Below are 71,870 nucleotides of genomic sequence, written 5' to 3'. Positions count from 1 at the left end.
ATCTTTACATTTTCTTCCCAAATGGAAGCCAGCGATGATACAGGTTTCCGTAAATGCCTTAAGAGTTACCAGTGACTATTTCCAAAAGCAGCATGAAGAGTGAAGCAATGCTATGAATGATTCAAATCAACAATTCAACACGGCTAATCCTGATGAGCAAACGAGCCACTTCATTCCCGGGGAAATTCCACTTTGCTTGTGCGAGGCACCTCAGAGGGGACAAAGTTACCAGAATGTTAAACAAGGGAAGACATTTCCTTGGGGATTCACACACTTTGGCGACAGCTCATTGCGCTGTGAACGATTTTCGCCCTACACTGAAAACATTCTGCGGAACAACATCCACTAAAGAAAGTCAACTACCCACAGCTGGAAATGCCGCACGCTTTGAGCGTCAGATTTGTTTGAAAACTCTGCCACAATGACCAACGTTACCACACCGCATCCATAACGCAAATACAGGGTTGCACAGAGACAAAAACAAAACCGGGTACACAAGACGGTTGGCTGTAATGAAGAGCCAAGACCCACATTACTGACCCACAGCCTCCAGGAGAAGCGAAGGGAAGCCCAAGCAAAGGCGGAGGGCTAACCTCAAGTCAGCAACGTGGAAGATTCTAGACACAACTTGACAGCAGACGCTGAGGCAAGGCGGACCCCACATCAGCCAGAGCCAGAAACTAGGTTAGGCAGTCAGCGGCGCAGGACAAAATCCCATGGCCAAGAAATTAGGGCCGCTTCCGAAACAGACAACAGGAAGTTCGCGAACGCTCTGTTACCTCAGGGAAAGCCTCCGGCTCCCACCAGTACTTCCGGCTCGCTATCGCCCGCGCCAGGGCACTTCCGGTTTAGAGGCTTCCAGACCGCAGTGGACTATGGGTGGCCAAACTTGAGAACCTAGAGGAAGACGGGATTGATACAAGCTCCTGGGAGGATATTTCTGGATGTTTCGTGTCTTTCTCTAAGTTAAACATTTATTGGCTTATATATGTGTTTCTTTTAAAAGTCCTTGAAAGGAATAAGGAAAAACTGTGTTGTTATCTTTTGGGAGCAATGAGAAGTGATGAAAGCAATGAGAATGATGAAAGGGACGGCAGAGAAATAAAGACTTTATTTAATACTTTTCAGTACTCTGATGTTTGTGTCATGTGAATGTGTTTTCTGCTCAAAAAGTTTAATGTTTTTTAGGTGAAAATTAAAGAAACCTGTGGTTCTAACCATGCCAATGAAAACATCTAATCCAGGACCTAACAATCTGTTTCCATATCTGTTGAATGTCTGTTAAATATGAATTCAGCATGTTTCAGGCCTATATTTTTTTTTTCAATGCTACCAAACTTAAAAGAATGGTTGCTACCCTGAAAATTTTAGACGTAGTTTCAAATAAAACTATGCCTGGGACTCATTCCTTAAAGCCTCTCCCTCTCTTCCTTAAAGCCTTTGCCCAAATGTCAGTATGTTAGGGAGCACAATCCTGACTACCCGACAGGAACACCCACACACACAACCTACTTTTTAACTTCTCCATAATGCAATCACCATCTAACCTGTTACCTTTATTGTCTGAGTCTTAGGACTCAAACTCCATGAAAGCAGAGGTGAATTTTATTCACTTTTACAACCAGATTCTAGCACAATGTCTGGCGTATCAATACCAAATAAATTGAGATAAATGATTGAATGAAATATGACCTTTCAATCTGGAGTGTACTAATTCCAACAGTTATACTCTAATAATAACTAATATTTATTGATAATCTATGCACAAGACAATGAGCTAAGTGTTTTACATACATTATCTCATTTTAGTTTCCATGGCAACCCTCCTACTCTATGTATTTTACATATAAGGAAACTAAAATATGAAGTTGAACTTAAAAGACTTCTGAATCCACCTCTAACTTTATGCAATTGTTCTAATGATCAATGCTATGGTTCCAGTGTTTTTCCCCTCCAAAATTCAGATTGAAACTTAATCCTCAATGCAACAGAATTAAAAGGTGTGGCCTTAGGAAGTGATTGAGTCATAAGGGCAGAGCCCTCAAGAATGGGATTAGGTGGCTTTATAAAAGGGTTTCATGGATGGCGTTCACCCTTTTTTGGCTTGGTTGTTTTTTGACCCTTAAATCCCTTCTACCATGAAAGGACACAGTGTTCCTCCTACCTGGAGGATTCAGGAGGAAAGCATCATTTTGGAAACGGAGAGCAGTCCTCAGCAGAAACACATCTCGCAAGCACCTTGATCTTAAACTATCCAGCCTCCAAAACTGTAAGAAATATTTTTTGTTTATAAATGATCCAATGTACAGTATTTTGTTATACCAGCACAAAGACAATTGGTAAATGTAAATTATAGTTTGTCACTAAAAGGGAAATTTAAAATAATTTTCAGAATTGTTTTATTGCTTTTCTTATTGTGATTCTCCTTTTTTAATGCATTCATTTTAAATATTTCTATTTCAATAGAAAACAAGATGCTAATGTTATTTTATTTAAAAGGTAGAGAGAGAAAGAAAAGGCAGCAAGATCTTCCATCTGCTAGTTCACTCCATAAATTTCTGGAGCAGCCAGAATGGGGCCATGCCAAAGACAAGACCCCAGATTTCCCATCTGGGTGGCAGAGACAAGTACTTGAGCCATCACCCAGTACTTATCAGGGTGGACATTAGCAGGAAGCTGGAATCAGAGGGAAACCAAGACTGAAACCCAGGTACTCTGGGATGGAATGTGGGCATCCAAGGTACACATGAGCAGGAAGATAGAATCAGGAGTACAACCCAGGCATTCTGATATACAACAGAGCCTTCCGAAGTGGCATCTTAACTACTGCATCACCTGCCCACCCTAGTAATTCCATTTTTGACATAATATTTTAAGGAGAAAAAAATCAGATGCAGAGAGAAAAAGGAAGTAACTTATACAAAGGTGTTTATAGAAGTGCTGCTTATACATGTGAAAGTTTTGAAATAACCATTTTGAAAAAGTTTTCTATTTGGTAATTTATATTGAATATCACTAAATTCAAACCCTTCACAATCCTGGGAAAATAAACATACTGTTTCAATGCATAAAAACATAAGTAATCTCAAATTAAAGCCAGGACCCAGCAAAAGGTTACATTGATTAAAACAGTAAATACTCATATAACTTTGAATTCTGAGAAGGATTAGGGAAAATCTAGAATGATATAACTGCTCATTTAAATTCATGGATTCTTGTTTTTAATTGTTGAAGTATTTAACGATACTGGAGGGGCTGGCATTGTGGCATAGCTGGTAAAGCTGCTGTCTGTAAAGCCAGCATCCCATATGGGCACCAGTTCAAGTCCAAGCTTCTCCGCTTCTGATCCAGCTCCCTGCTAATGGCCTGGGAAAAGCAGCAGAGGATGGTCGAAGTGCCTGAGCCCTGCCACACACGTGAAAGACCAAGAAGAAGATCCTAGGTCCTGGCTTTGTCCTGGCACAGCCCTGGCTGTTGTAGCCATCTGGTGAGTAAACCCACAGATGGAAGATCTCTGTGTCTTTCCCTGTCTCTCTGCAACTCTGACTTTCAAATAATAAATAAATCAATCTTTTTTTTTTTTTTTTTTTTTTTTGCCAGGCAGAGTTAGACAGTGAGAGAGAGAGACCGAGAGAGTTATAGACAGTGAGAGAGAGACAGAGAGAAAGGTCTTCCTTCCGTTGGTTCACTCCCCTAATGGCCACTACGGCTGGCGCTGTGCCAATCCGAAGCCAAGAGCCAGGTACTTCCTCCTGGTGCCTCTGCCACAGCAGAGAGCTGGACTGGAAGAGGAGCAACTGGGACTAGTACCTGGCACCCCAACTGGGACTAGAACCCAGGGTGCCAGCACCGCAGGCGGAAGATTAGCCAAGTGAGCCACGGTGCCGGCCCAAATAAATCTTTTTGTAAAAAAAGACAATACTACATGAATTCTTAAGCCTTATGCTTTCAAGCTAAAACTTGTAGATTTGCCTTAAGCCACATTTGAAATATTTCTTTTATACAGAATGAGAGTATCCATGAAATGATGATCCTTATAGCTTCTCAAAGAATGACAAATCAAAATAAACATGCAGGGTTTTACTTGTTATATTAGCAAATCATCTTGTTGTATCATATGGAAGACTCAGTACTGGTTAAAGAGGTGAGTCAGTTGGTCATGCATGAAAGCAATATGATAAAACATAAGACAAACTCTGAAGATGGTAATTTTTTTTTCCTCTTACACCTGGGAATTTGTAATATGAGAAAAAAAACTACGTGTACAAAGATGTTTGTTAAAGCATAATCTATAATAGAGTAAGATTGGAAATACCCTAAATATCAAAATAAAAAATGAGTAAATGATAATGCATTAAAATGACACTTTAAAAATTACCCAAACACTGGGGCCAATGCTGTGGCACAGTGGGTTAATGCCCTGGCCTCAAGCACCGGCATCCCATATGGGCGCCGGTACAAGACCCAGCTGCTCCACTTCCCATCCAGCTCTCCTCTATGGCCTGGGAAAGCAGTAGAAGATGGCCCAAGTCCTTGGGCCCCTGCACCCGCGTGGGAGACCCAGAAGAAGCTTCTGGCTCCTGGCTTCGGATTGGCGCAGCTTCGGCTGTTGCAGCCAATTGGAGAGTGAACCATCAGATGGAAGACCTCTCTCTCTCTCTCTCTCTCTCTCTTTCTGTAACTCTGACTTTAGTGTCATTAAACTGCCTAAAAATACCTTCTCATCCTTTAAATTTCACTTCACAGTTCTCCTCTTTGAAATTTCATCAACTGTGTACTCCATTCCTTACGAGATACAAACATACTGCAAATCTTTATTGTAGTATTTATCATACTGCACTGCAATAATTTTTTTATTTTTTATTTTTTGACAGGCAGAGTGGACAGTGAGAGAGAGAGAGACAGAGAGAAAGATCTTCCTTTTGCCGTTGGTTTACCCTCCAATGGCCGCCGCGGTCGGCGCACTGCGGCTGGCACACCGCACTGATCCGTAGGCAAGAGCCAGGTGCTTCTCCTGGTCTCCCATGGGGTGCAGGGACCAAGCACTTGGGCCATCCTCCACTGCACTCCCGGGCCACAGCAGAGAGCTGGCCTGGAAGAGGGGCAACCGGGACAGAATCCGGTGCCCTGACCGGGACTAGCGCCGCGGGCGGAGAATTAGCCTGCAATAATTTGCATACACTTCTTCTCTCCTAACAGACTATGAACTCCTTGAGGATGAGGTACCTGTTGTGTTTACTTTCAAATCCCCAGAGGCTAGCACGGTGGATGGCACATAGCATAGGGGTTCAGAGCGAATGGCCTAACAAATCCTGACTCTGTCATTTACTAACTGATAACCTTGGATAAGGCATTGGATCTCTCTGTGCCTCAAAACCCACATTGGTAAAATGGGAATAATGATAATATCCACCTCTAAGATATTAATGTGATGGATAAGGAGCATAAAGTGTATACCATTGTACCTGGCAAATAGTAAGGATTCAATAAGTACTGGCTATTATTGTTGTGTTAATTGACTCAATGAATTAGTGGCCATCATATTTTGGATGGCTACTCAAGCATCTAAATCCAAGCCTAGATGATGGTAAGTTCTGGAGCTGGTGCTGTGGCATAGTAAGTTAAGCCATCACCTATAGCACCAGCATCCAGTATGGGTGCCAGTTTGATTCCTGTCTGCTCCGCTTCCAATCTAGCTCCCTGCTAAGGCACCTGGGAAAGCAGTGGAAGATAACCCAAGTGCTTGCACCCCTGCACCCATGTGGGAGAACCAGAAGAAGCTCCTGACTCCTGGCTTTGGATCAACCCAGGTTGGGCCCTTGTGGCCATCTGAGGAATGAACCAGCAAATGGAAGACCTCTTTCTTTGTCTCTCCTCTCTCCCTCTCTCTCTCTGTAACTCTGCTTCCCAAATAAATTTTTTAAAAGATTTATTTATTTGAGAGGCAGAGTTATGGATAGAGGGAGAGACATAGAGGGTTGTTCCATCTGCTGATTCCCTCCCAAAATGGCCACGACAGCTTGGGCTAAACCAAGAGGAGGCCAGAAGTGTCATTCAGGTCTCCCACGTGGATGGAAGGGGTCCAAGCACTTGGGCCATCTTCCACTGTTTTCTCAGGCCATCAGCAGGGAGCTGGATTAGAAATAGAACAGCAGGGACTGAACCAGCACCCACATGGGTTGCCAGTGCCACAGGCGGAGGCTTAACCTACTACTTTACAGTGCTGATTCCTCAAATAAATTTAAAAAAAGTCTTGGGGCCGGTGCTGTGGTGCAGTGGGTTAAAGCCCTGATCTGCAATGCTGGCATCCCATATGGGCGCTGGTTCAAGTCCCAGTTGCTCTACTTCTGATCCAGCTCTCTTCTATGGACTGGAAAAGCAGAAGATGGCCCAAATCTTTGGGCCCCTGTGCCCATATAGGAGACCCAGAAGAAGCACCTGGCTCTTGGCTTTGGATAGATCAGCTCAACTCTGGACATTACAGCCATTTGGGGAGTGAACCAGTGGATGGAAACCTCTCTCTCTCTCTGGTTCTACCTTTCTCTGTAACTGTCTTTCAAATAAATAAAATAAATCTTAAAAAAAAAAAAGTAAGTCTTTAGGGGCTGGCATTGTGGCACAGTAGACTAAACCTCTGCCTGCAGTGCCAGCATCCCATACGGGCAACCATTCAAGTCCCAGCTGCTTCTCTTCTGAGCCAGCTCTCTGCTATGGCTGGAAAGCAGTGGAAGATTGCCCAAGCGCTTGGGCCTCTGCACCCATGTGGGAGACTGGGAAGAAGCTCCTGGCTCCTGGCTTCAGATCAGCTCAGCACTGGCTGTTGCAGCCATTTGGGGAGTGAACCAATGGATGGAAAATCTTTCTTTCTGTCTCTCCCTCTCTCTGTCTGTAACTCTACCTCTCAAATAAATAAATAAAATCTTAAAAAATAAATAAATATTTTTTAAATGGTGGGAAGTTCTTCCTCTTTCTTTTGCACTCTGTATTTCCCCTTCTGTTCTCTGTCCCTATTTTTCCTTCTTAATTAGTGTAACTACATATATGCAAGCTAAAAGGTTTTTTTACTACACAGTCTGTTTTTTATGAAAGAATGTGAATCCTTATTATAATGTGGAATTGCTTTTTCACTCAACAAAGATTAAAGCCTCCAAATGTCTTAATCCAGTCCTAACCATAATTGCCAGGGAGTGAAAGTATGTCATTTTTACTTAATGTCAGAGAGGGAGTGAGCATATTTACATGTCTCCCAAAACCAGGTTCTCCATAATCACAGTTTTCACATCTTTTATTAATAGGCCTGGAGCTGGTTAGAATTTGTTGTGAATAAACACAATGACTCCCTAGGAGAACAGGAGATAATATCTACATCAAAGAATAATGTTAAATGCACAAAGTAAATGAACAGGTTTCTACAGCCTACTTAAATACTTTAGTGAAAACAAGTGATTATAACTTGTTAGAGTTACAGTACTTATCACATTTCTTTATAGTTGTTTGTTGTCATGTTTGTGGGTAGAGTTTATGTCTTACTCATCTTTTTTTATAATTTTATTTATTCATTTATTTGAGAGACAGACAAAGAGCTCTCCCACCTGCTGGTTTTCTTCCCAAACACCACAAGGGTGGGGGGATGGACAAGGCCAAAGGCTCACCAGGAAGGCTCAGTCAAGTTCTCCCATGTGGGTAGCAGGAATCCAATCACAGCAGCCATCACTGCTGCTTCCAAGCATCGGCATTAACAGGAAGCACAATCTTAACCCATTAGCAGGCTAAAGCCCATCCCCCTTATTCATCTTTGTATCTGTTAACAGCACAGTGCGTGAAACCTAATATACCTTTATTGAATATTTAGGGATAAGTACCACAGTCAAAGTTGCTTTTAACTCAAGAATTTCATGTAATAATTGATGACACCATACAATAATAATTATAAAAATATAAAAATTTATAAATTATAAAATTATATAATAATAATAATAATTTGTGACATAAATTCTAGTAGGATTCTCTCTAAAATTTGCTGGATGTGTTGAGTTTCCAAGCTGGCTCTTCATTTTGATGTATATAATAAGGCAACATGTCAATTAGCTACTGAATTTCAGGTGTCAATATCAGGATAATGGATTAACCAACTATAAAATATCTAGAAGATGTACTGTATATATTATTGGAGAGTTCTATTGTGAAAGTTATTTATTTATTTATTTAACCCTATTTTATATAGTCTACATGGGAGAAAAAAATAAAAAATTAGTCTTACTAAAAAATTTGGGCTAAGTATATGCTTCCCAAGACTTTTCCTTTTTTCTATGCCTTTTTTTTTTAAGATTTGCTTTATTTTTTTTTTTAATTTATTTGACAGGCAGAGTTAAACAGTGAGAGAGAGAGACAGAGAGAAAGGTCTTCCTTCCGTTGGTTCACTCCCCAAATGGCCACTATGGCCTGCGCTGCGCCAAGCCGAAGCCAGGAGCCAGGTGCTTCTCCTGGTCTCCCATGTGGGTGCAGGGGCCGAAGGACTTGGGCCATCCTCCACTGCCTTCCCGGGCCACAGCAGAGAGCTGGACTGGAAGAGGAGCAACCAGGACTAGAACCAGGCGCCCATATGGGATGCCAGCAGTGGATTAACCAAGTGAGCCACAGCGCCGGCCCGACTTTTCCTTTTTTCTAAGGGACTGGCTTTTTTTTTTAACTTGCAATTAAAATGTAATGAAAATTATGGGAAAGTGTTTGGTGCAACAGTTAAGATGCCACTTGGGACTCCTAATTCCAACTCAGAGTGCCTAGGTTTGTTTCTCTGCCCACTTCTGAGTCCACCTTCCTGCTAATATACACCCTGGGAGGGAGCAGGTGATGGCTTAAGGTATTGGGTCCCTGCCACCCACTCTGGATAGAGTTCCAGGTTCCTGACGTCAGCCTGGCCCAGTCCCAGCTGTTGTGGGCATTCAGTGAGTAAACCAGTGGAAGGAAAATTTCTCTGTGTTTTTCTGTCTCTCTCTTTCTCTCTGTCTCTCTCTCTCTCTGTCTCTGTCTCTCTCTCTCTCTCTCTCTCCCTTTTCCTCTCTGTCTCTCTGCCTTTCCAATAAAGTTAAAATTGATAAGTAGATTTTTTTAAAACCTTAATGAAAAGCAGTAAGACAAACTCAACAACTTTGTAAAATTTATTTTCTTTGTGCCCTGAACTAACTCCCCTTCCTGATCCCTTTACTTATGTTAATATTAGCATCATTCTCTCAGTTAATCAAGATAGAAACTTCAGAGTATTTCTTTCTTCCTCTCTCTTAGTCCTCTCCTAAGTTGCAGGACTTAGTGATATATCTTGGATGAAGTAGGTAAAGGAAGGTAAAATAAAGAAGTTCTGGGATTCCTACTGGACAACCTGGGCATTTAATGAAATGCAGAAGAAAGAAAGATCAACACTTTGGGATGCAAATTCTTACCAGGATGCCTTTGGCTGCAAATAACATAAAATTTCTACCTAAATTGAGTTAATAAGCAAAGGAACCTATTATCTCAGATAGTAGGAAATCAAGAAATGGAGGACTCTAGATGTGGTTTATTAAATCACCAGCTGAATTTTTCAATGTTTTTCTCCCCCTTACCCTCTCTGATGTTGTCTCCATCTTCACAATGGCAGAAAGACAGTTTTCCATTCTAAGCATCACATTTGGGTACAACAAAATAAAGACTAGGGAAAGACCCTATTGTCTAATGACTACTTAGAAAGAAGAAAAATCTTCCCCAGAAACCTCCCAGCAGACATGCCCTCATATTTAATTGGCTCTAACTCACTCACATGCCCATAATAAATCAGTCATTGACAAGAAGAATGGGATAACCATGAATGGCTTAGATTTTCAAGATTTACACCTAGACCTTAGAACTGAATTCTCGCCGGCGCCGTGACTCAACAGGCTAATCCTCCACCTTGCGGTGCCAGCACACCAGGTTCTAGCCCCCGTCGGGGCGCCGGATTCTGTCCCAGTTGCCCCTCTTCCAGGCCAGCTCTCTGCTGCGGCCAGAGAGTGCAGTGGAGGATGGCCCAAGTGCTTGGGCCCTGCACCCACGTGGGAGACCAGGAGAAGCACCTGGCTCCTGCCATCGGATCAGCGCGGTGCGCTGGCCACGACGGCCATTGGAGGGTGAACCAACGGCAAAGGAAGACCTTTCTCTCTGTCTCTCTCTCACTATCCACTCTGCCTGCAAAAAAAAAAGAACTGAGTTCTCTTCCCCTGAGCCACAAGGTGGGAGGGGTCTGGAAACCATAACAAAATCATGACTCTGATAATAAAATAGAGAAATGGAGTTGAATAGAAAAGCAACAGCATCTGCTATAAAAATCAATGGTTCTGGTTTTGCAAGTATTAAGTTTAAGATATTCATTAGACATAAATATGGAAAAGTCAAAAAGGCAGCTGGAAATACGAATCTGAAGCTCAGAAAAGGATTTCAACTGGAGATAAAGATTTGGGAGTTGTGTGGGGCAGGCATTTGGCCTAATGATCAAGATGCTCCTTTGGATACCACATCTCGTATCATAGAGCCTGGGTTCATGTCCCAATTCCAGCTTCCTGCTGACGTGCAACCTGGAAGGAAGCAAGTAGTTGGGTCACTTCCACCTACAAGAAAACTCTCACTGAGTTTCTGGCTCCCGGCTTCAGCCTGTCAGCCCTGACTGTTGCAGGCATTTGGGGAATGAACCAGTAGACAAGAGTGCTCGCTCTCGCTTTTTCTCCTCTCTTGCCCACCCCTCATAAATGAAATAAATAAATATTTTAATTGAGGACTCAACATAAAGAAAGTATTTAATCCATGGGACTACATTAGATCACCCAGGAGGAACATGCAGAGAAGAGGACCTTCAACTGATTGTATTTAAGGCAGAGATAATAGCATTACATACTTTATTGATTTTTTTTTAAAGATTTATTCATTTACTTGAAAAGAAGAGTTACAGAGAGAGAGAGAGAGTTACTGGTTTACTCCTCAGATGGCTGCAACGGCTGGAGCTGGCCCAGTCCAAAGCCAGGAGCCAGGAGCTTCCTCTGGATCTCCCTTGCAGGTGCAGGGGCCAAGCTCTTGGGTCATCCTCTACTGCTTTCCCAGTCCATTAGCAGGGAGCTGGGTCAGAAGTAGAGCAGCCAGGACTGGAACCAGTTCCCCATGGCATGCTGGTACCACAGGCAGAAGCTTTACCCCATGCCACAGAACAAGCCCGACTTTACTAGATTATTATGAGAGTCAGTTGAGATAAATGAGTATAAAGTACAGATAGTGAACACACAATATCTAGTAATTATTTATAAACCAGTATTTCTAATGGCCAATTTTCAGTCATAATAACATACCAATATAAAAGACATTTTCTATCAGATGAGCCTTTCAAATGTCACACTTAATAGATGACTGTATACTATATTAATATTTATAGTTTCTTTTCTCTTTTTCTCTACTTTGACTGACATATGGAATACCTAATTAATATTCTATTTATAAAGAGTTACTGATATCATGGTTGTATGACCAATTTTCAAGCACAGTAAAATATGCTTAATATCAAACACACTAAACATTTTTTAATCTCGTTGGGCAAAAAATTTTGTCTCCATATTGATATATCTCAATCTTCATTACTATTACCAATTGTGAGAACATTGGTGGCTGGCGCCGTGGCTTAACAGGCTAATCCTCTGCCTTGCAGTGCCGGCACACCGGGTTCTAGTCCCGGTTGGGGCGCCGGATTCTATCCTGGTTGCCCCTCTTCCAGGCCAGCTCTCTGCTATGGCCCGGGAAGGCAGTGGAGGATGGCCCAAGTCCTTGGGCCCTGCACCCGCATGGGAGACCAGGAGAAGCACCTGGCTCCTGGCTTTGGATCAGCGAGATGCGCCGGCTGCAGCGGCCATTGGAGGGTGAACCAACGGCAAAAAGGAAGACCTTTCTCTCTGTCTCTCTCTCTCACTATCCACTCTGCCTGCCAAAAAAAAAAAAAAAAAATTGTACACTTCTGTAAAAAAAAAAAAAAGGTAATAAATAATCAAGGAGAAAACTGCATAGCCAACTGCAAAAGCAAGTGACAAGCATCATCAAGTAGTTGATGGGCTTATATGTATGTACAGAATTCTCCCTAACAAAATTAGCTCTGCTGGGGCAGGCGCTGTGGCACAGAAGGTAAAGCCACCTCCTGCAGTGCCGACATCCCATATGGGCGCCAGTTTGAGTCCCAGCTGCTCCACCTCCATCTAGCTGTCTGCTATGGCCTGGGAAAGAAATACAAGATGGTCCAAGTCCTTGGGCCCCTGCACCCGTGTGGGAGACCCAGAAGAAGCTTCTGGCTCCTGGCTTCGGATCAGCACAACTCTGGCCGTTGTGGCCACTGGGAAGTGAATCAGCAGATGGAAGACCTTTCTCTGTCTCTGCCTCTCTGTAACTCTGCCTTTCATGAATTTCTTATTGAATATTAACAAATTACTTATCAATTTAGTCCATATGATTCCATTCTTCAGCCAAATCAATTCCATGAGGAAACAGAGCAACGTGAATTTTTATACGTTAAAGACTTAACACTAAACCTTATATGTTGCCACCAAATTGCGACTATCCTACCTTACCATGCTTCAAATGGTATGCATGAACTGATTATCCTAGATAATGTAGTGTGACAGAATGCTAGAGATTTTTGTTTCTTTCTGAAGATTAGACTGTTGATCCTGACTGGTTCTTTTTTAATTGAAGTGTGACCTAAAAATCACCAATTTTTCGTAGCTAATTCATTAAACCTTCTATTTTTCTCAAGTTGAAGCTGTCATTTGTAGTAACTTTTCTCATTGTGATTGTGAGCTTTCTTTACCAAATAGAACCACTTCAAACACCAAGAGAGTCAGGGGATTAGAGTAACCTCCATTTTCTTATTAACAGCCAACTGACCCTACATTTGGGTTTCAAACCTACATAGGGTTTCAAATCTGGAACTATTTCTCTGTCCAATAAGCCAATTATTTTTCCAGATATAGTGCATGGGTTGCCCTGAGCCTCCTATACTCTATTCTTTCTTTTTCCAACAGTATGGTAAAAGATGTAGTTCATAACCTCAAAACAAAGATTTACTTAAGGCTATTTCAATGCCTTTGATGAATGAAGTAAGGATATTCCTTACTGAAAATTCACATGAAGATTAAAAAGACACATGCTAAAGTGTGCAGTAAACATTGATCTGCCAGACTTCTGCCCCCTTCTTGCTCCATCATTAGTTGTAAAATATAGATAAAACACTTACCTGCTGTGTATGTGTCTTTGTCTCTCTGCCTTTCGAAGACTAAACAAATAAATCAATAACATTTACCTGTTTTTCCTTGACTCTAACTACAGGATAAAGAACTGGGTACAGGGGCAGGTGTCGTGGCACAGGAGGTTCAGCCATAGCATGGGATGCCCACATCCCATAGCACCTCCTCTTCAATCCAACTTCTTGCAAAAGCATCCTGGCAAACAATCGATGATGGCCCAACTGCGTGGGCCCCTGCCACTCACATAGGAGACCTGGATGTAGTTTCAGGCTCCTGACTTCGCCCTGGTCCAACCCCAGCTGCTGCAGGCATTTGGGGAGTGAACCAGCAGATGGAAGATCTCTGTGGGCCTCTTTGCCTTTCAAGTAAGATGAAGATGAACTTGAAATTACCAGAAGGTGCAGAGACAATCCATCTTAAGAGAAAAATCATCAGAGATTCTATCTTTGAAATCCTTGACACACTAACTCAAACATACAGAACTATATGGAAAAGAAGGCTCTTCCCTCAGTCTGAATAGTGAGCTCCCAATACTCTTAAAACCTTAAAGGGAAAAAATCAGGTGTTTGCCCAGATGATTAATTCCATTTCCCCTCCAAGTCCCTCCAGTTGTTAATATGTACATAGCCCCAACATCTTTTCCTATTTAAATTTTTAAAAAATATTTATTTATTACAAAGAGTTACAGAGAGAGGGGGAGAGAAACAGAGAGAGATCTTCCACCTGCTGGTTCACTCCCCAGATGGTCCCAATGGTCAGGGCCAGGCCAGGCTGAAGCTAGAAGCCAGGAGCTTTATCTGGATCTCCCATGCAGGTGGCAGGGGCCCAAACACTTGGGCCATCTTCCACTGGATTTTCCAGGCCATCATCAGGAAGCTGGAATGGAAGTGGAACAGCCAGACTTGAACTGATGCCCATATGGGATGCCGGCATTGCAGGCAGCAGCTTTACCCGCTATGCCACAGCACTGGCCCCAATTTAAATCTGTACATGATGTTCATAAACGTGTAATGCCATTTACATCCCTGAAAGCTGCTCACACACCTTCAAGGGCAGGGACCCCCTTTACTTCAATCACAGTAGACCTCTTTGACATTAATAGAAATTCCACGTATCTAAGTAAAGGATGAAAGAGCTCTTAAAACTTGCACTGCTATAAAATATACTAAAATGCATGTGGGGCCTCTCTCTTCACAGAGTTCAATAAATCAAATCAACTGTAAGAAATTATATCCAAAATGTAGGTCTAAGTTAAACAAAAATATAAAACACAAGGCCAACTCGAGGTAAATTTCTGAAGAAAAGTCAGACTCATCTAACAAAGATTCACTTTGGCCAGATGTTGCCTGGAACCTCCATGTGAAGTAATTTAAGAACAATTTCACAAGACATAGCAAGGGAAACCTATACCAGTCTTGGGAAAAACTACAGTGTTGTTTTTCAGTTAATTTCCACATCATTATGCCTTTTCCCCTGCTTCTGACCAGCTCCCCGAGGCCCTGAGGCCCGACAGCTCTTCTGGGAGAATCCCTGGAGCTGAGCAAGGGCAGGCTCTGATATTGGACTATGGGGCACCAAATGATATCACTGTGTGCTTATTAATAAATCCCCAATATTAATAAGCCCGCATGGGTTCTTGCCTAATATTCAGAGAAGAATTCTGAATGCCGGCATAAATGAACTAGCAGTATGTTAAGTTTTTGAGCTTTTATTCAGTGGGAGAAATGCATAGGAGAGTGAAGGCCCTATCTAAAAAAGAGGAGGAAATCTGGATTCATACCTAGTATTAGGAGCCAGCCACGTGGAGGAGCATGCAGGCCAGGAAGCATGGGCGGGGTGGGAGTGGGGGGTCAAAGGCCACGCACCCTGGAGGCACAGGGCAGCTCAGGCCAACAATGGCAAAAGGCCAAAAAAGGAGAGGGCCAGAAAAAAGGGCCAGCCCACCATGTCCCAGGCCTTTAATCTACTTTCAAAGGGGAATGGTTAATTAGCCTGACTGGCCGGTGGGCACACAGGTGTGGCCAGGTAGGGGCATGAGGTCACACAGGGCGTGGTGAAGGCGTGGTCTTCCAGCTCACAAACCTGATCAGTTTTATCCTGTATGCCTGCCTACATCAACTCCAGCACTGTACTCAAGTATACATGAAAGAATCCTAGAGCCAGAAGGAAATAAAATTCTCAATTCAAACTACAGTGTCAACTGTTGAAGAATCTGAAGTCCAGAGAATTCAAATACTTTCCCCAAAGTCAAATAAACTATAACAAATTACAAATCTGTGGGTCATTTTGTGGCCTTCTCTGGTTGTTAAAAGATAAACTCCTCTGACCCAAGTTTAACCCACATTGCCCTCTGGGAACTTCCTGGCTATGTGTATGATCTATGTTGTGAGAAGAAAACCAGTTTAAATGCAAGTTTATTTTTATTATTGATTGTGGCTATGTCTGTTAAGCCAAAACCTCTCAAAAACCTCTTTGATTCCTACCAGTTTTGTGTTAAATTAGAAGACAACATGAAAAAGCATGGAGAAAAAAGCCAGTCTTCTTAGCAGACTTTCCAGGTCATTAGCCTTCCTAGGTTCAAATCACAGAGCTGGGATAGAGGCAGATTGGTCAGGGAATTTTCTGGGCAGTATGAACAGCAGAGCCAGGTTCATGCGAGGAAAGTGAGCACAGCTGAGAATTTTGATTTGGTAGATCTCACCCAGCAGGGACCAAGCAGGCAAAATTTGAAAAAGCCCTCATTTGATTCTATACTAACTCCTATTGATAACCAAAATGATATGCAAATTGCAAAAATCTCTGGGCCTATGAAAATATTCTGGAATTCAAAAGTAAGAAAACTACCTACAAATGAGGCAAACAAATTTTTTCTATAAAGGACCAAATAATAAATAATCTTAGGTTTTGTACTCCATGAAGTTTCTGCTGCCACTCTGTCCTGTATTGTAGCCCCCTCTCCAAAAAAAAAAAAAAAAAAAGGATCTGTTGTAGCCTTTATAGTGCAAAAGCAGCTATAGAATCTATGTAAATGATGGGCTTGGCTATATTACCATAAAACTTTATTACAAGACCAGGCAGCTTTAGTTTGCCCACCCCAGTCTAGAGCAATCAGAGGAATGGCTCCTTCTAAAATCAACTCACTACAAATGCATGAGAAAAGTAAAAAAAAAAATGATTCTTTTGCTCAATAAACTCCAAGAATAAATTGCATTCATCAGAACAAAATAATCATTCCTAAAAATGAAGCCATTTTAGCTCAGAAAGGATTGGATTTAAAATATTTACCAAAATTAAAATTGCATTGAAGGCAGTATACTACAAAGTTGGAAGCAGAATTAGTAAAACAGGCAAATTTATTTATTTATTTATTTATTTATTTATTTTGACAGGCAGAGTAGACAGTGAGAGGGAGAGACAAAGAGAAAGGTCTTCCTTTGCTGTTGGTTCACCCTCCAATGGCCGCTGCAGCCGGCGCATCTCGCTGATCCGAAGCCAGGAGCCAGGTGCTTCTCCTGGTCTCCCATGGGGTGCAGGGCCCAAGCACTTGGGTCATCCTCCACTGCACTCCTGGGCCACAGCAGAGAGCTGGCCTGGAAGAGGGACAACTGGGATAGAATCCGGCGCCCTGACCGGGACTAGAACCCGGTGTGCCGGTGCCGCAGGCTGAAGATTAGCCTAGTGAGCCGTGGCGCCGGCAAACAGGCAAATTTAGAAATGTAACCAAAATAAAGAGATAAAGGAGAAAGAAATGAAAATAAGAAATTGATATATAGAAGAAAGAGATGTTGAGTAGGAATTCCTAAAAGGGAATGTAATGTATGGAAAAGAAGGAATAATCAATTAAACTGAAAAAAAATATTTCTAAAGTGATTTTTTTTTTTAAGATTTGTTTTATTTGCTTAAAAGGCAAAGTGACAGAGAGAAAGAGGAAGACAGAGAAAGAGAGATCTTCCGTCTACTAGTTTATTCCCCCAAATGGTCACAATGTCCCAGGCTGGGCAAGGCCAAAGCCTGGAGCACTTAAGTCATTCATTATCCACTGCCTTCCCAGGTGCATTAGTGGGAAGCTGAATTGGAGTGGAGCAACTGGTACTGTGATATGGAATGTCTGCATTACACACCCACTGTGCCACAAGGCCAGACCCTGAGCTGATAACTGAGCATGAGGGAGGACACAGATCAGGTAAAATGAGGACGCTCATGTGTTGATGATGTTCGGAACCAAGCGATGAGCACTATTCGCCCTATTTGTGTAAGATGAGAACCATTTTTCTACTTTCACAAATTTTTGTAAGAAACCAGAATTAGGGGTTTTTCATAACTATAAAACACTACATGTGGCCAGCGCCGTGGCTTAACAGGCTAATCCTCCGCCTTGTGGTGCCGGCACACTGGATTCTATCCCGGTTGCCCCTCTTCCAGGCCAGCTCTCTGCTATGGCCCAGGAAGGCAGTGGAGGATGGCCCAAGTCCTTGGGCCCTGCACCCCATGGGAGACCAGGAGAAGCACCTGGCTCCTGGCTTCGGATCAGCAAGATGCGCCAGCCGCAGCGGCCATTGGAGGGTGAACCAACGGCAAAAAGGAAGACCTTTTTCTCTGTCTCTCTCTCTCTCTCACTATCCACTCTGCCTGTCAAAAACAAAACAAAACAAAACAAAACAAAACAAAACCACTACATGTTAACTTTTTAAATTCCAAATAAAGCAAAAGGAATTTAATCTATAATTCCACTATTCAGACATTACTCTCATTATTGGTTTCACTATTTATCCTTCCAATACTTTTTTCTATGTACTTGTGTGTGTGTGTGTTTATAAAATTAAGATCATTCCATGCATACTGCTTTGTGTCTTGCTTTTCCTTGGCTGGTATAATGGCAATGTTTTCTACCTATAATTCCATTTTTATTTTATTACTTAGGCCCAGTAAAAAGTATGTATTCCATGTTGTCCTACAGTTTGTATGCACAGGTTTATTATGATTTTGCAGCTAGACTTCAATTAATACAGTAAATAAAATTTTTAAAATTTAATGCAAAAATGCAATATCATAAGTATATAGGACAATTTAGGGATAAAAATGTGGTGCCTTCACAGCAGTGAGGTGAAAGGAATCTTGTATTCTTGTGTGAAAGTAATTGAAATCAATTCTGGCTAATATCCAACAGAGGAACTTATTGAAATGATATTGGGCAGCTCACAAAATCGATGGAAGCCTGGAGGAGGAGACTCAGAACATAGCAAATGTAGAGCAGGTGTTTGTGGTGCAGCCGCCACTGGGGACACCCGTATTCCACTTCTGAATGCCTGTTTGGAACCCTGGCCGCTCCATGCTTCTGATCTAGCTTCCTGCGAATGCTGGTGGGGGTCAGCGAAGGATGACCCAGATGGCTCCTGGCTTCGGTTTCGGTAGGAGAAGGCTGGTCTTGCAGTCTACCAAGGGTCCCACATAGCAGGGGATTGTCCCTAAATATGATAGAAGGTACTTGGGGGAGGCTGTTAATGTTCATGACAAAAAATTACTGTATGATCATAACTAATCCTTGGCTTTTAATATTCTCCTGTAAATAATAAGAACAATATCTGCTCCTACTGTGTTTGCTGATATGCTATAAAGATAAATGACTTAATGTCTGTTGGATGCTATAAAGATAAATGACTTAATGTCTGTTGACTGCACTAAGCATCTTAGACAAAAAATACATTATAGATACAAGTTATTTTAGTTAGGGAAATTATAATTAGTAAAGATCATAATATAGAATATATTGCTTCGGAGTAAATGATAATGAATATTCTGGTGTCACTACAGATATTTTGCTGTAACTGTACTGCTATTCATAAGTTTAAATTTTAAAAATGGAATTAATATTTGGTTAACTTTTTAACTCTGTTTATATAAAATACATTTCCAAGGCTAAGAATTGGAGAGAGGCAGAAAGATGCATAGACTGGGCATCTCGTTGGATCTGTTACATTAATTTCACAGTCTGTGAAGGAGTGGATTGCCCCTTGAATGGTAATGGAAAATTAGTTTCTTTATTTCTTCATTAAGACTGTGGGAGGAAAATTAATACCCTCTTCAGCTTTTCCAAATTAATAGAATATATCTTGATTAAAATGATGAATGTACAGCCCTACTTTCTTTTTGGTTGAGAGGCTCTCTAACTTGTAGAGCAACTGAACTTCAGGCTGAACCTCAGGAATCATCTTGGGAGGAAACTGAGGTTTAGTGAAATTAATCTAGTCTCCTAAGGCCACACAATTCTCTAAGAACAGAGCAAAACTGTACATGGGTTTCTGACTCAATCCAGTACTCTTCAAATTCATCAAACTCTTTAAAGGAGAAAAAGCAAATTCCTTTGTTATATATGTGGGTTTTTTAATTTTATTTATTTGTTTGAAAAAATATCACAGAGGGAGGGAGGGAAAGAGAGAGAGAAGAGAGAGATCTTCCATATGCCTGTTCACTCCCCACATGCCTGCGATAGCAAGGGCTGATCCAGGCCAAAGTCAGGAGCCCAAAACTCAATCCAGGTCTAACACAGGGATGGCAGGAACCTGAGTCCTTGGGCCTTCTCCTGCTGCCTTCTCAGTTGGCATTATCAAGAAGTTGGATGGCGGGTCTGGTTCTGTGGCATAGCAGGTAAAGCTGCCACCTGCAGTGCCAGCATTCCATATAGGGATGGGTTCGGGTCCTGACTGCTCCACTTCTGACCCAGCTCTCTGCTAGGGCATGGGAGATGGTCCAAGTCCTTGGACCCCTGTACCCATGTGAGAGGCCCAAAAGAAGCTCCTGGCTCCTAGCTCCTGGCTTCAGATCAGCCCAGCTCTTGCCATTGCGACAATCTGGGTAGTAAACCAGTGGACGGAAGACTGGCACCCACACGGGATACCAGCACTGCAGGTGGTGGCTTTACCTACTATGCCATAGGACCAGCCCCCAAAATGTGTTATATATGGTGATACTGCTGCAAGATATGTCTTTTCAGTGCTGTTTTGTGTATACCAGTATATATTTTATCTATTCTTCTGTTGATGGTTAATCTACTATTTTTATATAGATTATTTGAAAGGCAAAGTTTCAGAGAGAGGGGGAAAGACATCACAGGTGGTAGCTTAACCCACTGTACCACAATGCGGCCCCTGTTCTAATTGTTTTAAACTTTTGCTTCTTACATACAAGTCTTTAAACTGCCTATAATATTTTTATATATCACATGAAGACTTAGCTTTTTCTTACAATGTATAACAAATCTCCCTAGTATGAATAGTCCTTTAATCTTTATGATTTACAATGCCAAATATATTCATGTATGAATTCATAAATGTTTCACGTTTCTGTTGCCGGGCTCTCTATTCTGTTCCATTGACTGAGAGTCTGATATCGCAGCATCCGAATCACTCTGGCTTGGTAAGTTGTGTGGTTACCTGGCAGGGCGCGCTCCCTCCACCACGTTGTTCTTCGGGAGTGTCTTTGTCATTCTTGGCCCTGTGCTTTTTCAAACCCATTTGAGAATTGTTTTTTCAAGTTTCCATAAATAATTGTGTTGGAATTTTTACTGAATGAAATCATATTAGGAAGAATTTAATCTTTCTAACCTTGAACATGTTCTTTCTTTTCATTTATTCAGGTCCTCTTTGATCTCTTTCAATAAATTTTTATAATTTTTCCCATAAAGTTTATACCCCTCCTTGGCTAGATTTCTTTTTAGAGTACCTTGCAATTGGCTGTAAGAGTCAATATTCACAATTAAGTTATGCCAGATCGCTTTAACCAGGAGTTTAACTTCAGTTATCTGTGGAGCCAGGTAAAAAGGATAAATGTAAAGGACAGCCCAGGTGTAACACAGTAACGTTAAAGGCCCTCTGCTCAGCTCCATTGCTGCCCAATGGTACCAGAGCACTCAAGTATTCCAGCTAGCTAGACATTTCCTGGTTTTAGAAATATTGTGCAGGCTGCCAGTTGCAATCACTCGGAGCTGATTCAGTACAAGGAATGCAAAGTGAAATACCAGATTGCAGCCAGCAAGTGAGATAGGACTTCAAAAAGCAGAAAGGAACTGCATGACAAAGAGAGAGAGAGAGAGAGAGAGATGGGCAGTGACAAGTGTTGGCAGGGATGTGGAGAAACTGGAATCCACTCTATGTCCAGTGGTACAGCCACTTTGGAAAACAGTTTGTTCCATAAAAAGTTCCAACACAGGGGGTCTGCACTGTGGCGTAGTGGGGCTAGGCCTCCGCTTGCAGTGCCAGCATCCCATATGAGTGCTGGTTTGTGTCCCAGCTGCTCCTCTTCTGATCCAGCTCTCTGCTATGGCGTGGGAAAGCAGCGGAAGATGGCCCAAGTGCTTGGGCCCCTGCACTGGAGTGGGAGACCTAGAAGAAGCTCCTGACTCCTGGTTTCAGACTGGCCCAGGTCCAGCCATTGCGGCCATCTGGGGAGTGAACCAGCAGATAGAAGACCTTTCTGTCTGTCTGTCCCTCTCTCTCTGTCTGTAACTGTGCATCTCAAGCAAAAAACAAATCTTTTAAAAAAAAAAATTACAACACAGTTACCCTAAGACCCAGCCAGTCACTCAAGAGAAATGGAAACAGATGTCCACACAGACTTGTAACCAATTGTTCATAGCAACGTTATTCATAATAGTCAAAAAATGCAAACGACTCAAAGGCCCGTTGAGTGAGGAATGGATAAATAAAATGTAGTAGATCCACACAATAGAGTAGAATTTAGCCAAATGCAGGGATGAAGTAACCTTTGTGCTGAAACCTCCATCTTCCAGTAATTTGCCAACAAGGTGAAAACAAAGCGAAAGAGAAGGATCTGATAAATGTTCTCTCAGCCTTTTAGAAAATATGGAGTTGTTTTTTTGGCCACATACATGAGAACCTAGAAGATAACACTGAAGACATCAAGGGGATGGATAAAAGCGAGTGCCCCATAAATGTCACCATGACAGAACTAGAAGAGTAGGCAGTGTTGTTCAGTTTGCTGTTAGCATTGTAAACAAGTAAGGGGCAAGATTCTTGCCAAGGGAATGTGCATATTGAAGATATTTAGCACACTCAGAGCTGAGACAGCTTCCTGAAACCTGTGAAGGGAGGCACTTAGAAAAAGAAGGAAGCTCTCACCGGCGCCGTGGCTCAGTAGGCTAATCCTCCGCCTTGCGGCGCCGGCACACCGGGTTCTAGTCCCGGTCGGGGCACCGATCCTGTCCCGGGTGCCCCTCTTCCAGGCCAGCTCTCTGCTGTGGCCAGGGAGTGCAGTGGAGGATGGCCCAAGTCCTTGGACCCTGCACCCCATGGGAGACCAGGAGAAGCACCTGGCTCCTGGCTTCGGATCAGCGAGATGCGCCGACCGCAGCGGCCATTGGAGGGTGAACCAACGGCAAAAAGGAAGACCTTTCTCTCTGTCTCCCTCTACTGTCCACTCTGCCTGTCAAAAATTAAAAAAAAAAAAAAAAAAAAGAAAAGAAAAAGAAGGAAGCCCAAGAAAGATTCCTGGGTTCCACTGAAGCACCAGCCTGCTTCACCCAGAGAAGTTCACTTGGTGAGAACCAGTGGGAAGAGGCTGAGGGATTCTCCGTGAATTCATGGCAAAGTAAATATAAAAAATAAAAGACCAGAGTGAGCCTTTAGCCGTGTTGTTAGGATGTCCACATCCCATATCAGAGTGCCTGGGTTTGAGTTCCAGCTCCACTTCTCACTCCAGCTGCCTGCTAATGCAGATTTGGGAAGGTGGTTCTGATGGCTCCGATAATTAGGTCCAAGCCATCCAATTATATGGGAGTCCTGGGTTGAATTCCCAGCTCCCAGCTTCAGTCTCAGCCCAGTTCTAGCTATTGTGGGCATTTGGAAAGTGAACCAGAAGATGGGAGTGCTTGTTCTCTTTCTCTTTCTCTCGCTCTTTCTCCTTGCCCCTCCCCAACCCCCAAACATCAACAATCCTCTGGACTGTTAAGGAAAAAAAAAGGAGAGGGGATGAAGTACTACTAGTGCATGCTACATCATGGATTAACCTTGAAAGCATCATGCTAAGTGAAAGAAGCCAGTCACAAAAGATCACATAATGGTGATTGTCTTGTTATATATTTCCAGAATAGGCAAACAGAAAATCCATTAGTATTTAGGGGAAGGATGAGTGAATACTAAGGGCCAGGGGTTTATTTTTGGGGCAATAAAAATGTTCTGAAATTAGATATTTATGAACATTTCAAAACCCTGTGAACATACTAAACCACTGAGATGTATACATTAGGAGGGCAAATTTGGGGGCCAGCATTGTGGCATAGTACATTAAGTATCTGCCTACAGTATTGGCATCCTATATAGGCACTGATTTGAGTCCCAGATGCTCCACTTCCCATCCAGCTCTCTGCTATGGCCTGGGAAAGCAGTAGAAGATGGCCCAAGTCCTTGGGCCTCTGCACCTGCATGGGAGACCCAGAAGAAACTCCTGGCTCCTGACTTTGGATCGGCCCAGCTCCAGGTGTTACAGCCATTTGGGGAGTGAACCAGAGGATGGAAGACCTCTCTCTCTCTCTCTTTCTCTCTCTCTCTCTCTCTCTCTCTCTCTCTCTCTCTCTCTGCCTCTGCCTCTCTGTCACTCTCTGCCTTTCAAATAAATAAATAAATCTTTTTTAAAAATTGGGGGGTGAATTTTTCAAAGATTTATTTACTTATTTATTTATTTGAAAAGCAGAGTGACAGAGAGAGAGAGAGAGAGAGAGAGAGAGAGAGAGAGAGAGAAGCTTCCATCTGGTCCTGACCACATCAGCTAGGGCTGGGCTGGGCCAAAGCCAGGATTCCAGAACTCCATCTGAATCTCCCACACAGGGACTCAAGCCCTTGGACCATCTTCCACTGGTTTCCCAGGTACATTCTCAGGAAGCTGGATCAGAAGTGCGGTAGCTGGTACTTAAACAGGCACTCTGATAAGGGATGCAGGAGCCCCAAGCAGTGGCTTAACCCACTGCACTACAAAGCCCACTCCATCTACTACATTTGTTTCTAAAAATAGGAAAGCAATGAACATCTTTGCAGCGACATCTTTGCATATTTTCAGGATTATTTCTGTGACATAAATTTCTGGACACTGGACTGAAAGACCTGGGCCACTTTAAAGTCTTTTTATACACGTTGCCAAATTGCCCTCCAAAAAAGTTGAACCAGTGTTATCACTGGCAGATTACCTGAGTATTCATTTCTTCATACACACATCTTAATCTTTATCACATTAATGATACAAAAACAAAACAAAACAAGTGGCTACCTGTTTTGACAGGAATATTTTGCCACCCACTGAACTTTTTTACATTGCCCTATAGTCTTGAAGCTAATTTCTCCCCCACATTAATTTATTCTGAATGCCACTGCCAACATTATCTTCTTAGAGTTCTCTTTTTTCTTAAGATTTGATTTATTTATTTGAGAGGTAGAGCTATAGACAGTGAGAGGGAGAGACAGAGAGAGAGGTCTTCCTTCCACTGGTTCACTCCCCAACTGGCCGCAACAGCCGGAGCTATGCTGATCCAAAGCCAGGAGCCAGGAGCTCCTTCCAGTCTCCCACACTGGTGCAGGGGCCCAAGGAGTTGGGCCATCTTCTACTGCTTTCCCAGGCCATAGCTGAGAGCTGGATTGGAACAGGAGCAGCGGGGACCAGAACCAGAATCCATATGGGATGCTGGTGCCGCAGGCAGAGGATTAACCTACTGCGCCACAGCACTAGCCCCATTTGAGTTCTTATAGCACCCTTCCTCTGCTAAAAAATCATCAATGACTCCTCACTGCCTACTGACTCAAGGTCAAACTCCTTTAGTCCATCTGTTAAGAACTCTGCAGGATTGGGCTGGCGCCATGGCTCACTTGGTTAATCATCCACCTGTGGCGCCAGCAGCCCATATGGACGCCGGGTTCTAGTCCCGGTTGCTCCTCTTCCAGTACAGCTCTCTGCTGTGGCCCGGGAGGGCAGCAGAGGATGGCCCACATGCTTGGGCACTTGCCTCCACGTAGGAGACCAGGAGGAATCACCAGGCTCCTGGCTTCGGATCGGCGCAGCATACCGGCCGCAGCGCGCAGGCTGTAGCAGCCATTTGAGGGGTGAACCAACAGAAGGAAGACCTTTCTCTCAGTCTCTCTCTCTCTCTCTCTCTCACTATCTAACTGCCTGTCCAAAAAAAAAACAAAAAGAACTCTGCAGGATGGACATTTGGCACCGTAGGTAAGTTGCTACTTAGGGTGTTAGCATCCCAAGTCCGAGTGCCTGGTTGAAGTCCTGCTACTCTGCTTCTTCTTTTTTTTTTTTTTTTTTTTTTTTTTTGACAGGCAGAGTGGATAGTGAGAGAGACAGAGAGAAAGGTCTTCCTTTTGCCATTGGTTCACCCTCCAATGGCCGCTGCGGACGGTGCATCTCGCTGATCCGAAGCCAGGAGCCAGGTGCTTCTCCTGGTCTCCCTTACGGGTGCAGGGCCCAAGGACTTGGGCCATCCTCTACTGCCTTCCCAGGCCACAGCAGAGAGCTGGCCTGGAAGAGGGGCAACCGGGACTAGAATCCGGTGTGCCGGCGCCGCAAGGTGGAGGATTAGCCTATTGAGCCGCGGCGCCGGCGGCTACTCTGCTTCTAATCCAGCTTCCCGTTAATGTACACCCTGGGAGACAGCAGCAACCGCTCAAGTCCCTTGGGTCCATGGGAGACCTGGATGGAATTCCTAGCTCCTGACTCCTGGCTTCAGTGTGGCTCAGCCCTGGCTTTTGTGGGTATTTTGTGGCACGAACCAGCAGATGCTCTCCTTCTCTCCATCTCTCTCTCTCTCTCTCGCTCTCTCTCTTTCCTTCTTTCAAATGAAAATAAATGGGCCGGCGCCGCGGCTCACTAGGCTAATCCTCCACCTTGCGACGCTGGCACACCGGGTTCAAGTCCCGGTCGGGGCACCGGATTCTGTCCTGGTTGCCCCCCTTCCAGGCCAGCTCTCTGCTGTGGCCCAGGAGTGCAGTGGAGGATGGCCCAAGTGCTTGGGCCCTGCACCCCATGGGAGACCAGGAGAAGCACCTGGCTCCTGCCATCGGATCAGCGTGGTGCGCCGGCCGCAGCGCGCCAGCCGTGGCGGCCATTGGAGGGTGAACCAACGGCAAAGGAAGACCTTTCTCTCTGTGTCTCTCTCTCACTGTCCACTCTGCCTGTGAAAGAAAGAAAGAGAGAGAGAGAGAGAGAGAGAAAGAAAGAAAATAAATGAATAGTGATTGAAAAACCCCAACTCTGCAATATGGCCCCATGACATACTTCAGACCTTAGCCTCCACTTTCCTACACATACCTTATGACCCAGTTAAAATCATCAGTCATCACTCTCCAAAACGTGACCCATAATTTCTCATCTGCATGTCATAATCATCCAGTGACGAAAATTCATATCACAAGAGTTGCAAATCTCCCCTCCCCTGCCGGTGGCAGATACTGTTAATTAATCATCACATTCACGCCGCACTTCCCCACTGAGCTGGAATTCAATGTCTCAACACAGTGACGCAGACAGCCACTACCAATTAACTGCAATTGGCACTCGAGGTGAAACTAACTTGCCAGTTCTCCCATAGTCCTTCCACTTAATTGGCTTTCACCCCAGCTCTTCTTCTTCAATTTGCTTCTGTTGGTTGAGGTTCACTTCAAACACTCACTCTTCTAGTAAATGTTTCCTATTCCACTTCCACCTCCAAACCTTCAAGCATGTTACATGGTTCATACACTGCCTACCTGGTTTTGCCTTGTTCTGTTGCTTGTCTGCTCTCTTCTGCTTTCTCTGAACCCTAAGTGTCTGAAGGCAATAAAAGCAATGAAGAGCTTGGATTCTGGAGCCAGACTACCTTAGTTGAATCCTGGATCTGTCCCAATTAGCTGTGAGCTAACTGTTGAGGAAGTTGTTTAACATCTTGGAGCTTCAGTGCCCTCATCTGTAAAATGGGTGTAATAATTAGACCAACGAAAGGCAAGACATGAGATTCAACGAGAGAATGCAAGTCAAGTGCTCAGCCAAGTATCACATGTATCAAATCTTCAAAAAATGTTACATACTTCTCAAAAAGTCCCGTATGACCTAGCAAGTCTAATTTAGTTATATATCCCAAAAAAACTGAAAAAATATATTTACAGAAAATATTGGACTTCATCATAGCACTAAAGTGGAAATAGCCTGTCATAAATAATCAAAAGGTGATACTTCCACACAAATATTATTCAGCTATACAAAGGAATGAGGGAATGAGTACTGATACATTCTACAACACAGATAAAGCTTGAAAATGTTGAACTCACTAAGAGAAACAAACTAGTGACAGATTACGTGTTGTATACTTCCATAGAAGTGTCCAGAATAGACAAATCTATGGAAACTAAGTATGATATGAAGGGTCTTTAAAAGTGTATGGAAAATGTACATCATGAAAAAAAAAGTATGGATTTAAAAATGTTTTGCACCAAAATAACCTTATCTTTTAACCCCATTTTCCCATGAATCTTGGTAGCACCTTTGTAAATTAGTGGTTGCCAAGGACTAGAGGGAGAGGAAATAGGGAGTGATTGGGGAATGGGTTAAGACTTCTTTTAGGGTGAGAAAAATGTTCTACAATTAGTGCTGATGGTTGCACAACATTGTGAAAATCCTGAATTATATGATTTAAAATTATGAATTTTATGTTTTGTGAATTTTTTCTCAATAAAAAAGTGCTACCCTAAGTGTATTACCATTTATCTTTATATCCCCAGAGCACCTAAAGAAATGTCATTTAAAAGGTGATTTAAAAAAAAAAAAAAGATTCATTTATTTATTTGAAAGAGTGACAGAAAGAGATAGAGACAGAGAAAGGTCTTCTGTCTGCTGGTTCAATCTGCTAATTCACTTCCCAGATGCCCACAATAGCCAGGGCTGCACCAGGCTTTAGCCAGGAGCCAGGCACTCCACCTGAGTCTCCCATGTTGGAGGCAGGAACCCAAGTACTTGAGCCATCATCCACTGCCTCCCAGGTGTATTAGCTGGGAGCTAATTTGGAAGGATGGAGTAGCCAAGACACAAACCAGCCACTCCAATATGGGATGTAGGCACCCCAAGTAGTGGCTTATCCCACTAAGCCACAGAACTCTCCCAAGAAGGTGATTTTTTTAAAGAGAAAGATATTTAATATGGTCTTAAATGCAAAGGTAAAATAATTCAAGTGACCACTACAAATTATAGTTTACAAACCATGAATAACATGATGGTTTATTCTTCTGTGAGAATTCCAAGAGCAGACTAGGCACAACTGAAAACAAGAGTTTTGAGATTACACTTAAAATGCAACTCAGAAAAAAAAAAATACTGATAGGGAACTCAAAAAAGAATAACTATAAAAAGCCAATGAGTATATGTCAAAAATGTTAATTAAAATAGAGGCTATTCTTAAACCATGTTTTTAAAATGTTGATATCCACTGTTGACAAGGTAAACCAATGGTCTTGGTTATCATCTCCCCTTACATAGAGATGGATGTGGATCTATGTGCTTACAGTCCTTGCTAAAGGTTAACCCGACCACATGTAGGAGCCTTTAAATATTTATGGATGGGAAAAGGCCTGGAATGATGTAGTCCAAGTGGTGCACTTGGAGTTAGAATTGGACATTTTTCTCCCCATTTTCCTTACTCCTTAATTTTTCCATAACAAATATACAGTTTTTGTTATAGAAAATAATAAAAGTATTTCTTAACTTTTGGAAAACACTTGGGGTAGTGGGAGAAGCCAGCTCACTTTGTTGAAGACAACTTGCTAATTTTTAAAAATGTTTATGAATAAACTACAGGTTTTTCTAGCTTATTATTGATATACCAAGGAAAAAATAAGTAATATCCAGTAATAACTTAGGAGACATTAGATCTGCAATTAGAGAATGACTCATCTTTATAAATCAGCAACACAAAAGCACAACAGCTCAGTTCATGAAAATGGATGAGGCAATGTGCCAATGCTTAAGAACAGAATCTGCACACTTGTTGAAGTGAATTGCACAATTGCTGTCAAAAATGGTTATTTCGGTCATGAACAGAGAATGCCCTTTTTAGCCATACCCTTCCCAGTACTGAATTGTCATTCCTTTTTTTCTTTGCAGATCTAACTAGCAAAAAAAAAAAAAAAATCCCATTTTAATTTTCATCTTTGATTACTACTGAAGCTGAATATTTTAAAGGCTTACTTATCAGCTATTTATATTTCTTCTTTCATGGATTTTCTGTTTATGTGCTAGATCTGAGTTTTTCATGTATTTTTAAATTTGTATCTGTTTTTTAAAGGATCTTTTTTGTTGTTGTTGTTGATTAGTATTGTAAAGGACAAGTACTGTAACCCTTTAGCTGCTGTATGAGTAAATGTTACAAATACTTTTTCCACTTGTCCTCTGCTTGAATGATGTCTTATTATGTCCAAAAATGTCTAATTTTTGTGAGCGCAAATCTTTCAATCCTTTTCTTTATCACTGTTCTTTTGCTTTTATTACTAGACAGTCCTGTTTTGACCTAGGAGAACATATTATCCATCTGTGTTTTCTTCTAATTCTTATCTGGGGTCATTTTTTAAATTAAGCCTGAAAACCATCTGAAACTTCTTTTGGAATAAGATGTGAGAGTGGCAACTAATTTAAAAGCACATTTCTAAAACATTATGCATTACAACAGATTCTGTGCAAAGAAAAATATTTACAATATCAAATGTGTCCAAGGAATCATCACTTAGTACAACAACATTGCCAATGACATAAGCATTTAAAAAGTTCTTCCAAGTTTGGGGCTGGATGGAAACTTATTTTAACAGTTTTTTGTTTGTTTTTTGGAAAAATATCTTTTCACTACTAAACTTCTATAGAATTTGGATGTCCTACCACAAGTATAGATTGTTTTATTATTTAAATTGATAGTTTATATTTTCAAAAAGAAAGAAAAAAAAAACATGCCCTTCATTGCATGATACCATGTGACAAAGTCAGATTTTGAATTTCACCTTTTCGTGGCCAAAAGAGAACAAAAGAATCTCTTCATGATTCTGAAGACATGAATCATATGTGCAAATTACTGAATGATTAAGTAGAATTCAAATGCCAGGGGGGTGAAGTAGAAATCCTATTCGGTAGAAACCAAAAGCCCCAGTTTTAGCGCTCCCCCGATTTACTTCCTAAATTTCCTTACACTAATCTCTTAAAAATTCTGCACCTGGCCGGCGCCGTGGCTTAACAGGCTAATCCTCCACCTTGCGGCACCGGCACACCGGGTTCCAGTCCCGGTTGGGGCACCGGATTCTATCCCGGTTGCCCCTCTTCCAGGCCAGCTCTCTGCTATGGCCCGGAAAAGCAGTGGAGGATGGCCCAAGTGTTTGGGCCCTGCACCCGCATGGGAGACCAGGAGAAGCACCTGGCTCCTGGCTTTAGATCAGCATGATGTGCCGGCCGCGGCAGCCATTGGAGGGTGAATCAATAGCAAAAAGGAAGACCTTTCTCTCTGTCTCTCTCTCTCACTATCCACTCTGCCTGTCAAAAAAAAAAAAAATTCTGCACCTGTTTGTCAATGCATTAAACATTTGATGGGCAGGATGGACTCATGAGTTAGCATCAAAGTACTAAAAGCATCTTGAACTAAAACTCCCGATGAACGGGGTCAGCCATTCCAGTCATCAGCAACTGGGGAAACCTAACATGTTCCTCAATGAAGAAGTCTTTCTTCCAAGGCTCAGCTTTTATTTTACTGTAAATCTACAAAGGCCCACCGAGGATAGCGGAATACCCGGGGGAGTGATTTATTTCCAAATAACAGAAATGTCACTTTACTGCTAATGGGACTAAAGTAATAATGTATTTTAACAAAACTAAACTTTCTTTTTTGATTTCTACTATGTACAGCTTTTTCTATTTCATCTTTTTGAGATTTTTTTTGACAGGCAGAGTTAGACAGTGAGAGAGAGTGACAAAGAGAGAGAAAGGTCTTCCTTCTGTTGGTTCACTCCCCAAATGGCCGTTACAGCCGCCACACTGCGGCTGGCACACTGCACCGATCCGAAGGCAGGAGCCAGGTGCTTCTCCTGGTCTCCCATGCGGGTACAAGGCCCAAGTACTTGGGCCATCCTCCACTGCACTCCCGGGCCATAGCAGAGAGCTGGACTGGAAGAGGAGCAATCGGGGCAGAATCCGGCACCCTGACCGGGACTAGAACCCGGTGTGCTCGCGCCGCAGGTGGAGGATTAGCCTAGTGAGCCGTGGTGCCAGCCTCTTTTTGAGATTTTAATGGATATGTATGTGTATATATATATATATATGCATACATATACACAAAAGCTTACAAAAAGATGCATTCTTCATAAATGTGCTTACCAATATTCATACAAATATGTACAGAATAGCACAGTTGTGGGTGGCCACGTTGCTTACCTTAGCCCATGTTGGCAAGGATACCAAGAGAATCCGGGAATCAGCAAATTGGCCAGATCACTTGTAATGAAAGACTGCTGGCAAGGAACACTCTGTTTAATGCTCTTTAGGCCCTCAGTCTCTAGATGATAAATTCTCTAGAATAGTTTGGCCAAAATCTATGAAGAGTGGGATTTATTGTTAATTTATTCAACAAGTGTTATCTGAGCATCTGCCAGACCCTGGGCTAGGCTCTGCGGAGAACTATCAGACTGAATAGTGAAATTGCTGATAGTCCACTGTTTCTAACTTACGAAAATGGAAACTTCTTATGGTTCAACTTAAGAAAATCACAAAAAGCTCCCTAGAGAAGGAAAGAAGATATGAAAGCGAGTTGAGGCCAGCGCCACGGCTCACTAGGCTAATCCTCCACCTGTGGCACCGGCACCTGGGTTCTAGTCCCAGTTGGGGCGCCGGTCCTGTCCTGGTTACTCCTCTTCCAGGCCAGCTCTCTGCTGTGGCCCGGGAAGGCAGTGGACGATGGCCCAGGTCCTTGGGCCCTGCACCCGCATGGGAGACCAGGAGGAAGCACCTGGCTCCTGGCTTCAGATCTGCGCAGTGTGCTGGCCGCAACACGCCAGCCGTAGTGGCCACTTGGGGGGTGAACCAACGGAAAAAGGAAGACTTTTCTCTCTGTCTCTCTCTCTCTCTCACTGTCCTCTCTGCCTGTCAAAAGAAAAGAAAAAAAGAAAAAGAAAAAGAAAAAGAAAAAGAAAAAGAAAAAGAAAAAGAAAAAGAAAGAAAGCGAGTTGGTACGCACAAGAAAAAAAATTTTAGATAGCAGCTTCAGAGAAATAAGAGGGGGCCAGCACTGTGACATAGCATGTTAAAGCCCTGGCCTGCGGCACCAGAATCCCATATAGGCACTGGTTCGAGTCCTGGCTGCTCCACTTTTTGTTTTTTTAAAAAATTATTTATTTATTTTAAAGTCAGAGTTAAGGAAGTTAGTCAGTCAGTTAGTTACACAAGGAAAAAGGAGAGGCAGAGAGAGAGGTCTTCCATCCGCTGGTTCACTTCCCAATTGGCTTAAACAGCCAGAACTGCACTGATCCAAACCCAGGAGCCAGGAGCTTCTTCCAGGTCTCTCACGCTGGTTCAGGGGCCCAAGGAGTTGGGCCATCTTCTACTGCTTTCTTAGGCCTTAGCAGAGAGCTGGATCGGAAATGGAGCAGCCAGGACTAGAACCGGCACCCATATGGGATGACGGCACTGCAGGAGACAGCTTTACCCACTATTGACACAACGCTGGCCCCTGCTCCACTTCTGATCCCGTTCTCTGTTGTGGCCTGGGAAAGCAGCAGAAGATGGTCCAAGTCTTTGTGCCCTGCATCCACGAGGGAGACATGGAAGAAGCTCCTGGCACCGAGCTTCGGATCGGCCCAGCTTCAGCCGTTTCAGTCATTTGGGGAATGAACCATCGGATGGAAGACTTCTCTCTGAGCTTCTACCTCTCTCTTTAACCCCGTCTTTCAAATAAATAAAATAAATCTTAAAAAGAAAAAAGAAAGGAGGGAAAGAAAGAAAGAAGGAAGGAAAGAAAGAAAGAAGAAAGAAAAAGAAAGAAAGAAAGAAAGAAAGAAAGAAAGAAAGAAGGAAGGAGGGAAGGAAGGAAAGAAAGAAAGAAAGAAAGAAAGAAAGAAAGAAAGAGAAGGAAGGAAGGAAGGAAAGAAAGAGAAGGAAGGAAGGAAGGAAGGAAAGAGAAGGAAGGAAGAAAGAAAGAAAGGAGAGGGAATGAAAAGAGAAAGATAAAATTTAAATGAGATAAAGGTAATATATGAAATGGGATAAAGGTAACATATGAATAAAATCAGAATAGAATAAAAAACAATAAAACTCATGAATTCTTAATGAGTTTATTCAATATTTATTAAAGAAATAATCTCATTGTAGATATCATATATGCCTCAAGAGAAAGTGAAGACATTCCTCGCCTTAACATGAAATAAAAATCATATGCCTTTTTTTTTTTCCAGAAGAACAGAGAGCTCCCCTCTACTGATTTAATCTCCGAATGCCCTCAGTGGCCAGGGCGGGGCTGGGGTGGGAGCCAGGAGATGGGAACAAAATATAGGCCTTCCACGTAGTGCAGGAATCCAATTGCCTGAGCCATCACCTGCTACCTGGCAGGGTCTGCATTAGTAGGAACCTAGAGTCAGGAGTCAGAGACAGGAATTGAAACTATACTCCAAAGAGGAACCTGTGCATCTTTACCACTAGGCTACATCCCTGCCCCCTGAGATTTTTAAATTCTAAGTTTGGAAGATAAAAGAGCAAATGAAAAAAATACCAAGGTAGTGTGAGTTAAAATAGGGAAAGCAGTAGAAATAGAGCAGATGGAAGACTAATCCAATATAAAGCCAAGTTAGAAAGAATTAAAAAGTAAGTTCCAATAATAGAAAAAAAGATTCTCTAGTAACATTGATAGGCAGCTGTTGTGGGAATTTGGGTAGTGAGCCAGTGAATGGAAGATCTCTCTGTCTCTCTGTCTCTCTGTCTCTCTCTCTCTCTTTCTCTATGCCTTTCAAATACATAAAAATTTTAAAAAATTTAAAGTAAAAAAATAGAATTACCATATGATCCAACAATCCCATTACTGGTTATATATTCTCAGGAAATTAAATCCATGTGTTAAAGAGACATCTGCACTGCTGTGTTTGCTACAGCACTACTTAGAATAGCCAAGAAGTGGAAACAACTGGAATATGTATCCAGTGATGAATGGATGAAGATTATTTTGAACACGTACACAATAGAATACTTCTCAGCCATAAAGCAGAATAAAATCTTGCCATTCACAACAACATAGATGGAACTGGAAGTCATTTTTAGGTTAACTGAAATAAGCCAGGCACAGAAAGACAAGTATCACATTGTCTCACTCACATGTGGAATATAAGAAAAAGGTGATCCCGCAGAAGTTAAGAGCATAATGGTGATTATCAGAGGCTGGGGAGCGACGGAGAAAGCTGATTGACAGGAACTAAATTACAGTGAGATAGGAGTTGGAAGTTCTGGGGTTCTACTGGACAGTAGAATGACTATTGATAATGTACTATAAATTTCTCAGTTAAAAAAAAACTAAAACGTGATGTGTGTGGCAGAAGTGAAAGAAACCATGTTTGCTAAAGTAATTGTGGCGATATAAATAGTTTAGCCTCAGAAGCTGCTGAGGTGGCCCATTCTATCCCAGTACAAGGCAGATTAAGAAAGAAAGAAAAAAAAAAAAAGATAAGATTTTGGATCTTTAAACCATAAAAAATTTTAAATGTTTTAGGAGATAAATATACTTACACTTATTGGACGTTACACAATTTATACACACATTAAAACATCACTTGGTTCCCTCTACGTATGTACAATTTTTATGCCTATTAAAAATTTTTAAGGAGCTGGTGCTGTAGTGTAGCAGATAAAGCCACTGCCTACAGTGCCGGCATCCCATATGGGTGCCTGTTCGAGTCCCAGCTGCTCCACTTCTGATCCAGCTCTCTGCTATGGCCTGGGAAAGCAGTAGAAGATGGCCCAAGTCCTTGGGCCCTGCACCCACATGGGAAGACCTGGAAGAAGGGCCAGCTGGGGCGTGAACCAGCGGATGGAAGAACTCTTTCTCTCTCTGTCTGTCCTTCTCTCTCTGTGTAACTCTGACTTTCAAATAAATAAATCTTTAAAAAAATTTTAATAAAATTAAATAACTAAAATGTGGAACCTGTGTATATGATTCCTAAAATCTACATTTTGAAAAGATTTATATCCTTTTATATAATATACAAGTTATGTAAAAGCAAATAATTAAAGATTATCCAGAATGGGAAAGAATAATTAGCAAATTACTTACATAGAATCCTCTTTACATTCTATTATCAAAAATATTCAGGGCAGGCGCCGTTGCTCAACAAGCTAATCCTCCACCTTGCGGCGCCAGCACACCAGGTTCTAGTCCCGGTCAGGGCGCTGGATTCTGTCCCAGTTGCTCCTCTTCCAGGCCAGCTCTCTGCTGTGGCCCAGGAGTGCAGTGGAGGATGGCCCAAGTGCTTGGTCCCTGCACCCCATGGGAGACCAGGAGAAGCACCTGGCTCCTGCCTTCGGATCAGCAAGATGCGCCAGCCGCAGCGGCCATTGGAGGGTGAACCAACGGCAAAGGAAGACCTTTCTCTCTGTCTCTCACTGTCCACTCTGCCTGTCAAAAAAAAATATTCAAAGAATTATAGAATTGTAGCACAGGATAGAATCTCAGTGTTCATTCAGACCAAACCCTCAGTATCTCTGAAGAGACAAAGTGAGAAATGACTGCTTCAAAGTCATCTAGCCGGAGAGAAACAAACTTAGGCCTGGAATTATTTGTTCTTGAATTCACTTAGCTGTCAGGGCATGCTTCCGAACTTTCACTCTGGCTGTTGTGGACATTTGGAGATCGAACCAAAGTATGTGAGCTTTCTCTCTGTGTCTACTTGTATATCAAATAAATAAACAATTTCAATGAATATTTTACATCTCAAAAGTCAATTAACATGGCCAGCGCAGTGGCTTAACAGGCTAATCCTCCACCTTGCGGCGCTGGCACACTGGGTTCTAGTCCCGGTTGGGGCACCAGATTCTATCCCGGTTGCCCCTCTTCCAGGCCAGCTCTCTGCTATGGCCCGGGAGTGCAGTGGAGGATGGCCCAAGTCCTTGGGCCCTGCACCCGCATGGGAGACCAGGAAAAGCACCTGGCTCCTGGCTTCGGATCAGCGCGATAAGCCGGCCGCAGTGGCCATTGGAGGGTGAACCAACGGCAAAAGGAAGACCTTTCTCTCGGTCTCTCTCTCTCTCACTATCCACTCTGACTGTCATAAAAAAAAAAAAAAAAAAAAGTTAATTAACATGAAGAGAGCTTCAAGTCAGGATGGTCCATAAAATAACAGAGATTGCTTAACCAAAGGAAGAGAAACAGGGCCCTCATTTCTAGATCGCCTAGATTACATGTAATATGTGATTACATGTAATATGTGGGGAGTCTTCAAAAATGCAGACATACCTTGAATAAAAGGTTTCTAGGTTAAAAAATACATAGAAAAATATGGATTATAAAAAAGCATGAATTTCAAAAAGTTTGTACCAAAGCAAACTTATCTTTTATTCCCATTTCCCATGAGCTTTTTCAACTCCCCTTATACATCTTGTAGTCAATACCAACACCATCAACACTGCTGTATCCCCCTTCTCTCATGCAGAATTAATTATTTATTAAAAAAAAGTCTATAGTGGGGTATCTTTTTACAAAAATTATTTATTTTATTATTTCATCTGCTTGAAAGGCAGAACAACAGAGAGACTTAGAGAGAGAGAGAGAGAGAGAGAGACATCTTTGATCTACTGGTTCACTGCCCAAATGCCAGCAACAGCCAGAGTTGGGCCAGGCTGAAAGCTGGCACCCAGAACTCTATCCAGGTGTCCCACATGGGTGGCAGGGGCTCAAATGCTTAAGCCATCAGGTGCTGCCTTCCAGGATGTGCGTTAGCAAGAAGCTGGATTGGAAGTGGAGGTGCTGGGTCTCAAACGAGGCACTCTGATGTGTAATACAGGTGTCCCAGGTGGCAGCTTAACCATCATGCCCAACTCTAAAGATGCTTGAACACTGTCAATTGTATATGCAGCCAGACATGCATGATTCGTTTAAACTCTTTTCACATGTGGTATATGGAATTTTGCAATTGTTGCCAAATAAACTTGTATATATATATATAAAAAAAAAAAAGCTGTTTACTTAGAACATTATGAAAACCTGAATTTGAGTTTACCAAATAGAAGTCAAAGAATTTCGTAACAATCAGAAGGTAAGGTTATGATAGTAAAACGAATTTGATGAGTGAAGAATTAATTATAGTGGTCATAATGCCAAGTTCTGTACACAGAGTGACAGTTCTGGGACCAGCTGTGACACAGGGCTCTGTCACATGCCCCCAGGAGTAGCTCAAAACCACAGTGATTCAAGTTCCTATGTGCCCTGGAAGGACAATAAGGATCATTATTTTTTTAAGCATGACACAGACTTCTTACTATGATTCACAGCATTACATGAAACCAGATGACCTCTCACACTGTTCTTGATTTTATTTAATTGTTTTGCTATTAACAATCATTTTCCTTAAATGATAGATGTAAACATCTATGTTAAGCAAGCATTCAAAATAAAGTCTTTAATCCCTTTATCGATTCAATGAATCTGAAAAGATACCTGCACACGGAAACATAATCAACCTGGGACAGTAGGAGTCTGTCATTTTCCACTTGCTGACTTTACTAGGATAAATTAAAACTGCAAAACGATTGACGTTGAAATGTCAAGGCTGAAATGTCACAGAAACATCAGGTTCGGGAAAGTTGCATCTCCTGTTGCGAGTCGTGTAATGATGCGGTCATCGGTGTGTCTTTAAGGATGTGGCTGTGACCTAGACCGCAGAGTTTCATGACTGCAGCTGTCACAGTCCTTGAGTCAACCCTCATGCCCACACAGTAAACGGAGCTTCCATTTCATTCTTGAGTTCACACAGCTAAGTGGCTGGGCAGGCACTCAGAGTTGCGTTAGCACCTTAATCCAAGTCCATCCGTCTCATTGCTCTGTTTTATTTTTTAAAATTTTCTTTGAAACTAAATAATTTCTTACCTACCACCCTTCCTTGCTTAATAACTCAAAAAAAGCACTGGAAAGAGGCAAGAACCGGGCTATTACTTGGCCAGTGATTGTTCAGTTACTTCTTCATGCCTCAGTGTCCTGCTTTGTAAAATGGGGATCCTAATACCTGACCCCACTCCACAGAGTAAGAGAAATGCTATCTGTGAGAACACTTGAGCTGCTTTGGAAGAAAAGCATGAGAATATTGTAAGTTCAAAGAGCAAAGGGTACAAAATAAGACAATGAACACAGCAAGAAAGCAACAGAAGAAACAAGCAGTCCTGGCTGTTCCCTATTCTCTCTCTGCCATCTAACTTCAGAATATCGTGCAGTGTCATAGGGGCTGGGGTTTGTGTCCGTACTGCCAAACGCTGTCATGTTCTCTAGAACCCAGTACTACAGGGAAACACGAAGGGATGTAATGCACCACTGAGAAACAGACTTCCACTCCGCTGTCTGCCTCCCCTCTCAGGCTATAAACTGTGATATTTGATGTGAGCACAAAGCTTCACTTGTTTTACTACAAATATCCAAATACGTGGGTGGACTCATTCTAGCAAGGAATGTCATCACAGTTCAGATCTGCTGATTCCACAGCGTGAAGCTGCCAACCATTTATTTGCCTCTCCCCCAATAGCGTATGAAGCACTTTTCTTACTGAAAAGTAGGTAGGCTGCAGTACGAAAACAGCTGATTTCATAGAAGCATAGAGGTAGGCAGGCTCGGAAGGGTAACAGAGGGAAGGGATGGGAGGGGGCAGATAGAGGGAGGCCGGATAACAAGTACCAAAGCACAGTGTTACACAGCACAGTTGGATGACTTAAGTTTACAACAACTTATTCTATATATATACATATATATTTAAAGATTTATTTATTTATTTGAAAGTCAGAGTTACAGAGAGAGAGAGAGAGAGGGAGAGGTCTTCCATCAGCTGGTTTACTCCCCAGTTGGCTGCAACAGCTGGAGCTGCACCGTTCTGAAGCCAGGAGCCAGGAGCTTCTTCCAGGTCTCCCATGTGGAAGCTGAGGCCCAAGGACTTGGGTCATCTTCTACTGCTTTCCCAGGCCATAGCAGAGAGCTGGATCGGAAGCTGGACTCGGCCGGCGCCGTGGCTCAACAGGCTAATCCTCCGCCTTGCGGCGCCGGCACACCGGGTTCTAGTCCCGGTTGGGGCACCGACTCTGTCCCGGTTGCCCCTCTTCCAGGCCAGCTCTCTGCTGTGGCCAGGGAGTGCAGTGGAGGATGGCCCAAGTCCTTGGGTCCTGCACCCCATGGGAGACCAGGAGAAGCACCTGGCTCCTGCCATCGGAACAGCGCGGTGCGCCGGCCGCAGCGCGCTACCGCGGCGGCCATTGGAGGGTGAACCAACGGCAAAAGGAAGACCTTTCTCTCTGTCTCTCTCTCTCTCACTGTCCACTCTGCCTGTCAAAAAAAAAAAAAAAAAGGAGAAGCTGGACTCGAACTGGCACCCATATGGGATGCCGGCCCTGCAGGCTGCCGCTCAACCTGTTACGCCACAGTGCCAGCCCCCAATTTATTATACATTTTATGAAGAGCTGGAAGAGGGAATTCAAAGGTTCCCAATACAAGGAAATGATAAATGTTTAAGTGATGAAAAGCTGATTAATCTGATTTGATCATTACACATTGTTTACACATTGTTTACATGTATCAAACTATCACATTGTACTTCATAAATATATACAATTAAAAACAAACAAAACAGGGGGCCAGCATTGTGGTGCAGCAGGTAAAGCCGCCACCTGCGATGCTGGCATCCCATGAGGGATGTTTGTGCTGGCCGCTCCACTTCAGATCCAGCTCCCTGCCAGTGGCCTGGGAAAAGCAGCAAAAGATGTCCCAAGTACTTGGGCCTCTGCCATCCATGTGGGAGAGCTGGAAGGCGCTCCTGGCTCCTGGCTTCAGTCTGGCCCAGCCCTGGCATAGTGGTCATTTGGACAGTGAACCAGCAGGTGGAAGATCTCTTTCTCTCTCTGTAACTCTGACTTTCAAATAAATCTTAACAAAACAAAACAAACAAATAAAAACACAAGGGCAAGCATTTGGGACAATCACATCCTATGTTAAAGTGCCTGGAGTCAAGTCCCAGCTCTGCTTCCTATTCCAGATTCCTGCTAACCCACATCCCGGGAGGCAGCTCAAGTACTTGGGTCCCTGCCAGCCATGTAGGAGGCCCGGACTGGCTGGAGTCCTGGCTTCGGCCTGGCCCAGCACCAGCTGTTATGGGCATTTGGGAAGTGAATTAATGGAAGCAAGATCTCTCTGTGGCTGTCTCTCTCTCTCCCTAGCTGCCTTTCAACCTTTCACATAAAAAGAAATTCATACATAAGCAAGACAAAATTAAGCCAGAAAAAAAGTAAATAGCTTCCACCCAACAAAAGTGTACTGAGCACCAACAATGTCAAAGGTGCACTGCTGGGTGCTGTGGAGGCCGCAGAGTAGGGTCAGGCACTCCTGGCCCTGGTGACCCACATTCTTAGATTAGATCTTGGCCAGATTAGCTTTTCAGAACAGAGCCTGTGGTGTTTATCTTAGTTGCAGATTGACCAAGTGAGCAAACAGAAGTATGAATGTTCCAGTGAAGATGTTTCCCATTCTCATGCCGCCCAAAGAAATTATTTCCAGCTCTTCACAGCCTGATCCCAGTTGCTTACGTAAGAAGGAGGGACGAAGGATCCACTGTGGAAACAGGTTAGACAACCAGGTGGACACATGGAAGGTGAACAGGAAGAGACTGCCACAGGAGGTTGGGGGTGGGGAGCTGCCATGCTTAGAAGGAATCAGTGAAAGCAAACTTTCTGCAGGAAACTTATAAGAATTCAGTTGATTCTCGATAATCAGAATAAAATAGACAATAGCCATTGTGGGGAGAAAAAGTATTTGGTGAAAATGACATCAGTTAAAGATCAGGAAGGGGGAAAATGCTTCCTTTGGCTTCCAGCCAGTGCCAGTTCACTTCAGCCAGAGCATGAAACCTTAAATAATGGTCCTAGAAATTGTTGAGCATGTTATGTAGACGGGGAAGACTATGAACACCATCCAGCAAAGGTCTGTGTGCACCTGCTGTCTTCAGTACTTGAGGCAGCACTTCCCATATTCTTTAACCTTGGACCCTCTTTCCCCTGAATTATCAAGGGCCCCAAAGAGCATTTCCTTGTGGTTTATTCATTTATTTTCACCCACTTGAAAGGCAAAGAGAGAGAGAGAGACAAAGAAAGAGATTTTCTATCTCCTGGTTCACTCCCCAAATGCCCACAACAGCCAGGGCTGGACCAGGAACCCAGAACTCCATCCTGGTCTCCCACATGAGTGGCAGGGAGGTGCGCATTTCAGCCACGACCCACTGCCTCCAAGTATGCACATTAAGCAGGAGGCTGGATTGGAGACAAAGGAGCCAGGGTGTGAACGGGCAGCCCCCATATGGGACACAGTTGTCCCAAGTGGTGGCTTAACCCCTTGTGCCACATGTGAATTATATCTAATGACATTTATCACACATTAAAACTCAGAAATTTACAAAGCATTATTTCAAATCAAGACAACAATGTGTACTTATTGTTTCTGAGTAGGCTGAAAGAAAAGTTCAAGGTAATTATTTCTTTGGGAATAAAGAGGTTATAGCTCTCCTGGTAAGAGTACCGAAATTCTGAGAACAAATATTAGTCTCTATAAACCTACACAAATCTTTACATAAAACTTTTATACTGGTATTTTAAGCCTACTATCATGGAAAATACTAGAAAACACAGCATGCATGAACAGGTAGTCTATTAGCAGAGTGACGACATCCTTACAAGTCAAGAAAATCTCTGGAAATTTCCACTGTACACTCATGAGAGAATGAAAGTGAAAAATGGCAAATCACATCTTGTCACCACAGGGAAGTAGTTTTGACCTCGGAGGGCCTTTGAAAGGATCACTCGTAGCCATCTCAGACCTGGAGGACCACCACTTGAGAACCAATGTAATCGATTAATTTTTAAAGTTCATTTCCCATTTCATAGTGCCAATACAGTGTAATTTCTCTGATGGGTGTCTTTGGTCTCGCCCCAGTTCACCCTTGGAGGACAGGTAACCACAGGACCCCAAAGCCTAAGGCGACCCAAACCGAAAAGCCCAGGACGCGCCCAGGGCGCTTTGCTGAGCACTGAGAGCTGAAATGCTTGCTTGAATTCACTGAGAACGCCGGACCCAGAGACAAGTCCAAAGCCAGCCACCCGCGCCGCCAAGGCGGGGCCAGAACTGGCGACAGGCGGCTGGGTTCGCCCAGGGCTGGGGACAGAAGCTGCGTCCGCCGCTGGAGCTCGGCGCGGGTTCCCTGGAGACGCCGTCCCGCGGCCCGCCCGCTACAGGTAGGCGGGGTCCCAGGAGGCGGGGCGCGGCCAGGTGATCCCCAGGTAGCTGCTTCCTCCCTCGCACTGAGCTGTCCGCGGTCTCCCGGGCCCGAGGCAGGAGCTCGCGCCGCTCGCGTCCCCTGGGCGCCCCTCTGCGGACCCTGGGCGCTTCCTGGATCTTCGCGCGGAGGACACCCCGACAAAGAGCTAGGCCCGAAGTCCTGTGGAGACCTGGGGGGCGTCGGAGACGAGGGCCTGGCGGCAGCAGGAACCACACAACAACGGGGCCCCGGCCCGGGGGCTGCTGGAACATGTGCCGGGGGCTCCAGGTGCGGGGAACCGGGTTACCGCGAAGGGGACCCAGGGGCCGGGGCTCGGGCGGACAGGATCTTGTTGGAACGTAATCCGAGGGTTGCCCGCGGCGACAGGTGCCCGGTCGGCCGGCGCAGAGTCCCAGGGCGCGGCGCTTGTCTCCAGGCGCTCTCGGGGGGCCGCTTTCTCAACTCGCGTCCGGCCCCGGGAGACCGAAACCGCGCGCGGCGGCGGCTTGGAGAACAATGGGTCGGCGACTCAGTTCCCACAGAAACTCGGGGAGCTGAGACAGGGGCTTTTTTGTTGACGCGCTTTGTGTGTGTTTGTTTTAGTTTCTCTGACAGGTGCCAGACTATGTTCGCAGTCCTGATTCTTCTCAGCCACCTGCCCGCGGTTACCATCGCGTTTCCTCATTGCACAAGAAGCCTTCAGGATTCCGGGCACGCCAGAGCAGAAGGTAAGCAGGCTTCGGACTCCGTCCCGGACACCAGAGTCACCTGGCACAGATCTCCAGGGAGGACGTGTAGCATTCAGATATCCGTATCTCCCTCAATCGTAGAAGCACTAACACATCTTTTAGTTTAATTCATGATTTATTTGGTGATGTGGCGCACTTTGATATTCTTCAACTACAAATGTAGACACATTTGTTTCTGTGAATTTCCTTTGCGAAATATATATTTAACAGTTGGTTTGTAGTTAATGGAAAGCTAGTAGGATAGGGAGTGATTTTGACTATTTTGATTTGGGGAAATCGGTGAGTGACTTTTTCTAGATGTAGTTATATAGTAATTCTAATGACATATTCTTTGTTCTTCCTGGAGAGATGTGCAGGGTGACCAGAATCTGGTCTGATCTTGTGAGCCCCTGGGCCAGGTGCCTCATTCATCCCTTTGGGTTTTAACGTGTTCATCAGCAAAATAACTGGTATGGGGCTGGAGTGATCTCTGAGGTCCTTCTTCACTTCTGAACCTCGAGTTGTCTGGATAAATACTGACAGAGAAGAGATTGGGTTTTGGGCTTGCTAACCCAGAATTTCACGCATTTTTAGGCTTCAAGTCATAAGCAGATTGGATCTTGCCTCCATTTTTATCATTTTTTGAAAAATTTTAGTTAGTTCTTTGAAAGGCAGAATGACAGAGAGGGAGTGACACAAAGAAAGAGATTATCTCCCACCTACTGGTTCACTGGCCTGCAACAATCAGTGCTAGGTCAGGCTGGGGCAACAATCCAGGAACCCAGAACTCCATCTGGGTCCTCTACATGGGTGGCAAGGCCCAAAGTACTTGGGCCATCATCCACTGCCTTCCCAAGCATGTTAGACAGAAGCAGGGGGTATACAAGACTCAAAACAGGCACTCCTATAGGAGATGCAATCAGGCCAGACAGCTTAATACACTGTACCACAACACTTGCTCCGTGTCTGCATTTTAGAAACCTACCTGGGGGTTGGTGCTGTGGCGCAGTAGATTAAGCCTCTGCTTGTGGCGCCAACATCCCATATGGGCGCAGGTTCGAGTCCCGGCTGCTCCACTTACAATCCAGCTCCTTGCTAGCGGCCTGCGGAAGCAGCAGCAAAGGATGAACCAAGTGCTTGGGTCTCTGCATCCACATGGGAGACCCAGAAGAAGCTCCTGGCTCTGGATTGGCCATTGTGGCCATTTGGGGGAGTGAACCAGCAGATGGAAGACCTCTCTCTCTGCCTCTCCCTCTCTCTGTTGATAACTCTGCCTCTCACATAAATAAATACATCTTTCTTAAAAAAGAAAAGAAATGAAACCTATTTAGCAAAATCAGAAAAGAAAAAAAAATTGGTTTGGCTCTCAGCATCCTTCTCCTTGTCTAGCCACTGTGCTTCCCCACTTTGCATCTATTTCCCCACACATTCCTGTCTCTTATCCCTTGTCATCAGATCTATGCTCAGCTTATTCTCATTTGGAAAGGATCTGTTACACTTATACTCCTATCTCACTTATTAATGATTAATACAGGGGGGTGAACCAGCAGACGGGAACTTTCTCTGTGTGTCTCTCAAATAAAAGAGAGAGTGGCCGGCACTGTGGTGTAGTGGGTTAAGCTGCCACCTGCAGTGCTAGCATCCCATATGGAAGTCAGTTGGAATCCCAGCTGCTCCACTTCCCTTCCAACTCTCTGCTATGGCCTGGGAAAGCGGTCAAGGATGGCCTAAGTCCTTGGGCCCCTGCACCCACGTGGGAGACCCAGAAGAAGCTCCTAGCGCCGGCGCCGAGGCTCACTAGGCTAATCCTCCGCCTAGTGGCACCGGCACACCGGGTTCTAGTCCCGGTCACTCCTCTTCCAGGCCAGCTCTCTGCTGTGGCCCGGGAGTGCAGTGGAGGATGGCCCAAGTGCTTGGGCCCTGCACCCCATGGGAGACCAGGAGAAGCACCTGGCTCCTGCCATCGGATCAGCGCGGTGCGTTGGCCGTAGCGCGCTGGCCGCGGCGGCCATTGGAGGGTGAACCAACGGCAAAAGAAGACCTTTCTCTCTGTCCCTCTCTCTCACACTGTCCACTCTGCCTGTTCGGATCGGTGCAGCTTCGGCTGTTGCAGCCAATTGGGGAGTAGACTAGCGGATGGAAGACCTCTCTCTCTGCCTCTCCTTCTCTCTCTGTGTAACTCTGACTTTCAAATAAATAAATAAATCTTAAAGAGAGAGAGAGAGGCTGGCGCCGTGGCTCAATAGGCTAATCCTCTGCCTTGCGGTGCTGGCACACCGGGTTCTAGTCCCGGTCGGGGCGCCGGATTCTGTCCCGGTCACTCCTCTTCCAGTCCAGCTCTCTGCTGTGGCCCGGGAGAGCAGTGGAGGATGGCCCAAGTGCTTGGGCCCTGCACCCCATGGGAGACCAGGAGAAGCACCTGGCTCCTGCCTTCGGATCGGCACGGTGCCCCAGCCGCGGCGGCCATTGGAGGGTGAACCAACGGCAAAGGAAGAACTTTCTCTCTGCCTCTCTCACTGTCCACTCTGCCTGTAAAAAAAAAAAAAAGAGAGAGAGAGAGAGAGAGAGAAAGTCAATACCTTAACCCAAAGGAATCAAACAGCACAGGCCTAGGAAACTGGATTGACTAACAGAATAAAGAGAGATTTTGAAAGTGGATTCTTCTTGGTACTTCCCAAGTCACACCATATTTGAGAGTATTTCAAAAAGTTTGGAAGGACAGGCATTTGGCAAAGCTGTTAAGATGCCGCTTGAGATATGCACATATCATTTGGAAGTGCCTGGGTTCAAGTCCCAGCTCTGCTTTGCATTCTACCTTGCTGCTAATGCACACTCTGGGAGGCAGCAGACGATGGATGGTTCGAGTACGTGGGTCCCTACCTTTCATGTGGGAGACTCAGACTGAGTTCTGGGCTCTTGACGTCAGCCTGCCCCGGCCCCAGCTTACTGCAGGAGCAGAAAGACCATCTCTCTTTCTGCTGTTCTGTCTCTGTCTCTCTTTCAAATAAATAAAAATAAATAATTTTTAAAAAGTTCGTGGAAATGAAATTGAAAACTTGGTGCAATAAACTATTGAAATCCATGCATAAAAAACTATTCCACAAGTTCACAGAAAATACGTATTATAAGAAAAAACTATACATGGATTTCAAAATTTTTTGCATCAAAATACTTACCTTTCAATTCCATTTTTCCATAAACTCTTTGAAGCATCCTTCTATGTAAGTCCATTCATAAATAAGATTGATTGCTCCTATCAATAGGACAAGAATGGCTGTGAGAGTATCCATTCATTCTTTCACATCATACAGACATAAAAGACACTCTCAAGGACATCACAAACTACGGAAGGAAGTTAGGGGTCAGACTTGAGTGTGAAGAGCTGGGAACACCTGTGGGAAATGTAAATGAAAGAGCCTACACATTTGAAAAGCCAGTTTGGTGAGTTAGTAACAACTTTTGAAGATTTATTTGAACTGAAAAGTTATTAGAGAGAGAGAGGGAGAGACTGGTCTTCCATCTGCTGGTTCATTCCCCAAATGGCTACAACAGCCAGGGCTGGGTCAGACTGAAGCCCAGAACCTGGAACTTCATCAGGACTTCCCACTTAGGTGCAGGGTCCCAAGCACTTGGGCCGTCTTCTGCTGCTTTCCCAGATGCATTAGCAGGGAGCTGGATTGGAAGTGGAGCAGCTGGGACTCAAACCAGCACTCAAATGGGATGCCAGCATGGCAGGTAGCATCTTAATTCATTGTGCCACAACACCAGCCCCAGTAACCATTTTTCAAACACAAATTATTTGCCAGGCCCTATGCTGGGTGCTGGAGATGTAGAAATGGACTGCCATAATCCCTGTTCTGGAATACTTCTTCATCTGACTGTATGACACAGAAGCCAGTAGTTTCTGTCTGCACATGGGATATAATAAATAGAGCTGTGAAAAGTTACTGGGGTGGGGGGAAATGGGACAGTCAGCTAAATTCTGATAAACCCTGAGGATAGAGTTGAAATGAATCGAAGGGAACTTAGCTAGGAAACATGAGATAGACAAGCAGAGCAGAGGGGACTATCTGGGTTGGAGGATTTCTAGCAGTGGAGTACACAGACTGCCTCTTTGCAGAGTGTAAGGAAAAACAGAGAAGGGCAGAAAAACCAAGGAAGCAGGTGCACAGGCTGGCACAAGCTCCAGCTGTGGTGAAGGGGAGCATAGGAGCCCTTGCTGGGAGCCAACGATGCTCCGTGGGCAGGGAAGTTTGCTTATTTTTAATCAGAAGCAAATCTGAAGTTACTTAAGATACAAATATCAAAGGGCAGTATTTCTCCTGCAGTCGTAAGGCAGGGAGGAAAAAATTTGACCTGGCACTGAAGGTTAAGTCCAAGGTCCGCCACTAACAGATTTGGAACTTGCACACTCAGAGAAGTAGCAAAGAACAGCCCCTACCCTCTTAGGGTTGTTTTTTTAACTCTCAATATAGTATTAGTCATAATATCATGAATTTTCATAAACACCATATTTATGATATTAGCAAAGATACTTCAGAAAAAATATAAACGGTCCTCTATTTCCCTTTTAGTTAACAGTAGCTTTATTAAGTCCCATGGGAGTGGGCACGCGTTTTATAATTCATATAGCCTACCTCAACAGAAAGGAGTGTCAGTGGGCTAATTGCACTGCTTTTACAGTCAATAAAATGTAAAGATCTGGGCTTATCTGAGAAGTTGCACCACAGAGGCAGATTTCTTATTGTCCACTCTGAAGTCAGACTTCATGCACTAAGTCCAACTGAGTTACACCACGGTGATTGCTTCTTCACTAGTTGACTTCTTCAAACTTATGCCAGGCTGAGCAACACCAGACTACGCATTTGAATTGCTTCGACTGGTAGAATTTAGGTCCGTGAATTTCTTCCCACTTAGACAAGTTGAGTTCATTCATTCATTCATTCATTCAATATTTTTTAAGTGACTTTTTTTTTTTTTTTTTTTTTTTGACAGGCAGAGTGGACAGTGAGAGAGAGAGACAGAGAGAAAGGTCTTCCTTTGCCGTTGGTTCACCCTCTAATGGCCGCCGCGGTAGCGCGCTGCGGCCGGCGCACCGCGCTGTTCCGATGGCAGGAGCCAGGTGCTTATCCTGGTCTCCCATGGGGTGCAGAGCCCAAGCACTTGGGCCATCCTCCACTGCACTCCCTGGCCACAGCAGAGAGCTGGCCTGGAAGCGGGGCAACCGGGACAGGATCGGTGCCCCGACCGGGACTAGAACCCGGTGTGCCGGTGCCGCAAGGCGGAGGATTAGCCTGTTGAGCCACGGCGCTGGCTTAAGTGACTTTTATGTGCCCCTGCTTTAGTGAGGGGAACAGAATGGTGACAAATGGGTAAGTGAAGCAATGGGACCTCAGGGGGTGACTAAGTGCTATGGAGAAAAGCAGAGTATGCCCAGGGGTGTCAGAGGTGGATGCGTAGGGCTGGGGGCATTCAGTGCAATGCTGAACAAAATGCTAAAGAACGTGAGAGGGCAAGCTGTGAGGGGAAAGATAATCTGAGGAAACTGTATGTAGAAAGGCAGCAAAGAACCGGGTGTGTTGGAATTCGTGAGGGTTGGGCACCGTGGCACAGCAGTTTAAGCCACTGCTTGGGATACCCACTTTCTATATTGGAGTGCCTGATTCGAGTCCCCACTACTCTGCACTTCCAATCCAATTTCCTGCTAAGGCACCTGGGAGGCTGCAGATCCTGACCCAAGTACTTGGGTCACTGCCATCCATGTGGGAGACCTGGACAGAGTTCTGGGCTCCTGGCTTTGGCCTGGCCCAGCCCTACCTGCTGCATACATCCCTCTCTAGCTTTCCCGTCTCTCCCTCTCTCTGTCACTCATCTTTTCAAATAAATAATAAATAAATCTTTAAAAAAAGAACACTTGTGAAAAAGTAGTAAGAGATGGGACCAAAGGATTAAGGCTTTAGGGACCAAATCATACAGAGCCTGGTGGGCCTTTTTAAGGAATTTAGCTTTTATTCTGCAGTAGGTGGGATTGCTATTAGAAGGCTTTTAAAAAGCAAAGTAGGGGGGCCCGGCACCGTGGTGCAACAAGTAAAGCTGCCACCTGCAGTGCCAGCATCCTATATGGGCGCCAGTTCAAGTCCCAACTGCTCCACTTCCGATCCAGCTCTCTGCTATGGCTTTGGAAAGCAGTAAAGGATGGCCCAATTCCTTGGCCCCCACACCCAGGTAGGAGACCTGGAAGAAGCTCCTGGCTTTGGATTGGTTCAGTTCTGGCCGTTTTGGCCATCTGGAGGAGTGAACCAGAACATGGAAGACATCACTTGCTCTCTGTAACTCTGCCTTTGAAATCAATAAATAATTCTTTAGAAAGCCAAGTGGGAAAAAGTAAGAACAAAATCTGATTTGCCTTTTAAAATCATCTCTTTGACTAAAAACAGACTGTAGAGGAGCAAGAAAACCACTCAACCACTTGGAAGGCCATTGCAGGAATTCTAGTAAGGAGAGATGGAGGCTTGAAAATCTGTTCATTCTCTCTCCACGTGTTGAGTATAGAATCCACAAGAAGACAACAGAGGAGAAAGAACAGAACTATTTCAACCGTCTGGCCTCTCTAGCTACCTGTTAGAATACTTCTTGAAACAACTATCTCCAATAATCCCATTCTAACATAACCCTTGGTTTGAATAGCTGACTTATTTATAATGTGGAAGTTGACACCAGAACAGTGTTGACTAACAGAAATATTATGGAAATCACATAAATAATTTAAACCTTTCTAATAGCTGTATCTTATTATTATTGTTGTTGTTGTTGTTGTTTTAATTCTACTCCTACCCTCTTAGGGTTCTCTTTTCTTTTTTAATTTTTACTTATTTACTTAGTTATTAGACAGATGGGCAACGAGAACTCCCATCTGCTGATTCACTTCCCAAATGCTCAGGAGTTGGGAACTCAATCTAGGTTTCTCATGTAGTAGCAGGGAATCAACGACTTGAGCCATCACCAGGTACCTCCCAAGGTGAACATTAGCAGGAAGCTGGAATTGGGAGCAGAGCCAGGACTAGAACCTAGGTACTCCAATAGGGATATATATGTCCCAATTGACAGTTTACCCAGCCAATCCAGCCATATTTTTTTAAGAGTTTTTAAATTTATTTGAAAGGCTGAGTTACAAAGGGGGGAGAGACAGAGAGATCTTCCATCCACAGATTCACTCCTCAAATGGCCACAATAGCCAGGACTGGGCCAGGCCAAAGCCAGGAGCCAGGCGCTTCTTCCAGGTCTCCCACATGGGTGCAGGAGCCCAATACTTGGGCCATCTTCTGGTGCTTTCTTTTCTCTCTTTTTTTTTTAAGATTTATTTATTTATTTGAAAGTTAGAGTTACAAAGAGAAGGAGAGACAGAGAGAGAGAGATCATGCATCCGCTGGTTCACTCCCCAGATGGCCACAACAGCCAGTGCTGGGCCAGGCTGAAGTCAGGAGCCAGTAGCTTCTTCCAGGTTTCCTATATGGGCCCAAGCACTTGAGCCATCTTCTACAGCTTTTCCCAGGTCATTAGCACGGACCTGGATTGGAAGAGGAGCAACAGGGTCTCAAATCAGTGCCTATGTGGGATGCTGGCACTGCAGATGACAATTAATACGCCACATCACAGTGCTGTCCCTCCCAGCCTTATTTGAAAATATAGAAAGAAGGGGCCAGTGCTGTGGTGCAGTAGGTTAAAGCCCTGGCCTGAAGCGCCGGCATCCCATATGGGCACGAGTTCTAGTCCCGGCTGCTCCTCTTCCCATCCAGCTCTCTGCTATGGCCTGGGATAGCAGTAGAAGATGGCCCAAGTCCTTGGGCCCCTGCACCTGCGTGGGAGACCTGGAAGAAGCTCCTGGCTCCTGGCTTCGGATCGGCACAGCTCCAGCCATTACAGCCATCTGGGGAGTAAACCAACAGATGGAAGACCTCTCTCTGTGTCTCTGCCTCACTCTGTAACTCTGTCTTTCAAATAAATAAAATAAATCTAAAAAAAGAAAATATAGAAGGAAATAGATTAAATTAATTTTAATAATGTATTGAATTTAACCAAGTATCTAAAATGTAACTAATCCACAATATCAGCAATGTTAAACATTGATAATATATTTCACAGACTTCTTTTCCCCATACTAAATTTTTGGAATCCTTCATGTGTTTCACACTTAAGGCACACCTCAGTTCAGAGTAGCTACATTTCAAGTGCTCAATAACTCCATATCTTGACAAAATAGCCTGAGAAGACCCAGACTTGCTTGAAAAGATAGTTAGTTCTTAGAAAAAAATGTCTTGGACAAGACGTAACTATTGTCAAGGGATTAGGAATAAATGACCAACCTGAGGTCACCAACAAATCAGTAATAATTTTCCAAAGTATGCTCTCATGAGTGTCTTTCAATGCCCATTTTAATACAATCTTCCTTTAGTAATGGCTGGCAATGAGAAGTATCAAGACTTGTAAATTCTTTTAAGAACTTATTCATTTGAAAAGCAGAGATAGAGACAGACAGACAGAGCTCCCATCTGCTGATTCACTCCTCAAATGTCCCCAACAGCCAGGGCTGGACCAGGCATGGCTGGGAGTCAGGAATTTAATCCAGGTCTCTAATGTGGGTGACAGGGGCCCAACTTCTTGAGCCATCAGCTGCTGCCTGTCAAGGTCCACGTTAGTAGGAAGCTGGTATCAGAAGCAAAACTGGGATTTGAACCAGGCTCTATGTCTGAACCATTAAGTCCAAAGTCTACCCCTCTTATTTTGTTATAGTTCTCAGAGAGTTTCTGATTTCAGTTGACCTGGAAGAGAAAAATCCCTTAGGCATTATTAGTGTGACACCAGAATGAATTTAAAGTTTGTAGATTTTGAAAATATTTCCATGGGTGTAGTGTGGTAGTTCAGTGAGTTAAGCAGCCCCCTACAAAGCCAGTATCCCATACTGGAGCACTGGTTCCAGTCCTGGCTGCTCCATTTCAGATCCAGCTCCCTGCTATTGCACCTGGAGGGCAGCAGAGGTGCTGGGGCCCCTGCCACCTGTGTAGGAGACCAGGATGGAGTTCCTGCCTCCTGGCTTTCAGCCCTGGCTATGAAGCACCTGCCCTGATTGTCTTTTTTTTTTTTTTTTGACAGGTAGAGTTATAGACAGCAAGAGACAGAAAGAAAGGTCTTCCTTCCGTTGGTTCACTCTCCTAATGGCCGCCACGGCCAGTGCTGCGCTGATCCGAAGCCAGGAGCCAGGTGCTTCCTCCCAGTCTCCCATGTGGGTGCAGGGACCCAAGCACTTGGGCCATCTTCCGCTGCCCTCTTGGGCCACAGCAGAGAGCTGGACTGGAAGAGGAGCAACTGGGACAGAATCCGGCGCCCCAACTGGGACTAGAACCCAGAGTGCTGGTGCCGCAGGCGGAGGATTAGCCAAGTGAGCCACGGTGCCGGCCCTGATTGTCTTTTAATTGAACTTATAATTATGTTATATTTTTCTTAACTTAGACATTTAGAATTTTATAAATTTTAGTATGAACTTGAGTAAAATGACTTTAACGTAAAAATATTAATTTATAATTTTAGAGCTCAAAGAGAGTTTAATGATTATTAAGAAAACTCTAGTTTTACAGATGAGGACTGGTAGCCCAGAGAGGTAAGTGACTTATTCCAGGATACATGGCTTAAAGCTTAAGCCAAAGCAAAACCAAAAATCTGTGTCTTCTTTTAGTCTAATACTCTGTATATTATGCCCCAGTAATTTTGCTCAGTCAAGGTAGTAGGGAACCCAGTCTTCTGAAAATGGAGTAGTCCACCTGCCCTGTCATTTGTTGAAAAAATAGTTATCTTAAGGCCGGTGCTGTGGTGTAGAGGGTAAAGCCACTACCTGCAGTGCCAGCAGCCAGCATCCCATATGGGTGCCTATTCGAGTCCTGGCTGTTCCACTTATGATCCAGCTCTGCTATGGCCTGGGAGAGCAGTAGAAGATAATCCAAGTCCTTAGACCCCTGCACCTGTGTGGGAAGACCCGGAGGAAGCTCTTGGCTCCTGGCTTCGGATCAGCGCAGCTCTGGCAGTTGCAGCCAATTGAATAGTGAACCAGCAGATGGAAGAACTCTCTCTCTCTCTCTCTCTCTCTCTTTCTGCCTCTCCTTCTCTCTCTGTGTAACTCTGACTTTCAAATGAATAAATAAGTCTTTAAAAAAATAGCTGTCTAGAGGGAAAAATTATACTCATATAATTGTCACTTGTGTTAATAATTTTGGACATAGGAACCATCATTGCAGCACAGTGGATTAAGCTGCCACTTTCAACACTGGCATCCCATGTCCACGCACTGACTCAAGTCCCAGATGCTCCGCTTCCTATCCAGCTCCCTGCTAATGTTCCTGAGAAGGCAGCAGATGTTGATGGCCTCAGTAGTTGGGCCCTGCCACTCATGTGGGAGATCTGGATGGAATTTTGGGCTCCTGGCTTTGGCCTGGACCAGCCCTGGCCACTGTGGCCATCTGGGGAATGAAACGGCAGATGGAAAATTGCTGTCCCTCTCACACTCTGTCTCCCCCTCTCTTTCTCTGTTATTCTACCCTTCAACCAACCAACCAACTAAATAAATAAATCAATAAATATTTTAAAAAATAATGATAATTGGGGGGCGATGCTGTGGCACAGCAGGTTAAATCCCCTCCCACATGGGTGCAGGTTCAAGTCCTGGCTGCTTTTCTTCCAATCTGCCCTCTGTAATGCACCTGGAAAAGCAGCAGAAGACGGCCAGTCCTTGGGCCCCTGCACCCGCGTGGGACTCTAGGAGGAAGCCCCTGGCTCCTGGCTTTGGCCTGGCTCAGCTCTGGCCATTGCAGCCATTTGGGAAGTGAACCAGCAGATGGAAGATCTCTCTCTGTCTCTGCCTCTCCTGTAACTCTTTCAAATAAAACAAATTTTAAAATAATAATAATATTTATGGATCTAGTCAACTCAAGTATTTTTTGGAATCATACTAATATTTGTATTTCATATTCTCAGACATCATTTTTTTTTAAAGTTTTTAAACATTTAATTGACAGGGAAAGAGTTCCCATATGCTGCTTCACTTGCCAAATGCCCACAGTGACCAGCACTGGACTGGAACCAGAGCCAGGAGCCTTGAAAACAGTGCCGGACTCCCACAAAGAGGACAGAAACCCAGTTACCTGATGCATCATGGCTGATGTTAGTGGAAGTCAGGAGTCAGAAATGAAACACAGGCACTCGGGTGTGGGAGGTGGGCAGTATAACCACTAGAGTAAATGCCAGCTACCCTCAAAAATCATTTGAACTGATGCTGTGTTTTAACGCCACACAAGAAAGTTTGGTGTACTGTAAGCACACGAAGAGGGCTGTTCACTTTTGCCATGATGAAAACAGGAATCTTCTGCCTTATTATTTGTTGATGCTTGAGACCTTTTTCATTTCTTCATTAGTCTTTACATCAAAAGAAGCAGCAAACGTTTTCATCCGCCGGCGCCTCCTGTATAACAGATTTGACTTGGAGCTCTTCACTCCCGGAGACCTAGAAAGGGAGTGCAACGAAGAACTTTGTAATTATGAGGAAGCCAGAGAGATTTTTGTGGACGAAGATAAAACGGTAATTTGGTTGATTATGTTAATAGGCTGGAAACTTATTAAATCGTACTTAAGAAAGTGGCACTCTCAGCTATTATCTATTTTATGCTTTACACAAGATCAAGGTTGTGTACCTGTTATCTCTCTCTACTTCTTCAAAATGCTAATTAACCTATTTAGACTTGGCTTTATTCTCCATTAGCTGGGTTTAGAGTAATTAGCAAATTATTGAGTATGTTGTGATTCTGTGTTTAATGTTTATTGTATATAAAAACAATCATATAGCAGGTGAATTAAGGTTCCAGAAATTATGAGAGTTAGTGCTCTGACTCACGCTTCAGTCATTGAAGACTTGGCAATTTCTCCTACCAGTGAACTTACCTCTTTGATTACCCATATTTATATTTCTTTTTTTTTTTTTTTTTTTGACAGGCAGAGTTAGACAGTGAGAGAGAGAGAGAGAGAGAGAGAAAGGTCTTCCTTTTTCCAATGGTTCACCCCCCAAATGGCCGCTATGGCCAGCGCACTGCACCGATCTGAAGCCAGGAGCCAGGTGCTTCCTCCTGGTCTCCCATGCGGGTGCAGGGCCCAAGCACTTGGGCCATCCTCCACTGCCTTCCTGGGCCACAGCAGAGAGCTGGCCTGGAAGAGGAGCAACCGGGACAGAATCCGGCGCCCCACCTGGAACTAGAACCTGGGGTACTGGTGCCTCAGGTGGAGGATTAGCCAAGTGAGCTGCAGCACCGGCCCACCCATATTTATATTTCAAATATTTATTGGCAGTCTATTGTGTGCCATGCATTCTGCTGGACACTGAGGATACGACATATAAATTCTCTGTATTGTTTGGATTATCTGTATAATATCAGGGAAATATTTCCAGAAGTCCCCCTTAAAATATAAGTAGGTTCTGTCTGTTGATCCTGACACTGCCTGCGACACCAGCATCCCATATCCTGGTTCACGTCCTGGCTTTCCACTTCCAATCCAGCTCCCTGCTAGTGCACCTGGAAAAGCAGTAGCAGATGGCCCAAGTGCTTGTGTCCCTGCCATCTGCCTGGGAAGCCTGGGTTGAGTTCCAGGGTCCTGGCTTCAGCCTCGCCCAGCCATGGCCATTTGCAGCCATTTGGGTAGTGAACAAGTGGATGGATTATTTCTAACCCCCATCAGCCCCAACACTCTGTCTTTCAAATAAATAAATCCTAAAAAATAATAATAATAATAATAATAGGAGCCAGCATTGTGGTTTAGTGAGTTAAGCTGCTACCTGCGACACCGACATCCCATATGGGCACTGGTTCAAAACCCGGCTGCTCCACTTCCAACCCAATTCCCTGATAATGGCCTGAAAAAGGGGTGGAAGATGGCCCAAGTGCTTGGGGCCCTGCACCCATGTAGGAGACCCTGGAAGAAATTCCAGGCTCCTGGCTTCAGCCTGGCACAACCCCAGCCATTGCAGCCATTTGGGGAACGAACCAGCAGATGCAAGATCTCTCTCCCTCTCTCTCTCACTCTGTAACTCTGTCGAAAAAAAAAAAAAAAAAGACAGCAAAAAAACTTTAAATAATAATAATAATTATGAGAAGAAGAATAAAAAACAAGTCATACTGTGACTGTTACAGTCTGGCATATTCTTGAAGAATGTTAAGTGACCAAAATTCTTTACTTTAGTGAACTAAATAGCCCCAACTTCTTTTTCCCTTTCTCAAGCATCCTAATTTACTTGCTGGTCAATAAGAATCTTCCCATATGAGCTTTATTTTTTTTATTTATTCATTTGATAGGTAGAGTTATAGACAGTGAGAGAGAGACAGGTCTTCCTTCCATTGGTTCACTCCCTAAATGGCCACCACAGCTGGTGCTGCGCTGAGCCGAAGCCAGGAGCCAGGTGCTTCCTTCTGGTCTCCCATGTGGGTACAGGGGCAAAGTACTTGGGCCATCCTCCACTGCACTCCCGGGCCACAGCAGAGAGCTAGACTGGGAGAGGATCAACCGGGACTAGAATCCAGCACCCAGATGGGATGCCGCCGCAAGGTGGAGAATTAACCAAGTGAACCATGGCACCGGCCCCCCCATGCGTGCTTTAACTGCGGATGATAACAGAACCTTGCTCTTTATTTTTTTTTCAACATTTATTTATTTATTTATTTATTTGAAAAGCAGAGTTACAGAGAGTCAAGGCAGAGAAAGAGAGAGAGAGAGAAAGGCCTTCAATCTGCTGGTTCACCCCCACCAAATGGCCAGAGCTGAGCCAATCCAAAGCCAGGAGCTTCTTCCAGGTCCCCAGCATGGGCACAGGCCCCAAGCACTTAGGCCATCTTCCACTGCTTTCCCAGGCCGTAGCAAAGAGCTAGATTGGAAGAGGAGCAGCTGGGACACGAACCGGCTCCTATATGGGATGCTGGCGTCCACAGGTGGAGGTTTAGCCCACTACACTATGGTATCTGTCCCCATAACCTTGCTTTTTAGTCTTCCATACTTGTGCCTGATCTCCTATTTCCTGTGTCTATTAAAGAAGAAAAGCACAGAATATACCAGGCTCTTCAAAAAGTTCCTAGAAAATAAATATTATGAAAAAACTACAGTTGAATTTCAAATGTTTTTGCACCAAAATAAACTTATCTTTAATTCTATTTTTCATGAATTTTTAAAGCAATCTTGTGTGTTGTAGTTGTGCCTGTTGGGAATTTATACTATTTTCAGAAACCCATTTTCTACTTTTATCCTAGTTACTGAAAATTTTGCTTCAAGTAGCACTGAAGTTAAGCTGTCTAAGGGATATCTTTCCAAGTCAATAGATACTTTTCAGTGAAACCTCCTGACTGACTGAGGGCCTACCCAACACGGAAAATGCAATAATGGGGCCACAACCTCAACTTCCTCCTCTGAGACATTCACCAAGTGTCTAAAGAGATGTCCCCTGGTACCTGAGTGGGGGCTCCAGTTAGGCAAAGGGAGAAGAGCAAGGTGCAGTTATCAGAGCTGGGCCTGGCAGCAATCCCTTAACCCCAGGAAAGCAGAAACAGTGGTGGGTAGTAGCGCTTTAATTAGGGTGAGCCACACCCTTGAGCTTGAGTGTAGTGGTATCCTACCTGCAACCCATGCCAAGACTTTACCATCCCTAGTCTAGGCCATTGGACCCACCATGAAATGACGATAACTCACATAAATGTGAATATCTTCTCTTTTTCTTAGATGACATTTTGGCAGGAATATTCAATTAAAGGACCATCCACAAAATCAGGTAAGGCAAGACTGGATAAAATATGATGCTTTTTCTCACCCTCTTTCAATTGTAATACGTATGAGTTTTATTGTTTGAGTTTGGCTGTTGCTCAACATACATACCTTGTAAATACAAGGAAGATTTCTCAATTATACACTGGGCTATCTGAGAAGGCCACCTTCATCTATTTATACACTGAAAATCAAGTTTGGTGAGATACTAGGGAAATGAGATAATAGGCGTAAAGCTGTCTTAAACAGCTCGGCTAAGTCAAGGCTTGCACAGAGTGGAAGCAGGACTGTATTTGTTTCAAGTGGGAAACTATTTTAACTTCTTTCTTTTTTCTATCACAAGTAGATGGGATGCTTATGTTTTGTAAATTCAGATTGTTGGGTGGAGTTAATGAATGTTTAGAGAAACAAGGTATTGATCATCTCTCCATATATTGAAATTTTATTTTTAATTTATATAATCACTTGTCCACATCTATGGGGTTCAGAGCTGTGTTTTTTGGAAGATACATTTATTTATTTGAAAGGCAGAACAATAGAGAGGGGAAGAGAGAATCTTTCACCCCTTGGCTCATTCCTCAAATGGCTGCAACAGCCCTGTGCTGGGGCGGGGCAAAGACAGGGTCCAGGGCTTTATCCTGGGTTCCGACGTGGGTGGCAGGGGGTACTCAAGTACTTGAGCCATCATCTCAGGGTGATTGACACAGCCATCACCTCCAATGCTTATCAATTCTTTGTGGTGAAAACACTCAAAATCCTCTCTTCTAGCTATTTTGAAATATAAAATAAACTTTTGTTCATTATAATTACCAAATCCTAGACCTCAATCCTCCCAGCCAACTGTAATTTTTTAAACATGTATTATTTTTATTTATTTAGAAGGCAGAGTCACAGAGAGAGAGAGAGAGTTAGAGACAGAGAGAGAGAGGTCTTCCATTTGCTGGTTTACTCCCCAAATGGCTTTCACGGCCCAGGCTGCACCGGACCAAAGTCAGGAGCCAGGAGCTTCTTTCAGGTCTCCCACATAGTTGCAGGGGCCCAATCACTTAGGCTGTCCTCCACTGCTTTCCCACATGTGTTGGTAGGGAGCGGGATTGGAAGTAGAGCAACCTAGACTGGAACCGGCACCCATATGGGATGCCAGCATTGCAGGTAGTGGCTTTACTTGCTGTGCCACAACACTGGCCCCACCAACTGTAATTCTGTACCTGTTAGCTAATCTTTTTCTCTCTCCCACCCCCTCCCCACCCTACTTTTCTAAGTGATATTTTGCCAATTATTATTCGATTCCTCTTAGGTGGCCCCCTACAGAAGACTATATTGCACAACTTCACCATGTTTTCTTAATAAATGTATCTTAGTAGTTAATAACAGATTATATCTAGTTGGGCAAAAAAATGTTTATCGCACTTGATGTTGAATATTATCTTTTCAATGTGACCTATTTAAGATAGATAAAAGAATAAATAACTATAATTAGGGCTTTTAGAAATATCATTTAAATGTGTTTTTTTTAGGTGAATTCTCTAGCACAAAGACTTTAAAGAAATCAGTATAAATGTTGACATGCTTAATAGTGATAGCTATTATATTTATGTTCTCTAATTATTTCTCTTAGATAACAGAGAGAAAATCGATGTTATGGGGCTTCTGACTGGATTAATTGCTGCTGGAGTATTTTTAGTTATTTTTGGACTACTTGGTTACTATCTTTGTATTACTAAGTGTAATAAGGAACAATATCCAGGGTAAGTACCAAAGAAAAATACTTAATTCTTTTTCTTAAGATTTATTTATTTGGCCGGTGCTGCAGCTCACTAGGCTAATCCTCCACCTGCAGCGCCAGTACTCCGGGTTCTAGTCCCGGTTGGGGCACCGGATTCTGTCCCAGTTGCTCCTCTTCCAGGCCAGCTCTCTGCTGTGGCCTGGGAAGGCAGTGGAGGATGGCCCAAGTGCTTGGGTCCCTGCACCCGCATGAGAGACCAGGAGGAAGCACCTGGCTCCTGGCTTCGGATTGGTGCAGCGCCGACCATAGCGGCCATTTGAGGGGTGAACCAATGGAAAAGGAAGACCTTTCTCTGTCTCTCTCTCTCACTGTCTAACTGCCTGTCAAAACAAACAAACAAACAAACAAACAAAAAGATTTATTTATTTATTTGAAAGGCAGAGTTACAGAGAGGCAGAGAGAGAAAGAAAGGTCTTCCACCTGCTGGTTCACTCCCCAGATGGCCACAGCAGCCGGAGCTGCACAGATCCAAAGCCAGGGGCCTGTAGCTTCTTCCAGGTCTCCCATGAGGGTCCAGGGGCCCAAGGGCTTGGGCCATCATCTATTGCTTTCCCAGGCCATAGCAAAGAACTGGATTGGAAGTGGAGCAGCCAGAACTTGAACTGGCACCCATCTGGGATGCCGGCAATGCAGGGTGGTGGCTTTATCCGCTATGCCACAGCGCTGGCCCCCTTAATTCATTATTGCATGCTCTGTACTGTTATTTCAATGTATCAATCAAATGGCTTCTTGTTTTTTTAAATAAAGCTTTTACGTTGGAATAATTTGAGATATAGTGGAAAAGTTGCACAGATAGTACCGTCTTCCCAGTTTCCCCCATTATTGACATTTTACTTCTTTTTAAAAAAGACTTAATTATTTATTTGAAAGGCAGAGTTACAGAGAGGCAGAGGCAGAGAGGTCTTTTTTTGTTTTTTGTTTTTTGGTTTTTTTTGTTGTTGTGTTTTGTTTTGTTGACAGACAGTGAGAGAGAGAGAGACAGAGAGAAAGGTCTTCCTTCCATTGGTTCACCCCCCAGATGGCTGTTATGGCCGGCGTGCTGCACCGATCTGAAGCCAGGAGCCAGGTGCATTGTGGCACAGTGCCCACATCCCATGTCAGAGTGCCTGGGATCAAGTCCCACCTCCACTTCCCGGCTGGCCTCCTGCTGATGTGCTAAGAAAATGGCAGCTGATGGCTGCACTGCTTGGGTCTCTGCCAGCATGTGGGAGGCCTGAATGGAGTTCTGTCTTTCACCTCTTGGCCAAATGCCCATCCCTAAAAAGAAACTTCTACGCGTGTGTATTTGAGTGTGCATCAGTGAAATCAGAAAATATCAAAACTATATTTCTCTAAAATCTAGGAAAAGTATTTTCTCTTAAAGAAGGTGTGAAGTCACTCATTTCATTTCATCTGCTGTGATCACCTAAAAATCATTTCCATTGCCAAGAAAGCACACAAAAATATATTAATAGTGTGGTTAGACTCCTTAAAGAAATTTTTATCCTATTTCATTCTTACAAAAATAATACAAGCATTTTAAAAATATTCAAATGTTAAAGATATAATATCAAAAATGAAACTCCCAATACCCTTACTTTTTAGAAATAATCACTATTATAAGTTTGATATCTATAACTACAGGTTTCCTTCTATGCACATACTAACCTAGTTTATGTTTTAGAAAGAACAATGCTGTGTGACCGATCTCCAGCTTTCCCACTCTTTCATCTTGCAAAAGGAAAGCTCTCTACTCAATAAACAAACAACTCACTCTCCTCTCCCCTGCAGCTTATAAACCAACATTCTACTTTCTGTCTCTATGAATTTTACTACTGTGGAAGCTCTAACAAGTGGAATCTTACAGTATTTGTCTATTTTTTTATGGCTTATCTAGTGCAGTGCTTTTATTTTTATTTATTTATTTGAGAGGCTGACAGACACAGATGGAGAACTCCCACCCGTGGGTTCACTCCCCAAATGTCAACAATGGCTGGGCTGGGTTGAAACTGAAGCTGGGAGCCAGGAACACAATCCAGGTTTCCCACGTTGGTGGCAGTACTTCTAGTTCCTGAGAAAGTCTCTTCAAAAAATTTTATTGCAGCATTTTATTTTCATTTGCTAGTGTAATTTTTGATACTAAAATGTAGTAAGATGTGATTCCTTTCTAAAACAAATTAGTCTTATCCTGGTGCTGGTTCTGGCCGAGACCAAGGCACATTCTCCCCATCTCAGGTCCATGTATTGTGGTTAAGTATGTGAGCTCTGGAGCCAGACTGCCTGGGTTCAAATCCTTGGTACACCACTACCATTTAACTTTGGACATGTTGGGCAGGCGTCGTGGTACAACAGGTTAATGAAACTGCTGCATGAGATGCCTACGTGCCATTTTGGAGTGCCTAGTTCGGGTCCTGGCTATTCTATTTCCAGTCCAGCTTCCTACTAATGGGCATCTTGGGAGGCAGTAAATGATGGCTCACGTACTTGAGTCCTTGCCACCCACATAGGAGACCCAGATGCAGTTTCGGGCTCTTAGCTTCGAGCTGTCCCAGTCCCAGTTGTTGTAGGCATGTAGGAATGAAGTAGCAGATGGAAAATTCCCTTCCTATCTGTCACTCTGCCTTTCAAATAAATATATAAACATTGAAATGAAAACTTTGGACATGTTACTTAAATGCATACTCTGCCTCAGTTTCCCCATAAGTAAACTGAGAAAAATAATCAGAACCATTACATTACAGGGGTACCATTTACCTGGCCTACAGGGTGAATGGAGCCCTCTAGTATGATGCAATGTGGTAGCCTAAATAATAACTGTATATGTCTTAAGGGAATTGTGACGTTTAAGTGATATAATACACATAAAGTGGTTAAAGTAGTGCTTGGTTTGTAGCAAGTACCTAGCAGATGTTAGCTATTATTGATTTGCAAGACAGGATTTTTCTAAAAGCTTACAAAAGAATGTGTATGTCTTCCCATCCAGTGGTTATGTCTCTTTAAAAAACACCTGAGTTGAGAATAGGCTGCAGGTTGTCTAGAGTCCATAGAGAATTAAAAGTCAGAAGATATTATATTGCAAATAAGTTATTTTCTTTTTTAAAAAATATTTATTTATTTATTTGAAAGGCAGAGTTACAGAGAGGCAGAGGCAGAGACAGAGGGGGAGGGGTCTTCCACTCACTGGTTCACTCCCCAAATGGCTGCAATGGCAAGAGCTGTGCTGAGCCAAAGCCAGGAGCCAGGAGCTTCCTCTGGATCTCCCATGTGGGTGCAGGGGCCCAAGGACCCAGGCCATCTTCCACTGCTTTCCCAGGCCACAACAGAGAGCTGGATTGGAAGTGGAGCAGCTGGGACTTGAACTGGCACCCATATGGGATGCTGGCACTGCAGGCTGTGGCTTTACCTACTATGCCACAGCACTGGCCCCATTGAGTTATTTTCAAATGTGGTAGATATGCAAACATTTTATTTGGCCTATGAAAACTTCCTTCTCCCCACTTGTGACTGTCTTCCCTACTACCTGTTGTTGCTAACCATATACTTAATTTTACAAAGAATAAAGGACTTGACCTGACGTTTCTCCAAAGCAGATATGCAAATGGCCAACAAGTACCTGAAAAGATGGTCAGCATCATTACTCGTGAGGGAAATGCCAAGCAAATCAGAGCCACAGTGAGACACCACTTCCCACCTACTAGAATAGCTGTAATAATGCCTTTTTAACATAGTAAGTATTAGCGAGCTTATGACGAGATTGGGATCTCGTATGAAGTTGCAAGTGAGAATGTAAAATAGTGCAGCTGCTATGGAAAGCAGTTTGACAGTTCCTCAGAAAGTTCAGGATAGAATTACCACATAACCTGGCAATTCTACTTCTGGGTGTAAATCCAAAGGAATTGAAAACAGAGACTCAGACAAATACATATAATACCAATTTTATATCAACACTATTAACAACAGCCAACATGGTGGATGGAAACAACTCCAGTGTCCAGCAACAGAAGAATTTTCAGCCATAAAGAGGAATGTGGTTCTGATCCATGCTTCGACATGGGTAAATCTTGATAACCTACCAAACAAAAGAAGTCAGACACGAAAGGACAGGTGTTGCATGATTGTGCTCACATGTCCAACATGCAAATTCAAAGAGGAAAAGTAGAGTAGAGGTTCCTTTTGGCTGGGAAGAGGAAGTGTCTTATTCCGTTTGTGCTGCTGTAATAGAATATCTGGAACCTGGCAATTTATAAAAAATAGGAGTTTATTTCTCATGTTCTGGAGGCTAGGAAGTCCAGGATTAGGGCGCCAACAGAGTTTAATGCCTGGGAGAATCCAATGTCCACTCTCAAGATGGCACCCGCAATGCTACATCCTCTGCAAGAGAGAAACCCTGTTCTTGAAAGGCCCTTGTACAGCAGCGTTCATCCATTCATAAGGGCAGCGTGCTCCCAGAAGGCCCCACCTCCCAACACTGTTGCACTGACAATTAAGTTTCAACATGAGTTATGGAGAGGACAGAAATATTCAAAGCATAGCAGAAGTAATGAGGAGTTATACAGAGTTTCTGCTTAGGGTGATGAAAGGGTTATGAAAATAGTGGAGATGGTTAGCATGAGTGTAATTTTTTAAAGATTTATTTATTTATTTATTTGAGAGGCAGAGTTGCAGATAGAGGGAGAGAGAGAGAGGGGTCTTCCATCTGCTGGTTCACTCCCCAAATGACCACAACAGCCAAAGCTGGGCCAATTCAAAGCTAGGAGCCAGGAGCTTCTTCCGGGTCTTCCATGTGGGTGCAGGGACCCAAGCACTTGGGCTATCTTCCACTGCCTTCCCAGGCACATTAGCAGGAAGCTTGTTAAGAAGTGGAGCAGCTGGGACTCAAACAAGCATCCATAGGGATGCCGGTGCTGCATGCGGAGGCTTAACCTACTACACCAGAACGCCAGTCCCATGAATGTAATCAATACTGCTAAATTGTCTACTTAAAAAAGGTTAAAAATGGGGATGGGCATTTGGGACACCCACATCCCATATCGAAGTGCCTTGAGTTTGAGTCCTGGCTCCGCTCCCAACTCCAGTTTCTTGTTAATGTACACCCTAGGAGATAGCAGGTGATGATGGTTCAAGTGGTTGGGTCCCTGCCTCCCACATAGTGGACCCAGATTGAGTTCCTGGCACCTGGGTTTGGCCTGGCCCAGCCTTCACTATTGCAGGCATTTGGGGAATGTAAAAACAGGTGATCTCTCTCTCTCTCTGCCTTTCAACTAAGTTAAATAAATTTTAAGTGGGAAATTTTGCTACATGTAGCATATGTGTGTGTATTACCTCCTCTAATTTTTTTCCTAAATAGAAAAAAAGAAAGGGTAAATAGTTTAAGGCAACAGATATGGAATTAGTATTCACCTACTGGAGAATAAAAGTTGAAGTCAAGGGAACAGAGCAGTTCTATATGAAAAGACAGAAGGGATAGGCAGAGGCAGAGCCTTTAAGGCTACCCACAGTAACAGCACAGAAGAAAGAGGGGAGAATGGCAAAATAAATCCTAATCTAGCTCTGTGCTGAATTCGTGGAAAACTCCCTAAGACCCACGGGCATACACTAAGGAGTGTGTAAATCCTGTCAAAAATTGAGACATAAGAGAAAGTCAGGAAGAATTTGTTCAGTTTTAAGCACTGTCGTTGAAAAGCCTCTATTAATTTCCTTTATTTAATAGGTAGGAAATGAGCAAGGTGTTTTCATTTTCTAGAACTTTGGACTAAGATTTTTTTTAATGTGTCTTTCGCCAAGATGGAGGGAGCCATAAGATAAATGAAGAAACGGGCAAAAACTTGTCTTTGGAGATTCTTCTTGCCTGTCATCTTTCCTTCTTTTCCACCTCATTCATAACATTTTCCCCAAAAAAGTTCCTGTATCTCCTCCTGTTTAACAATTTTCACTCAAAGGCTGTGAGGGTCCTCACAATTGACATTTTCTTCTCTTTTCTCCCTGGCTTTCTTCATTTTTCTACTTTCTGCACCATTGTGTCATCTTCCTTCTTTTTTTTTTGACAGGCAGAGTGGACAGTGAGAGAGAGAGACAGAGAGAAAGGTCTTCCTTTTCCGTTGGTTCACCCCCCAATGGCTGCTGCGGCCAGCACGCTGCAGCCCGCACACTGCGCTGATCCGAAGCCAGGAGCCAGGTGCCTCTCCTGGTCTCCCATGTGGGTGCAGGACCCAAGCACTTGGGCCATCCTCCACTGCCCTCCTGGGCCACAGCAGAGAGCTGGACTGGAAGAGGGGCAACTGGGACAGAATCCAGCACCCCAACCGGGACTAGAACCCGGGGTGCTGGCACCGCAGGTGGAGGATTAGCCTAGTGAGCCACGGTGCCAGCCAATCTTCCTTCTTTAAGATTGATTTCTTTCATTTGAAAAGCATAGTGACAGAGAAAGAGGGCAAGACAAGGAGGGAGATCTTCCATCTGTCGGTTAACTCCCCCAAATGGCTGCAACAGCCAAGTTTTGTCAGAGACCCAAGTACTTGAGCCATCATCTGCTGCTGCCAGATGCATTAGTAAGAAACTGAATCAGGGGCCAGTGCCTGCAGTGCTGGTATCCCATATGGGTGCCGGTTCAAGTTCCGGCTGCTCCACTTCTGATCAGGCTCTCTGCTATGGCCTGGGAAAGCAGATGGCCCAAGTCCTTGGGCCCCTGCACCTGCATGGGAGACCTGGAAGAGGGGCTTGGCTCAAAGATTGACCCAGCTCCAGCTGTTGCAGCCATCTGGGGAGTGAAACAGCGGATGGAAGACGTCTCTCTCTCTCTCTCTCTGCCTCTGCCTCTGCCTCTGCCTCTCTGTAACTCTGCCTTTCAAATAAGTAAATAAATCTTAAAAAAGAAACTGGATCAGAAGCAAAGGAGCCAGGACTTAAACTGGTGCTCTGTTATGTGATGCCAGCATCCCAAATAGTGACTTAACCTACTGCACCACAACACCCACCCACCACTGTGTCTTCTCATCTTCCACCATTCCTCCCCTCAACACTCCTAGCCTCTTTTCTGCATGAGGGTAGAAGATCTCAAAGATAAAGAGGGTAAAGTGGTGCCCTGAGTAGGGCCTGTCTCCTGGGGATGTTGGCATAACATTTCAAATCCTGTGTGGCCCTTATTTTGTAAGATTAGTGACATTTAATGTCAGCACTTGCAAAGCTGGGGTTTCACAGGTTATTTTTCTGTCTGTCCTCTGACTTTCACCCTCACAGCAAAGCTTTGAGTTTCAGTGAACATTCCAAATGAGGTTTACTAGCTATTCTCCTATTTTGGAATCAACTTTTCAATACTTACTACTTTTCATCTAATGCTCCAAGAAATTCTTCCAGCAGAGTTATTTGTTCTCTTGATGTTTCAAGTCTGATAGACAGAGGTGGGGAGAGACTATTTGAGAAAGAAAAGAGTAAAAAAATAAGATCACCGTCAGAACAGTGATTGCCCTGGAGAAACCTGCCAAGAAGTGGAACTAAGGTCTTTTCAATTCTTACTTCCTATATTTTTGTGGAAGCAAGTAGATATAATATAATGCTATGAATTTGAGGTGATAGTAGTGAGTATTTTCTGATTTCAATCAAGTAAGAGATATAATGACACTACAAAAAGTACATGGAAAATAAAATTAAAGGATAAGGTTATCTTGGTGCAGAAAAAATTGGAATTCCTGCAGTTTTTTTTTTTAAATAATGTGCATTTTCATGAACTTTTTGAAAACCCCTTGTATGATGTGTAAGAAAACACCCCACACATGTTTAATGACTGGTGTATTGTTTCTGCATATTAAATGGTGAAAGCCAACATGGAAAACTGTATTTGGTCAAAGAAAATGTCTGTCTCTCTGGTTCCCTACAAGGCAGCAAACAGCACTTTGTGTAGCTGAGCAAATGAGTGGTGGCTGGGAACACATTCCAGACTCCTGACCCAGGATGAGTGATGTGGGGCCCTCCCAGGAAGCTGTGCTCACTCAGTCACCTCCAGTTCCTACAGCTACACAGCCCATGGCTTGGCTTTTCTCTCTGCCATTTTTCTTTCCTTGCCTCCAACTTCAGATCTCATTATTACCATGCCCAAAATGGTTCAAGAGGCAAATTGGCTGATTTAGTTTGGAAAGGTTTATAGTATTTTGGGTCTGTTAAAGTAACTCTTGGTGGGAAGGATGGGATAAAAAATTAATTTATATATAATATATATGTTATATATTATATATTAATATATACATTAAATTTTTATCCCATCCTTCCCACCAAGAGTATATATATGTGTGTGTGTATATATATATATTTATTTATTTATATATATTTGAGAGACAGAGAGATGAGAGAGCATTGCCCTCCACTGCTTCACTTCTCAAATGCCTGCAACACCCCAGTTAGGCCATGGCTAAAGCCAGGAGCCAAGAATGCAATCTAGTTCTCACATGTGGGTGTCAGGAACCAAATTGCTTGAGCCATCACCTGCTGCTTCCCAAGACCTGCATTAGCAGGAAACTGCAACCTGGAGCTGTAGCTGGGAATTGAACCCAGGCACTCAGAATGGGATGAGGATGTCTTCATGAGCATCTTAACTGCTAGGCCAAACATCCGCCTCAGAATGGGGTGAATGTTGACTATAGGTTGGGACGTACCTGTGACTTTTAATTATTTCATCAGCCATAAGCATAGAAACTTTATAAACAGCCAAATGCACAGTCAGAACATCAATTTATTCATATGTAAGTTATGATTTAAAGTTCATAAGTGAAGAAGAAACCACAGGTTTTAAACACCAGACCTTGTTTTGTTTCAACTTTCACGTTAGGACATGAACTAAGCCATATTTTTTAAAAACAATTATTAGGCTTACATAGTGGAGAGGAGGAAAGACTATTTTAAGAAAGGGAACAATACCATTGAAAGCAGAGAAAGGCCTGGGAATTCACTGTGCATAGAAGGGTATAAAGAAGGTGCCTTGGCAAGAGCAGAGAGCTATAAAAACCTAAGGTGAGGCCAGAATAAGAGAGGGCTTGAGAAGACGCACTGGAGCACTGGTACAGCTTGGGTCAGTGGGAAGTGGACCTCAGGTTAGACTTGGGTTTTTTTTAAAGATTTATTTATTTATTTATTTGAAAGGCAGAGTTAGAGAGGCAGAGGCAGGGAGAGAGAGAGGTCTACCATCCACTGGTTCACTCCCCAGATGGCTGCACCAGCCAGAGCTGCACTGATCCGAAGCCAGGAGCCAGGAGCTTCTTCCGGCCGGTCCCAGGTTAGACTTTTGAGCAGAGTCACGTGATGGGAGGACTGCTGGGAAGGCTGGGCCAGGCAGCAGGCCTGTAGGAGCCGACAGAAATCTGAGATAGGCATCTGTGGATAGGATTGTCTCCTCGGCTGGTGGTTTGCACCCTTCAACAAAGCTGGAATTTGGCTTCATATCATACTCTAAAAACTTTTTTCCTAAGATTTATTTTTATTTATTTGAAAGAATTACAGAGAGAGAGAGAGAGAGAGAGAGAGATCTTCTATCTGCTGATTCTCTCCCCAAATGGCTGCAACCGCCAGGGCTGGGCCAGGCTGAAGCCAGGACTTCATCCAGGTCTCCTACATGGATGGCAGTGGCCCAAACACTTCTGCTCCTTTCCCAAGTGCGTTAGCAGGGAGCTGGATTGGAAGCGGAGCAGCTGGGACACAAACCAGTGCCTGTATGGGATGCCAGTGTCACAGGCAGAAAGCTTAACCTGTTATGCAACAATGCGGGCCCTTGAGAAAGTTTTAATGCAGGAGCAGGAGAAAAGGAAATTCAGCTTTTTTTAGTCCTTAGGACAGCATGCCAGGAACTTTTCAAGGGGAGGAAACTGAAGTCATTTGTCCTTGGTCCCACAGCTATGAAATGATACGATCAAGTCTCAAACCCGTGTCTCACTTCAGTGTTCTTGGTCTCTGCATAGACGCTTTTAGAGTCTGTGGGTAAAATAAATCTCTTACATTAATCCATGGGATTCAACATTTATCAAAATAGTCATGCTTTCATGTTGCCATTTTAACCCAAGACTGCTGACTTTCCATTTCCTAAATACTGTCTCTCTGTTTAGTTCTTCAGCCGTCTACGTAAGGAGGAGCAGGCACGCTCCCTCCATCATTTTCAGAAGACCCGAGGAGGCTGCCTTATCTCCATCGCCATCTTCTGCCGAGGACACAGGATTACCTTCTTACGAACAGGCGGTGGCACTGACCAGAAAGCAGAACGTTTCACCACCGCCACCATATCCTGGGTCACCAAAGGCTTTTAGGGTTTTTAAAAAGTCTGTGTCACTTCCATCTCACTAAGCTCACCTTGCCATCTTGGTAGAAGAAACCCATGGTATTTGAATGGTTTGTTCTCCCTGAACCAAAATAAATAAATAAATAAATAAGCAACAGCAAGGAATAAAGGAGACATCAGCTATGTACTACACTAAAGTTCTGTCTGCATCTTGGACCTGAACTTAATCATTATCAGCTTTGATAAAAGACTTTGATGCCATATTCTTGCAGTTCAGAAGAAAGCACTTTTTTGTATTGTTTATCTTAATGGTTCAGAAAAATCTTTGTGATAGCATAGTTAGAATTTGTGAACTCTTAGTATCTTTTGTACAGAAAAATATTATAGATTCCATGTGTTGAATATTTAAAAAGTAAGAATTTCTATTCATTAGATTATCCCAAGTTAGGATATTGGACCTATTTTTTTTTTTTTTTTTTTTTTTTACAGGCAGAGTGGATAGTGAGAGAGAGAGACAGAGAGAAAGGTCTTCCTTTTTGCCGTTGGTTCACCCTCCAATGGCCGCTGCGGCCGGCGCATCACGCTGATTCAAAGGCAGGAGCCAGGTGCTTCTCCTGGTCTCCCATGCGGGTGCAGGGCCCAAGCACTTGGGCCATCCTCCACTGCCTTCCCGGGCCATATCAGAGAGCTGGCCTGGAAGAGGGGCAACCGGGACAGAATCCGGCGCCCCGACCGGGACTAGAACCCAGTGTGCCGGCACCGCTAGGCGGAGGATTAACCTATTGAGCCACGGCGCCGGCCGACCCATTCATTATTAAGATTTCCTTTTGGTTGGAAATACTTTACAGAATTTGACATTTCAATGTAAAATTGTGGCTTTAATATAACCACTTGGTTTATAAATTATGACACGGCATTCACCATATTTTATCCTGAACTTTTGCTACCAGTCATGTTATATTATGGGGAGTGGTGGAGTGAGTAGCTTTCTTTTTCTGAAAAATACTGTTGGATATGAAGGTGGTTCTTCACAGGGTACAGGGTTGCAATGGCAAAGATATGCAAGGGTTGCTAAGTTAGCAAGTGAATAATAGTCCTCCAATCTAGGGGTGACTAGTACTTTATAACACTGCCCATGTTATTCATGAGTAGATCTTCATTGCTAAATTATCAACATATTAAAAATATTTCAAAAAGTTCAAGGAAAATGGAATTAAACAATAAGTTTCATTTGGCTCAAGTAATTTGAAGTCCATGCGTAGTTTGTTCCTAATCTGTGCTTCTCATTAACTTTTTAAAAATCCCTTGTATATAACTAAATACAACTACTTATCTTAAAATTTGTTGAACTGCATAAATAATAGCTTGAGAATCTGGAAAAAGTAATTTGCCTTTCTGTTATTAAAATAATATTGTTGAAAGTTACCATAACCCCTTGCATCTCTTAATATTTCTGAACAGAAAAGAAAAACGCTATAA

The 71,870-nt window shown here is 43.7% G+C and overlaps 1 protein-coding gene and 1 non-coding gene across 3 annotated transcripts; both read left to right on the top strand.

Annotated features, from left to right (window-relative positions):
* The first annotated feature begins 34,825 nt into the window (after positions 1-34,825).
* Positions 34,826-34,951, top strand: LOC133764946 (small nucleolar RNA SNORA66). Its single transcript, XR_009866513.1, has one exon. It is a non-coding gene; the product is annotated as a small nucleolar RNA SNORA66 (small nucleolar RNA).
* A 7,783-nt stretch (positions 34,952-42,734) lies between these two features.
* On the top strand, positions 42,735-71,042 carry PRRG4 (proline rich and Gla domain 4). Of its 2 annotated transcripts, none has more exons than XM_062198045.1 (6): positions 42,735-42,782; positions 43,409-43,533; positions 54,993-55,156; positions 58,330-58,378; positions 59,990-60,119; positions 70,222-71,042. In XM_062198045.1, the coding sequence occupies exons 2-6, from the start codon at positions 43,431-43,433 to the stop codon at positions 70,454-70,456; spliced, it is 681 nt and encodes a 226-aa protein (XP_062054029.1). In that variant the 5' UTR covers positions 42,735-42,782; positions 43,409-43,430; the 3' UTR covers positions 70,457-71,042. The 2 variants fall into 2 exon arrangements, with proteins under 2 accessions (XP_062054029.1, XP_062054030.1); XM_062198046.1 differs by lacking the exon at positions 42,735-42,782 and adding an exon at positions 42,939-43,093.
* The last annotated feature ends 828 nt before the right edge of the window (positions 71,043-71,870 follow it).

This window comes from Lepus europaeus, chromosome 7, assembly GCF_033115175.1.
Source record: "Lepus europaeus isolate LE1 chromosome 7, mLepTim1.pri, whole genome shotgun sequence".
Classification (NCBI taxonomy): domain Eukaryota; kingdom Metazoa; phylum Chordata; class Mammalia; order Lagomorpha; family Leporidae; genus Lepus; species Lepus europaeus.
The sequence above is the reverse complement of the archived record's forward strand: the minus strand, read 5'-3'. Positions and strand labels throughout refer to the sequence as shown.

Coding starts and splice junctions, on each gene's coding strand:
- PRRG4 (XM_062198045.1), top strand. CDS start 43,431: ATGTTCGCAGTCCTGATTCTTCTCAGCCACCTGCCCGCGGTTACCATC. Junction 43,534..54,992: donor CGGGCACGCCAGAGCAGAAG/GTAAGCAGGCTT, acceptor TTTCTTCATTAG/TCTTTACATCAAAAGAAGCA. Junction 55,157..58,329: donor TTGTGGACGAAGATAAAACG/GTAATTTGGTTG, acceptor TCTTTTTCTTAG/ATGACATTTTGGCAGGAATA.